Here is a 70,633-nt window from a genome sequence, read left to right on the forward strand (position 1 = left end):
AGAAATCTGCCCTCAAAAACTTAATCGGCAGAAAATGTTTTTTTGAAAAAATCCCTAAGCCCCGGGGTCACAATTTCAGCAAAAATCTGACTTTTGGCAATTCACTCAAAAATGGTGCCAAGAGCTTTAAAATGCTCTCTTGAAAGGTTTGGGACTCGAAACAGAAGCCTTTTTATCACAGGACAAGAAATCAGCCCTCAAAAACTTAACCGGCAGAAAATATTTTTTTGAAAAAATCCCTAAGCCCCGGGGTCACAATTTCCGCAAAAATCTGACTTTTGGCAATTCACTCAAAAATGGTGCCAAAAGCTTGAAAATGCTCTTCTGAAAGGTTTGGCACTCGAAACAGAAGGCTTTTTATCACAGGACAAGAAATCAGCCCTCAAAAACTTAACCGGCAGAAAATATTTTTTTGAAAAAATCCCTAAGCCCCGGGGTCACAATTTCAGCAAAAATCTGACTTTTGGCAATTCACTCAAAAATGGTGCCAAAAGCTTGAAAATCCTCTCATGAAAGGTTTGGCACTCGAAACAAAAGGCTTTTTATCCCAGGACAACTAATCAGCCCTCGAAAACTTAACCGGCAGAAAATATTTTTTTGAAAAAATCCCTAAGCCCCGGGGTCACAATTTCCGCAAAAATCTGACTTTTGGCAATTCACTCAAAAATGGTGCCAAAAGCTTGAAAATGCTCTCCTGAAAGGTTTGGCACTCGAAACAGAAGGCTTTTTATCCCAGGACAAGAAATCAGCCCTCAAAAACTTAACCGGCAGAAAATATTTTTTTGAAAAAATCCCTAAGCCCCGGTGTCAGGGAACTGACATCAGAGGGAAAGGAGGTGATAGGGCTCCCAGAGACTGGGAGAGACTCAACAGCCAAAGCAGGGACCAGCAGGGGGAGCGCGGGGTCTCTGGAGCAGGATCTCAGGGATACTGAGAGAGATGCAGCAGCGCAGGCAGGAAGCAGGGGGGAGAAAGGGGTGAGAGACACGTCCAGTGAAAATAGTGGGGAGGTGTCAGAAGCAATTGCAGGGAGACCCATGCTTCGTCGGAAGCTGTCACGTCGTGAGTCCAGGAGACGTGTTTCCGTTAAGGAACTTCTTTGTTGGAGGCGTTTCCGCAAACAGCCACTGTCGGACTCTAACAGTGACTAGAGCAGACATGTCTGAGGAGCTCTGTCACACACAGAGGTTTGTGGGGCCGCACAAACTCTGAAGGGGCACCATTTTAAGCACAAGCAGCTAATCATCCCCTAATAGCAGTCCGACAGTGGCTGTTTGCGGAAACGCCTCCAACAAAGAAGTTCCTTAACGGAGACGTGTTTCCGTTAAGGAACTTCTTTGTTGGAGGCGTTTCCGCAAACAGCCACTGTCGGACTCTAACAGTGACTAGAGCAGACATGTCTGAGGAGCTCTGTCACACACAGAGGTTTGTGGGGCCGCACAAACTCTGAAGGGGCACCATTTTAAGCACAAGCAGCTAATCATCCCCTAATAGCAGTCCGACAGTCTCTGTACGCTGCCTGTGCAGGAGAAAGCATCATGAGCGACCCAGCCGGAGCCGGAGGAGCTGATCCAAGCTTGGAAGAAAGATGCCGAGCATTGGAGGTCCAACTGGCGCTGCAGACGGCGAGGCTCGAGGAGAGGAGGGCTCAAGATGCAGACAAGAAGGGGAGAACCACTCAGTTCCCCAGAAAGGTACCAGGATTGGTGCAGAAGTTTGGGGGGGACCCCAAGGATTACCATGCCTTTAGGACTGAAATGCAATATGCCCTGAATGTCCAGTTTGATGAGTTCCCTGATGAGGAATCTCGAGTTGCTTTTGTAATTGGGCATCTTGAGAAGGGCGCGCGAGACTGGGTTCGACCCCTGATGGCAACGCACAACGATATCCTAAAGGACACTATGAAATTTTTTCGTGCAATGGATATCATGTTTTCCAGCGACGTTGAGGAAGGGGCGGTGCGCAGACAGTTAATGGCTTGCAAGCAGGGAAGCAGATCTGTCCGTGAGTACTGGACTGAATTTACCATGCTGATTCACAGATTGGGGTGGGATTTATCGGCAGCACCCATTCAGATGCTATTTGAAGAAGGTCTTTCTTCAGCTGTGAAAGACGAGCTGGCCAGGAGCCCCAGGGCGGTGTCTATGGATCAGCTGACCAAATCTGCGCTGACCATTGGAGCGCGCCAGGAGGCAAGAGCCTTGGAGAGGCGGGAAGGGAGAGGGGAACGTTGGAAGGAGTTACGCATTCCAGACATTCCTGAGCCAGCTTTCCCGCCGGCAGAGCCGATGGAAATCGGAACAGCCCGCGCGCGCGCAGTTTCAAAGCCCAGTGAGGGGGCGAAGAAGGAGGGAAAGGGAGCCCGGAAATGCTATCTCTGCCAACAGCCAGGCCACTTTGCCAGAGTCTGCCCCCAGAGGAAGGAATGGCAAGGAATGGTGGGGGCTGTTGAGGGGGAAGAGCAGGGAGAAACGGAGCAGGTAAAAGCCAACGCCTGGTTGCCATCAGGGCACTGCAGCCAGGCCAAAGAGCAGTGAAAGTGCCCCTTCCCCAAGTGCCAGTGCCAGAAGCTCCTCGACCGGCTCTAGTGATTGAAGTGTCGCTAGAGCTGCAAAATGGACACCCCCTAAAAATAAAGGCACTGTTGGACTCAGGCAGCTCCTGCAATTTTATGAGCAAGGAGTTTGCTGCTGAACACCAGATACAGACTATCCCTTTAAGCAACCCCCTGCAGGTGACCACGATCGATGGCAGGGAACTGTTGGGAGGAGGAGTCAGCTTGCAGACCATCCCAATGATAATGAGGGTGGCAAGGCACACAGAACTGATAGCGTTTAATGTGGCCACCTTGGGAGGTGCTCCCATTATTTTGGGAATGAGCTGGCTAGCCCTACATGATCCGCTGGTGGGCTGGCATCAAAGAGTGGTTTCCTTCGGTTCCGCACATTGCTTAGAACACTGCAGGGGGGAAAAGGGGTCAGCAGGGGCCCAAGCCACCCTGGCAGGGACTGAAGTAGTGGAGAAGGGGAAGGTGCCACCACAGTATGCTGATCTCAGCGACGTGTTCAGCGAGAAGGAAGCTGACCAACTACCTCCGCATAGACCCTTTGATTGCCAGATCAATTTACTCCCTGGAGCACAGCTTCCTGTAGGCAAGTTGTATGCCATGTCAGACAGGGAAATGCAGGAGTTGCGAGCGTTCATTGACAAGAACCTGAAGAGGGGCTTCATCAGAGAGTCCAAGGCAGCGGGGGGTAGCCCAGTGTTTTTTGTGGACAAAAAAAACACGGACAAGCCGAGGCTGGTATGTGACTTTCGGGCCTTAAATGCAGTGACAGAGCCGGCGGCTTTTCCTATGCCCAGGATTGATGATATTTTGACCAGGGTGCGGAAGGGAAAGATTTTTACAAAGCTGGACCTAAGGGGGGCGTACAACCTGATACGTATAAGGAAAGGGGATGAATGGAAGACCACCATGTTCACCCCTTTGGGGGCATTTGAATACTTAGTTATGCCTTTTGGATTACAAACCGGCTCCGCGTGTTTTCAAGCTTTCATGAACCACGTACTGGGGCCTTTGCTCTACAAGAATTGCGTGGCCTTCTTAGATGACGTGTTGGTGTATTCGGAGAATGAGGAGCAACATGTGAGAGACGTCAGAGAAGTGTTGAGCAGGCTGCAAGCCAACCGACTGTGGGTGAAACTGGAGAAGTGTCAGTTTCATACCAAGGAGGTGGAATTCCTGGGGTACCGCTTGTCAGACAAAGGGTTGGCTATGGACCCCGGCAAGGTTCAAGCGGTGCTGGAATGGAAAACACCCAAGACCAAGAAGGATGTGCAGAGGTTCCTAGGGTTTGGAAACTTTTATCGTAAGTTCATCCGCAACTTCGCCCACCTGACGGCGCCCATCACGGACTGTCTCAGCAGCAAAAAGAAGTTTGTTTGGACGGGGGAGGCGGAGCGAGCGTTTGAGGAACTGAAAAGGGCCTTCGCCTCTGGCGAACAACTTCTACATGTGGATTTACAAAAAAAGCTGAGGGTCGAAACAGACGCGTCGGACCGAGCCATAGGGGCGGTGCTTCTTCTGCAGCCGGGGAAGGAGGGGTCGGAGTGGCGACCGTGTGCCTTCTTTTCGCGGAAGCTGAACAAGTCTGAGAGGAACTACACGGTGTACGACCGGGAACTTCTTGCAATTTATGAGGCCTTCCGGAGATGGAGGCACCTACTAATTGGTGCACAACAGAAAGTGCAAGTGTGCACGGACCATAAGAATCTAGAGTATTGGAGAACTGCGCGAGTGCTCAACCAACGGCAGTTGAGATGGGCCCAGGAGTTCTCCAAATTTAACTTTGAGATTTGTTACGTACCAGGCCCGGAGAACGTTAGGGCGGACGCTCTCTCACGCAAACCTGAATATTTGGAGGGAGAGGGTGTACCCGAAGAGACCCATGTCATTCCCGAGGACCGCTGGGTGTGTGGGGCGGCATTGGTGGGGCAAAGGGAACTGGTAGAGGGAACGGGGCAGGATGTATACGCCCAGGACAAACTCCGGAGTCTTAGGAGGGAGGGAGACAAACCCGGGGGTTTTGAGGAGAGAAATGGGGCGTTGTACTACAAGGGAGCGTTATACATACCTGAAGGGGAATTGAGGGAAAAGGTACTCAAGCAACTGCACGATAACCCCACAGCAGGGCATTTTGGGCAACACAAAACCATGTGGCTGGTTACCAGGGAATTCTGGTGGCCCAAGGTCAGGGAAGATGTGCGTGAATATGTGAGAGGGTGTGACCGTTGCCAACGAGCCAAGGGGGAGAGGCGGGCACCGGCAGGTTTATTAGAACCACTACCCACGCCGGAAAGACCGTGGGAGGCAGTGGCAATAGATTTTATGACTGATCTGCCCAGGTCCAAAGGGAAAACAGCCATTATGGTGGTGGTAGATCTGTTAACCAAGATGGCACACTTTATAGCCTGCTCACATGCGGTCACAGCAGAAGAAACCGCCAAATTGTTTGTGGAAAATGTGTTTAGGTTGCATGGCGCCCCCTTGAGGGTGGTTTCGGACCGAGGGAAACAATTTACTTCCAGGTTCTGGAGGAAGCTCATGAGCTTACTGCATGTAGAGGTTAATTTCTCTACTGCCCGTCATCCAGAAACCAACGGGCAGGCGGAAAGAGCTAATGGTGTCCTCCAGCAATATTTGAGGTGTTATGTTAATGACAGAGAGAATGATTGGGTGGAGAAGCTGGCGTTGGCAGAATTTGCTTACAACAATGCAGAGAACGTGTCCACGGGAATGAGCCCTTTTTTGGCCAATCACGGGTGTCATCCCCGAGCCTTCCCAGGGGGGGAGGGGGAGAACTGGAGCGTTCCAGCAGCAGAACAGTTCGTTGAAGAAATGGAAGCGATCCATCGCCAACTCCAACTTAATTTAAACCGAGCGAAGGAGGAATATAAGAGGCAGGCAGACAAAACCAGAAGGGAAGGGGAAAGCCTTAGGGTGGGAGACCAGGTGTGGCTGTCCACCCAAGGGTTACCATTTAAAGGAGGTTGTAAGAAGTTAAGACCCAAAAGACTGGGCCCATTTGAAGTCACGCAACAGGTCAACCCAGTGGCTTTCAGACTCCGGTTACCGAACCACATGAAGTTGCACCCAGTGTTCCACAGATCGTTGCTGTCACCGTATATAGGGGACAGAGAGGGGAGGGTCAATAGGGGACCAGCGATGGAGGAAAAAGAACACAGCTACCATGCAGCGGAGATCCTAGATTCCAGGTGGAAAGGAGAGCAAGTAGAGTATTTGGTAATGTGGGAAGGGGAACCGGAGTCGGAAAACACCTGGGTCAGGGCAGAGGATGTAGATGACGAGGTTCTAATTGAAACTTTTCATCAGAGATTCCCTCGAAAACCCCAGCCAGTGGCGAGGTTCCGGAGGGAACACTTCGCCACCACAGACGAAGAAGAGGAGTTGGAGGGGTTCTCCGATTCCGAGGTGGAGGAGGATTCAGCGAGTCGGAACAAAGACCGATGGAGGGAGATGTTCGAGACGTCGGAAGATGAAGAGGATTCGTTTCGGGGTTTCAGCTCCTCACCGCCCAGAGGAGAGGGAGGGGGCGGGGGGGAAGGGGGCCCTGGAGGGGAGGTGGATGTCAGGGAACTGACATCAGAGGGAAAGGAGGTGATAGGGCTCCCAGAGACTGGGAGAGACTCAACAGCCAAAGCAGGGACCAGCAGGGGGAGCGCGGGGTCTCTGGAGCAGGATCTCAGGGATACTGAGAGAGATGCAGCAGCGCAGGCAGGAAGCAGGGGGGAGAAAGGGGTGAGAGACACGTCCAGTGAAAATAGTGGGGAGGTGTCAGAAGCAATTGCAGGGAGACCCATGCTTCGTCGGAAGCTGTCACGTCGTGAGTCCAGGAGACGTGTTTCCGTTAAGGAACTTCTTTGTTGGAGGCGTTTCCGCAAACAGCCACTGTCGGACTCTAACAGTGACTAGAGCAGACATGTCTGAGGAGCTCTGTCACACACAGAGGTTTGTGGGGCCGCACAAACTCTGAAGGGGCACCATTTTAAGCACAAGCAGCTAATCATCCCCTAATACCCGGGGTCACAATTTCCGCAAAAATCTGACTTTTGGGAATTCATTCAAAAATGGTGCCAAAAGCTTGAAAACGCTCTCCTGAAAGGTTGGGGACTCGAAACAGAAGGCATTTTATCACAGGACAAGAAATAAGCCCTCAAAAACTTAACCGGCAGAAAATATTTTTTTGAAAAAATCCCTAAGCCCCGGGGTCACAATTTCCGCAAAAATCTGACTTTTGGCAATTCAGTCAAAAATGGTGCCAAAAGCGTGAAAATGCTCTTCTGAAAGGTTTGGCACTCGAAACAAAAGGCTTTTTATCCCAGGACAACTAATCAGCCCTCGAAAACTTAACCGGCAAAAAATATTTTTTTGAAAAAATCCCTAAGCCCCGGGGTCACAATTTCAGCAAAAATCTGACTTTTGGCAATTCACTCAAAAATGGTGCCAAGAGCTTTAAAATGCTCTCCTGAAAGGTTTGGGACTCGAAACAGAAGGCTTTTTATCACAGGACAAGAAATCTGCCCTCAAAAACTTAATCGGCAGAAAATGTTTTTTTGAAAAAATCCCTAAGCCCCGGGGTCACAATTTCAGCAAAAATCTGACTTTTGGCAATTCACTCAAAAATGGTGCCAAGAGCTTTAAAATGCTCTCTTGAAAGGTTTGGGACTCGAAACAGAAGCCTTTTTATCACAGGACAAGAAATCAGCCCTCAAAAACTTAACCGGCAGAAAATATTTTTCTGAAAAAATCCCTAAGCCCCGGGGTCACAATTTCCGCAAAAATCTGACTTTTGGCAATTCACTCAAAAATGGTGCCAAAAGCTTGAAAATGCTCTCCTGAAAGGTTTGGCACTCGAAACAGAAGGCTTTTTATCCCAGGACAAGAAATCAGCCCTCAAAAACTTAACCGGCAGAATATATTTTTTTGAAAAAATCCCTAAGCCCCGGGGTCACAATTTCAGCAAAAATCTGACTTTTGGCAATTCACTCAACAATGATGCCAAAAGCTTAAAAATGCTCTCCTGAAAGCTTTGGCGATGGAAACAGAAGGCTTTTTATCCCAGGACAAGAAATCAGCCCTCAAAAACTTAACCGGCAGAAAATATTTGTTTGAAAAAATCCCTAAGCCCCGGGGTCACAATTTCCGCAAAAATCTGACTTTTGGCAATTCACTCAAAAATGGTGCCAAAAGCTTGAAAATGCTCTTCTGAAAGGTTTGGCACTCGAAACAAAAGGCTTTTTATCCCAGGACAACTAATCAGCCCTCGAAAACTTCACCGGCAAAAAATATTTTTTTGAAAAAATCCCTAAGCCCCGGGGTCACAATTTCAGCAAAAATCTGACTTTTGGATATTCACTCAAAAATGGTGCCAAAAGCTTGAAAATGCTCTTCTGAAAGGTTTGGCACTGGAAACAGAAGGCTTTTTATCCCAGGACAAGAAATCAGCCCTCAAAAACGTCACCGGCAAAAAATATTTTTTTGAAAAAATCCCTAAGCCCCGGGGTCACAATTTCAGCAAAAATCTGACTTTTGGCAATTCACTCAAAAATGGTGCCAAGAGCTTAAAAATGCTCTCTTGAAAGGTTTGGCACTCGAAACAGAAGCCTTTTTATCACAGGACAAGAAATCAGCCCTCAAAAACTTAACCGGCAGAAAATATTTTTCTGAAAAAATCCCTAAGCCCCGGGGTCACAATTTCAGCAAAAATCTGACTTTTGACAATTCAAAATGACTTTTGACACTCAAAAATGGTGCCAACCGGTTGCAAATGCTCCGCAGAAAGTTTTGGCAATGGAAACAGAAGTCTTTTTATAACAGGACAAGAAATCAGCCCTCAAAAACTTAACCGGCAGAAAATATTTTTTTGAAAAAATTCCTAAGCCCCGGGGTCACAATTTCAGCAAAAATCTGACTTTTGGCAATTCACTCAAAAATGGTGCCAACCGGTTGCAAATGCTCCCCTGAAACTTTGGCGGTGGAAACAGAAGGCTTTTTATCACAGGACAAGAAATCAGCCCTCAACAACTTAAGCGGCGGAAAATCTTTTTTGAAAAAATCCCTAAGCCCCGGCCGGGGTCACAATTTCAGCAAAAATCTAACTTTTGGCAATTCACTCAAAAATGCTGCCAAAAGCTTGAAAATGCTCTCCTGAAAGGTTTGGCACTCGAAACAGAAGGCTTTTTATCACAGGACAAGAAATCAGCCCTCAACAACTTAAGTGGGGAAAATCTTTTTTTGAAAAAATCCCTAAGCGCCGGGGTCACAATTTCAGCAAAAATCTGACTTTTGGCAATTCACTCAAAAATGGTGCCAAAAGCTTGAAAATGCTCTCCTGAAAGGTTTGGCACTAGAAACAGAAGGCTTTTTATCCCAGGACAAGAAATCAGCCCTCAACAACTTAAGCGGGGAAAATCTTTTTTTGAAGAAATCCCTAAGCGCCGGGGTCACAATTTCAGCAAAAATCTGACTTTTGGCAATTCACTCAAAAATGGTGCCAAGAGCTTTAAAATGCTCTTCTGAAAGGTTTGGGACTCGAAACAGAAGGCTTTTTATCACAGGACAGGAAATCTGCCCTCAAAAACTTAACCGGCAGAAAATGTTTTTTTGAAAAAATCCCTAAGCCCCGTGGTCACAATTTCCGCAAAAATCTGACTTTTGGCAATTCACTCAAAAATGGTGCCAAAAGCTTGAAAATGCTCTTCTGAAAGGTTTGGCACTCGAAACAGAAGGCTTTTTATCACAGGACAAGAAATCAGCCCTCAAAAACTTCACAGGCAAAAAATATTTTTTTGAAAAAATCCCTAAGCCCCGGGGTCACAATTTCCGCAAAAATCTGACTTTTGGCAATTCACTCAAAAATGGTGCCAAAAGCTTGAAAATGCTCTTCTGAAAGGTTTGGCACTCGAAACAGAAGTCTTTTTATCACAGGACAAGAAATCTGCCCTCAAAAACTTAACCGGCAGAAAATATTTTTTGAAAAAATCCCTAAGCCCCGGGGTCACAATTTCAGCAAAAATCTGACTTTTGGCAATCACTCAAAAATGTTGCCAAAAGCTTGAAAATGCTCTCCTGAAAGGTTTGGCACTCGAAACAGAAGGCTTTTTATCCCAGGACAAGAAATCAGCCCTCAAAAACTTTACCGGCGGAAAATATTTGTTTGAAAAAATCCCTAAGCCCCGGGGTCACAATTTCAGCAAAAATATGACTTTTGACAATTCAAAATGACTTTTGACACTCAAAAATGGTGCCAACCGGTTGCAAATGCTCCGCAGAAAGTTTTGGCAATGGAAACAGAAGTCTTTTTATAACAGGACAAGAAATCAGCCCTCAAAAACTTAACCGGCAGAAAATATTTTTTTGAAAAAATTCCTAAACCCCGGGGTCACAATTTCCGCAAAAATCTGACTTTTGGCAATTCACTCAAAAATGGTGCCAAAAGCTTGAAAATGCTCCCCTGAAACTTTGGCGGTGGAAACAGAAGGCTTTTTATCACAGGACAAGAAATCAGCCCTCAACAACTTAAGCGGCGGAAAATCTTTTTTGAAAAAATCCCTAAGCCCCGGCCGGGGTCACAATTTCAGCAAAAATCTAACTTTTGGCAATTCACTCAAAAATGCTGCCAAAAGCTTGAAAATGCTCCGCAGAAAGTTTTGGCAATGGAAACAGAAGGCTTTTTATCACAGGACAAGAAATCAGCCCTCAAAAACTTAACCGGCAGAAAATATTTTTTTGAAAAAATCCCTAAGCGCCGGGGTCACAATTTCCGCAAAAATCTGACTTTTGGCAATTCACTCAAAAATGGTGCCAAAAGCTTGAAAATGCTCTTCTGAAAGGTTTGGCACTCGAAACAGAAGGCTTTTTATCACAGAACAAGAAATCAGCCCTCAAAAACTTAAGCGGGGAAAATCTTTTTTTGAAAAATCCCTAAGCCCCGGCCGGGGTCACAATTTCAGCAAAAATCTGACTTTTGGCAATTCACTCAAAAATGCTGCCAAAAGCTTGAAAATGCTCTCCTGAAAGGTTTGGCACTCGAAACAGAAGGCTTTTTATCACAGGACAAGAAATCAGCCCTCAACAACTTAAGCGGGGAAAATCTTTTTTTGAAAAAATCCCTAAGCGCCGGGGTCACAATTTCAGCAAAAATCTGACTTTTGGCAATTCACTCAAAAATGGTGCCAAAAGCTTGAAAATGCTCTCCTGAAAGGTTTGGCACTCGAAACAGAAGGCTTTTTATCACAGGACAAGAAATCAGCCCTCAAAAACCTAAGCGGGGAAAATCTTTTTTTGAAAAAATCCCTAAGCCCCGGGGTCACAATTTCAGCAAAAATCTGACTTTTGGCAATTCACTCAAAAATGGTGCCAAGAGCTTTAAAATGCTCTCCTGAAAGGTTTGGGACTCGAAACAGAAGGCTTTTTATCACAGGACAGGAAATCTGCCCTCAAAAACTTAACCGGCAGAAAATGTTTTTTTGAAAAAATCCCTAAGCCCCGGGGTCACAATTTCCGCAAAAATCTGACTTTTGGCAATTCACTCAAAAATGGTGCCAAAAGCTTGAAAATGCTCTTCTGAAGGTTTGGCACTCGAAACAGAAGGCTTTTTATCACAGGACAAGAAATCAGCCCTCAAAAACTTAAGCGGGGAAAATCTTTTTTTGAAAAATCCCTAAGCCCCGGGGTCACAATTTCCGCAAAAATCTGACTTTTGGCAATTCACTCAAAAATGGTGCCAAAAGCTTGAAAATGCTCCCCTGAAACTTTGGCGGTGGAAACAAAAGGCTTTTTATCACAGGACAAGAAATCAGCCCTCAACAACTTAAGCGGCGGAAAATCTTTTTTGAAAAAATCCCTAAGCCCCGGCCGGGGTCACAATTTCAGCAAAAATCTAACTTTTGGCAATTCACTCAAAAATGCTGCCAAAAGCTTGAAAATGCTCTCCTGAAAGGTTTGGCACTCGAAACAGAAGGCTTTTTATCACAGGACAAGAAATCAGCCTTCAACAACTTAAGCGGGGAAAATGTTTTTTTGAAAAAATCCCTAAGCCCCGGGGTCACAATTTCCGCAAAAATCTGACTTTTGGCAATTCACTCAAAAATGGTGCCAAAAGCTTGAAAATGCTCTTCTGAAGGTTTGGCACTCGAAACAGAAGGCTTTTTATCACAGGACAAGAAATCAGCCCTCAAAAACTTAAGCGGGGAAAATCTTTTTTTGAAAAATCCCTAAGCCCCGGGGTCACAATTTCCGCAAAAATCTGACTTTTGGCAATTCACTCAAAAATGGTGCCAAAAGCTTGAAAACGCTCTCCTGAAAGGTTGGGGACTCGAAACAGAAGGCAGTTTATCACAGGACAAGAAATCAGCCCTCAAAAACTTAACCGGCAGAAAATATTTTTTTGAAAAAATCCCTAAGCCCCGGGGTCACAATTTCCGCAAAAATCTGACTTTTGGCAATTCACTCAAAATGGTGCCAAAAGCTTGAAAATTCTCTCTTGAAAGGTTTGGCACTCGAAACAGAAGGCTTTTTATCACAGAACAAGAAATCAGCCCTCAAAAACTTAACCGGCAGAAAATATTTTTTTGAAAAAATCCCTAAGCCCCGGGGTCACAATTTCCGCAAAAATCTGACTTTTGGCAATTCACTCAAAAATGGTGCCAAAAGCTTGAAAATGCTCTTCTGAAAGGTTGGGGACTCGAAACAGAAGGCATTTTATCACAGGACAAGAAATCAGCCCTCAAAAACTTAACCGGCAGAAAATATTTTTTTGAAAAAATCCCTAAGCGCCGGGGTCACAATTTCCGCAAAAATCTGACTTTTGGCAATTCACTCAAAAATGGTGCCAAAAGCTTGAAAATGCTCTTCTGAAAGTTTTGGCACTCGAAACAGAAGGCTTTTTATCACAGAACAAGAAATCAGCCCTCAAAAACTTAAGCGGGGAAAATCTTTTTTTGAAAAATCCCTAAGCCCCGGCCGGGGTCACAATTTCAGCAAAAATCTGACTTTTGGCAATTCACTCAAAAATGCTGCCAAAAGCTTGAAAATGCTCTCCTGAAAGGTTTGGCACTCGAAACAGAAGGCTTTTTATCACAGGACAAGAAATCAGCCCTCAACAACTTAAGCGGGGAAAATCTTTTTTTGAAAAAATCCCTAAGCGCCGGGGTCACAATTTCAGCAAAAATCTGACTTTTGGCAATTCACTCAAAAATGGTGCCAAAAGCTTGAAAATGCTCTCCTGAAAGGTTTGGCACTCGAAACAGAAGGCTTTTTATCACAGGACAAGAAATCAGCCCTCAAAAACTTAAGCGGGGAAAATCTTTTTTTGAAAAAATCCCTAAGCCCCGGGGTCACAATTTCAGCAAAAATCTGACTTTTGGCAATTCACTCAAAAATGGTGCCAAGAGCTTTAAAATGCTCTCCTGAAAGGTTTGGGACGCGAAACAGAAGGCTTTTTATCACAGGACAGGAAATCTGCCCTCAAAAACTTAACCGGCAGAAAATGTTTTTTTGAAAAAATCCCTAAGCCCCGGGGTCACAATTTCCGCAAAAATCTGACTTTTGGCAATTCACTCAAAAATGGTGCCAAAAGCTTGAAAATGCTCTTCTGAAGGTTTGGCACTCGAAACAGAAGGCTTTTTATCACAGGACAAGAAATCAGCCCTCAAAAACTTAAGCGGGGAAAATCTTTTTTTGAAAAATCCCTAAGCCCCGGGGTCACAATTTCCGCAAAAATCTGACTTTTGGCAATTCACTCAAAAATGGTGCCAAAAGCTTGAAAATGCTCCCCTGAAACTTTGGCGGTGGAAACAAAAGGCTTTTTATCACAGGACAAGAAATCAGCCCTCAACAACTTAAGCGGCGGAAAATCTTTTTTGAAAAAATCCCTAAGCCCCGGCCGGGGTCACAATTTCAGCAAAAATCTAACTTTTGGCAATTCACTCAAAAATGCTGCCAAAAGCTTGAAAATGCTCTCCTGAAAGGTTTGGCACTCGAAACAGAAGGCTTTTTATCACAGGACAAGAAATCAGCCCTCAACAACTTAAGCGGGGAAAATGTTTTTTTGAAAAAATCCCTAAGCCCCGGGGTCACAATTTCCGCAAAAATCTGACTTTTGGCAATTCACTCAAAAATGGTGCCAAAAGCTTGAAAATGCTCTTCTGAAGGTTTGGCACTCGAAACAGAAGGCTTTTTATCACAGGACAAGAAATCAGCCCTCAAAAACTTAAGCGGGGAAAATCTTTTTTTGAAAAATCCCTAAGCCCCGGGGTCACAATTTCCGCAAAAATCTGACTTTTGGCAATTCACTCAAAAATGGTGCCAAAAGCTTGAAAATGCTCTTCTGAAAGGTTTGGCACTCGAAACAAAAGGCTTTTTATCCCAGGACAAGAAATCAGCCCTCAAAAACTTAACGGGCAGAAAATATTTTTTTGAAAAAATCCCTAAGCCCCGGGGTCACAATTTCCGCAAAAATCTGACTTTTGGGAATTCATTCAAAAATGGTGCCAAAAGCTTGAAAACGCTCTCCTGAAAGGTTGGGGACTCGAAACAGAAGGCAGTTTATCACAGGACAAGAAATCAGCCCTCAAAAACTTAACCGGCAGAAAATATTTTTTTGAAAAAATCCCTAAGCCCCGGGGTCACAATTTCCGCAAAAATCTGACTTTTGGCAATTCACTCAAAAAAGGTGCCAAGAGCTTGAAAATGCTCTTCTGAAAGGTTTGGCACTCGAAACAAAAGGCTTTTTATCCCAGGACAAGAAATCAGCCCTCAAAAACTTAACCGGCAGAAAATATTTTTTTGAAAAAATTCCTAAGCCCCGGGCTCACAATTTCCGCAAAAATCTGACTTTTGGCAATTCACTCAAAATGGTGCCAAAAGCTTGAAAATTCTCTCTTGAAAGGTTTGGCACTCGAAACAGAAGGCTTTTTATCCCAGGACAAGAAATCAGCCCTCAAAAACTTAACCGGCAGAAAATATTTTTTTGACAAAATCCCTAAGCCCCGGGGTCACAATTTCAGCAAAAATCTGACTTTTGGCAATTCACTCAAAAATGGTGCCAAGAGCTTTAAAATGCTCTCCTGAAAGGTTTGGGACTCGAAACAGAAGGCTTTTTATCACAGGACAGGAAATCTGCCCTCAAAAACTTAACCGGCAGAAAATGTTTTTTTGAAAAAATCCCTAAGCCCCGGGGTCACAATTTCCGCAAAAATCTGACTTTTGGCAATTCACTCAAAAATGGTGCCAAAAGCTTGAAAATGCTCTTCTGAAGGTTTGGCACTCGAAACAGAAGGCTTTTTATCACAGGACAAGAAATCAGCCCTCAAAAACTTAAGCGGGGAAAATCTTTTTTTGAAAAATCCCTAAGCCCCGGGGTCACAATTTCCGCAAAAATCTGACTTTTGGCAATTCACTCAAAAATGGTGCCAAAAGCTTGAAAATGCTCTTCTGAAAGGTTTGGCACTCGAAACAAAAGGCTTTTTATCCCAGGACAAGAAATCAGCCCTCAAAAACTTAACGGGCAGAAAATATTTTTTTGAAAAAATCCCTAAGCCCCGGGGTCACAATTTCCGCAAAAATCTGACTTTTGGGAATTCATTCAAAAATGGTGCCAAAAGCTTGAAAACGCTCTCCTGAAAGGTTGGGGACTCGAAACAGAAGGCAGTTTATCACAGGACAAGAAATCAGCCCTCAAAAACTTAACCGGCAGAAAATATTTTTTTGAAAAAATCCCTAAGCCCCGGGGTCACAATTTCCGCAAAAATCTGACTTTTGGCAATTCACTCAAAAAAGGTGCCAAGAGCTTGAAAATGCTCTTCTGAAAGGTTTGGCACTCGAAACAAAAGGCTTTTTATCCCAGGACAAGAAATCAGCCCTCAAAAACTTAACCGGCAGAAAATATTTTTTTGAAAAAATTCCTAAGCCCCGGGCTCACAATTTCCGCAAAAATCTGACTTTTGGCAATTCACTCAAAATGGTGCCAAAAGCTTGAAAATTCTCTCTTGAAAGGTTTGGCACTCGAAACAGAAGGCTTTTTATCCCAGGACAAGAAATCAGCCCTCAAAAACTTAACCGGCAGAAAATATTTTTTTGACAAAATCCCTAAGCCCCGGGGTCACAATTTCAGCAAAAATCTGACTTTTGGCAATTCACTCAAAAATGGTGCCAAGAGCTTTAAAATGCTCTCCTGAAAGGTTTGGGACTCGAAACAGAAGGCTTTTTATCACAGGACAGGAAATCTGCCCTCAAAAACTTAACCGGCAGAAAATGTTTTTTTGAAAAAATCCCTAAGCCCCGGGGTCACAATTTCAGCAAAAATCTGACTTTTGGCAATTCACTCAAAAATGGTGCCAAAAGCTTGAAAATGCTCTTCTGAAAGGTTTGGCACTCGAAACAAAAGGCTTTTTATCCCAGGACAACTAATCAGCCCTCGAAAACTTAACCGGCAGAAAATATTTTTTTGAAAAAATCCCTAAGCCCCGGGTTCACAATTTCAGCAAAAATCTGACTTTTGGCAATTCACTCAAAAATGGTGCCAAGAGCTTTAAAATGCTCTCCTGAAAGGTTTGGGCCTCGAAACAGAAGGCTTTTTATCACAGGACAAGAAATCTGCCCTCAAAAACTTAACCGGCAGAAAATATTTTTTTGAAAAAATCCCTAAGCCCCGGGGTCACAATTTCCGCAAAAATCTGACTTTTGGGAATTCATTCAAAAATGGTGCCAAAAGCTTGAAAACGCTCTCCTGAAAGGTTGGGGACTCGAAACAGAAGGCATTTTATCACAGGACAAGAAATCAGCCCTCAAAAACTTAACCGGCAGAAAATATTTGTTTGAAAAAATCCCTAAGCCCCGGGGTCACAATTTCCGCAAAAATCTGACTTTTGGCAATTCACTCAAAAATGGTGCCAAAAGCTTGAAAATGCTCTTCTGAAAGGTTTAGCACTCGAAACAGAAGGCTTTTTATCCCAGGACAAGAAATCAGCCCTCAAAAACTTCACCGGCAAAAAATATTTTTTGAAAAAATCCCTAAGCCCCGGGGTCACAATTTCAGCAAAAATCTGACTTTTGGCAATTCACTCAAAAATGGTGCCAAAAGCTTGAAAATGCTCTCTTGAAAGGTTTGGGACTCGAAACAGAAGGCTTTTTATCACAGGATAAGAAATCAGCCCTCAAAAACTTAACCGGCAGAAAATATTTTTCTGAAAAAATCCCTAAGCCCCGGGGTCACAATTTCAGCAAAAATCTGACTTTTGACAATTCAAAATGACTTTTGACACTCAAAAATGGTGCCAACCGGTTGCAAATGCTCCGCAGAAAGTTTTGGCAATGGAAACAGAAGTCTTTTTATAACAGGACAAGAAATCAGCCCTCAAAAACTTAACCGGCAGAAAATATTTTTTTGAAAAAATTCCTAAGCCCCGGGGTCACAATTCCAGCAAAAATCTGACTTTTGGCAATTCACTCAAAAATGGTGCCAACCGGTTGCAAATGCTCCCCTGAAACTTTGGCGGTGGAAACAGAAGGCTTTTTATCACAGGACAAGAAATCAGCCCTCAACAACTTAAGTGGCGGAAAATCTTTTTTGAAAAAATCCCTAAGCCCCGGCCGGGGTCACAATTTCAGCAAAAATCTAACTTTTGGCAATTCACTCAAAAATGGTGCCAAAAGCTTGAAAACGCTCTCCTGAAAGGTTTGGCACTCGAAAGAGAAGGCTTTTTATCCCAGGACAAGAAATCAGCCCTCAACAACTTAAGCGGCGGAAAATCTTTTTTTGAAAAAATCCCTAAGCCCCGGGGTCACAATTTCCGCAAAAATCTGACTTTTGGCAATTCACTCAAAAATGGTGCCAAGAGCTTTAAAATGCTCTCCTGAAAGGTTTGGGACTCGAAACAAAAGGCTTTTTATCCCAGGACAAGAAATCAGCCCTCAAAAACTTAACCGGCAGAAAATATTTGTTTGAAAAAATCCCTAAGCCCCGGGGTCACAATTTCCGCAAAAATCTGACTTTTGGCAATTCACTCAAAAATGGTGCCAAAAGCTTGAAAATGCTCTTCTGAAAGGTTTGGCACTCGAAACAAAAGGCTTTTTATCCCAGGACAACTAATCAGCCCTCGAAAACTTCACCGGCAAAAAATATTTTTTTGAAAAAATCCCTAAGCCCCGGGGTCACAATTTCAGCAAAAATCTGACTTTTGGCAATTCACTCAAAAATGGTGCCAAAAGCTTGAAAATGCTCTCCTGAAAGGTTTGTCACTCGAAACAGAAGGCTTTTTATCACAGGACAGGAAATCAGCCCTCAAAAACTTAACCGGCAGAAAATATTTTTTTGAAAAAATCCCTAAGCCCCGGGGTCACAATTTCCGCAAAAATCTGACTTTTGGGAATTCATTCAAAAATGGTGCCAAAAGCTTGAAAACGCTCTCCTGAAAGGTTTGGCACTCGAAACAGAAGGCTTTTTATCCCAGGACAAGAAATCAGCCCTCAAAAACTTAACCGGCAGAAAATATTTTTTTGAAAAAATCCCTAAGCCCCGGGGTCACAATTTCCGCAAAAATCTGACTTTTGGGAATTCATTCAAAAATGGTGCCAAAAGCTTGAAAACGCTCTCCTGAAAGGTTGGGGACTCGAAACAGAAGGCATTTTATCACAGGACAAGAAATCAGCCCTCAAAAACTTAACCGGCAGAAAATATTTGTTTGAAAAAATCCCTAAGCCCCGGGGTCACAATTTCAGCAAAAATCTGACTTTTGACAATTCAAAATGACTTTTGACACTCAAAAATGGTGCCAACCGGTTGCAAATGCTCCGCAATAAGTTTTGGCAATGGAAACAGAAGTCTTTTTATAACAGGACAAGAAATCAGCCCTCAAAAACTTAACCGGCAGAAGACTTCCGGAGGCGGCGCGAAACGAGTAATGGCGGTCCTCTTTGCGCAGCGAAGAGGGGCTCCGCAGAAAAGGGTCGTTCGCTACGGCAAAGCGACGACCCATTAAGTTAAACCACGAGCAGAGCGAGCTCGTGGCCGTGGGATCCGGCGGGCACCCAGAGCGACCCCCAAAACGAAGAAGGGACCCCGTAAGGGGCTTCGGAAGCGCGGAGGGGAAGCGGTGCTGTGGATTCATCGCTCTTTCTGCGGGAGTGAAGCCGCGCGGCTGTTACGGATGAGCGCCGACCTTTCTTCCTTTACATTGGATTACAAATTAACTACTCGTGAGTAAGACTTATTTGAGATTGGATTATAAATTCGTGAATTCGGCTGAAAGCGGGAGACGAGAAAAAGGAAGTCCGTCTCCCGGTGGTGCTTAGTGATCAAAGGCAAAGGAACTGACAAGCTGGAAGCAGTACAAAAGGGTTTTTAAATGAGAGACAGCATACGTCTGGAGAAGTTGGAAACTGAAGGTGAAAGGCAAGTTATCTTTTTTTTCCTGCTACTGTGTTTATTCTGTTTGGGGTTTTTCTCCTCTGCTAGACTTTTAAAAACTTTAAAGACTTGAAAACCCCTAGTCCCGGACTTGCAGTGGGCAAAAGGCTGTTTTGCGGATACACTTACAAAGCTGAAACTGATACTTAGAGGCATTACTGGTGGATACAATTAAGCAACTGTATTTTGCACCTTTTAAGAAACTATTGTGGCAAAATTGAGAGGGCTCTGCCAGAGGGAAAAGGTCCTCTCTAAAGACTATGGCTTACTTATTTAACTGTAGGAACTTTAATGGCGACTGAAACTTTGTTTCTTCTTTCATGAACTGAACAATACTCCCTCTAGAGGAGTTTGGGATTTACAATTTCCTGAGAACCAACTTTGTTTTGTCTCTCTGTGGTCTGGTTATTCACTCTGAGGCCTGTCTTTCCCATGGAACTTTTGACAGCTTGACCTTGAATCCAAAGACAGGTGTGGAATGAGCAACCGAGTAAAAACAAGAGCTGCGTCGAAAGCAGGCAAAGGCAAATTGGTACAATCAACTCTGGTTTCCCAGGCTCGCAGATCTTCAGTCCCTGCGGTTCTACAGGCTGTACCATCACCAACAACCCCAGCTGAAGAACCTGAACAGTTAACAAGTGAAGATATGGCAGCTGGGGGATCTAACATTCTCCTAGAGGAAATGTTACAACAATTTGCAATTTTGAACAAAAAAGTGGATGATCAAACTGCAAAAATTGACTTAGCCACATCTTCAATTACCAAACTCTCTGAACAGGTGGCTAAGCATTCACAAGATATTGGAAATCTAAAGGACGTTGTATCTGAAAATCGAAAATTGGCCGAGGCTGCGAATGAAAAAGCAGAAGCAGCAACTAAAGAAGTGGAAGAATTGAAAGGAGAGGTAAGGCCGCTCCATAAACATATTACTGACCAACAGGCCTATCTGTCTTTGGTGGAACTGCGAAACAGGGAAAATAATTTGAGATTACGCTCTATCCCAGAGATTGAGAAAGAGGACTTGATTGGCTTTTTAACAACAGAATTTTCTAAATTCTGGGGTATAAACGAAGATACAGACTTTAAAATAACAACTGCATTCAGATTGGGAAGAGCTGTTGGGAAGGACAGACCTAGAGACTGTTTGATTATCTTAAGGACTAAGCAGGAGAGAGACAAGCTACTCGACCTACATTTTAACAAAGCACTTGAGATCCAGGACAGAAGAGCACAAATCTACAAGGATATTCCTAAACAATTACTGGATCTCAGATCTAACTACACTGACCTAGCTGGACTTTTGAGAGGTAACGGAATACCATACAGGTGGGAGTTCCCACAAGGCCTCTCATTCAAATACAAAGGAAAGAAGACAAAAATCAAAACGAAAGAGGACAGCCAGAAGTTCCTACACGACCACGGAGAAGACTTGCAGAAAGGAGTGGCAGCTATTTGGCCACCACCAGAGTCTGGAAAAGAGTTACCACCCTCGGATTTGGACAAAAAAGAAGACGCCCAACAAGAGTAACAACAGATTGTTACAGGATGTCTCTGCAGCTGTATAGTTGGAACATTAATGGCGCGAATTCCCCAGAAAAACGCAAAAGGATCTTCCATATTCTAAAGAAAGAGAATTTGGACATAATTTGTTTGCAAGAAACCCACGTGACCAGGTTACACAGGAAGGTGTTAATAAATAAAAGATTAGGCCAAGAATTTATTTCATCAGATAGAGTTAAGAAGAGAGGCGTGGTGATCTACGCCAAGGAGAATTTATCACCAAAATTTTTGTTTAAAGATGAACAAGGAAGAATCCTGGCTATTGAAATTTCGACTCAAGGAGAGAAAGTTTTGATATTAGGAATATATGCACCAAATGAGGGGAAATCAGAATTTTATAAGAAGCTGCATGAGACACTACTGGACTATCTGGACTATTCCAACATCATTATGATGGGAGATATGAATGGGGTCGTCTCTACTTTTATGGATAAGTCACAGAATCAGAATCTGACTAAAGATGGAAGACTACCAAAAACTTTCTTTGAACTAACTGACAATATGGACCTAATTGATTTATGGAGGACGAGAAACCCCCTAGGTAAAGAAGGAACTTTCTTTTCTGAGGCCCACCTGTCATGGACAAGAATCGACCAAATCTGGGCAACTAGAGGGCTGGCACCTAAGACTACAAAAATAGAAATCTGCCCAAAGACTTGCTCCGACCATAACGCTTTGAAAATGGAAATGAGATTTACTACTGCCGACTCCTTCAGATGGAAAATGAATGACAACCTGCTAAGAGATCAAGAGATTGTAAAGAAGGCCCAAAAAGCTTTAAAGGACTATTTTGAAATTAACTTGAATACCTCGGTGGAAAAAAGAATAATCTGGGACGCAAGCAAAGCTGTTATGAGAGGGTTTCTGATACAACAGAATACGATCAAGAAAAAACTTTGGAATGGTAAAAAAGACAAGATATTGGAGAAGATAAGAGATGGAGAGAAAAAATTAAGAGTGAATCCAAAATCAAAAGAGACTTTAAGAGAAATCAAATTTCACCAGTCACAATATGCGAAATTGATTAACCAAGAAGTGGAATGGAAAATCAAACAAATGAAACAAAGATCTTTTGAATCTGCGAACAAATGTGGGAAACTGCTAGCTTGGCAGTTGAAAAAGAGACAAAAATTAAATTATGTCACCAACTTAGAAGTTGAAGGGAAAAACATTCAGAAACCGGGAGAAATTAGAAAGTGTTTCCAGAAATATTTTAAAAAATTGTACACACAAGAATCCGAGGAAGCAACTGAGATAGAACAATTTTTGAAAGACAACGGCCTACCAAAATTATCTCAAGAGAAGAGATCAATCTTGAATTGTAAAATAACACAACAGGAAATCGAGGATGTCATTCAGAATATGCAACTAGGCAAATCTCCAGGCCCTGATGGACTCACCTCCAAGTACTACAGGATGTTAAAAGACTATTTGATACAACCATTAATGGAGGTTTGTAACCAGATTATGGGGGGAGGGAGGGCACCAGATACGTGGAAAGAAGCATTCATCACACTGATACCTAAAGTGGAAACTGAAAAGACTCAACTTAAGAACTACCGCCCCATCTCACTCCTAAACGTGGATTACAAAATATTTGCGGATGTGTTGGCTAACAGATTTAAAAAAGTATTAAATGAAGTAATTCATAAGGACCAAGCAGGCTTTCTCCCAGGTAGACACTTGTTTGATAACACCAGGAATATTATCGATATTCTGGAACTTTTACAAACAAATATTAACACCAAAGCAGTGTTAATTTTTATTGATGCGGAGAAGGCCTTTGACAACATTTCTTGGAAATTTATGAAGAAAAACTTGGAGGGGATGGGAGTGGGAAGGGGGTTTGAGAATGGAATAGAGGCAATCTATTCAGAACAAAAAGCTAAGTTGATAGTGAACAATGTGGTGACAGAAGAACTTCATATTGAAAAAGGAACACGCCAGGGGTGCCCCCTATCCCCTCTGTTGTTTATTTCAGTCCTGGAGGTTTTGCTGAATATGATAAGGGAGGATCGGCAGGTACAAGGAATACGGGTCGGAGCGAAACAATATAAACTGAAAGCATTTGCAGATGACTTGGTTTTAACATTACAGGAGCCAGAACCTAGTACAAAAAGAGTTTTGGAATTGATTCAGAAATTTGGTCGGGTGGCGGGTTTTAAGCTGAACAAACAAAAAACTAAGGTGCTAGGGAAAAACTTGACGGTTACTGAAACAGAGGGGTTTCAGAAGGAAACAGAACTAAACATTGTTAAAAAAGTGAAATACCTGGGGGTCAACCTGTCTTCTAAGAATTTGAATCTGTTTAAAGATAACTATGAAAAATGTTGGTCAGAAGTCAAAAAAGATCTAGAAATTTGGTCAAGATTGAAATTATCCTTGTTAGGCCGAATTGCAGCTATAAAAATGAACGTTTTGCCAAAGATGTTGTTTTTGTTTCAAGCCTTGCAGGTCGTGGACAGAGTGGAATGTTTTGGAAAGTGGCAGAGGGATATTTCTAGGTTTGTCTGGCAGGGCAAAAAGCCCCGAATAAAGTTTAAAATACTAACTGATGCAAAGGAGAGAGGGGGGTTTGCCCTGCCGGACTTAAGGTTATATTATGAAGCTGCGGCCTTCTGCTGGATGAAAGATTGGATCTTATTGGAAAACACTGATGTCCTTGATCTGGAAGGCTTCAATAATTCGTTAGGTTGGCATGCGTATTTGTGGTATGACAAGGGGAAAACACATGGAATGTTCAAAAACCATATTGTCAGAAAAGCAATATATATGGTCTGGAAAAAATACAAAGACTTATTGGAAAGTAAAACTCCGAGGTGGATTTCACCAATAGAGGCCAAAGCTCGGAAAACATCCAATATGGAGGCATATTGGCCGAAATATTGGGAAATAATAGAAAACATTGGAGGCAATTGGAGGTTGCAGAGCTTTGAAAAATTAAAGGATAAGGTGCAAAATTGGCTACACTATGCCCAAATTAATGAGGTTTTTAAGCTAGATAAAAAAATAGGATTCCAGGTGGAAAAATCGAAACTTGAGACAGAGTTGTTAGAACCAAAGACCAAGGTATTATCGAGAATGTACAACTTGCTGCTTAAATGGAATACTCAGGATGAGACAGTTAAATCAGCCATGATAAAATGGGCTCAAGACATTGGTTACAATATTATGTCTGAGGACTGGGAAAGGTTATGGACCACCGGTATGAAATTTACGGCATGTAATGCCTTGAAAGAAAACATTATGAAAATGGTATACAGGTGGTACATGACCCCAGTCAAGCTCGCTAAGATATACCATTTGTCTGACAATAAATGTTGGAAATGCAAGGAGGCTGAAGGGAAATTCTTTCACCTCTGGTGGACTTGTCCAAGATTGAAGGCCTTTTGGGAAATGATCTATAACGAGTTAAAAAAGGTGTTCAAGTACACCTTCCCCAAGAAACCAGAGGCCTTCCTTCTGGGCATTGTCGGCCAGAAGGTGTTAAAAAAGGATAGAACTTTTTTTATGTATGCTACAACAGCAGCAAGAATCCTTATCGCTAAGCATTGGAAGACCCAAGATTTGCCCACACTGGAGGACTGGCAGACGCAATTGATGAACTACATGGAACTGGCCGAGATGACTGCAAGGATCCGAGACTTGGGAGAAGAGGCAATGGAGGAGGACTGGAAAAAATTTAAAGACTATTTGCAAAAGTATTATAAGTTGTATGAAACATAAGATGCCGTATGATTTGGAACGTTAGCCCCAGCAATGAAATTTAATTACCTATGAAATTGATAACATTTATGAAAGAATCAAAGTTTAAATGGGTAAAAATGACACTATGTTATATCTTTAGAGTAAAAGGAGAATAAGAGATTTAAACTTAAATTGCAATTGAAAATATAAAGAAACACACGAAATAAGGGTATAATTTGCTGATAACTTTATTATCAAGAATGCATCATGGGGGAGATGTGGGGAAGTCCAATGGAAATTTGAAATAAGTTGCTGAAATGGTTTGTGATTTTCTGTTCTTTTTTCTTTTTTTCTTCTATTCTGCCTATCCTTTTGTTCTTTCTGTAATTTGGAAAAAATGCAATAAAAATTATTATATATATAAAAAAAAACTTAACCGGCAGAAAATATTTGTTTGAAAAAATCCCTAAGCCCCGGGGTCACAATTTCCGCAAAAATCTGACTTTTGGCAATTCACTCAAAAATGGTGCCAAAAGCTTGAAAATGCTCTTCTGAAAGGTTTGGCACTCGAAACAAAAGGCTTTTTATCCCAGGACAACTAATCAGCCCTCGAAAACTTCACCGGCAAAAAATATTTTTTTGGAAAAATCCCTAAGCCCCGGGGTCACAATTTCAGCAAAAATCTGACTTTTGGCAATTCACTCAAAAATGGTGCCAAGAGCTTAAAAATGCTCTCTTGAAAGGTTTCGGACTCGAAACAGAAGGCTTTTTATCACAGGATAAGAAATCAGCCCTCAAAAACTTAACCGGCAGAAAATATTTTTCTGAAAAAATCCCTAAGCCCCGGGGTCACAATTTCAGCAAAAATCTGACTTTTGACAATTCAAAATGACTTTTGACACTCAAAAATGGTGCCAACCGGTTGCAAATGCTCCGCAGAAAGTTTTGGCAATGGAAACAGAAGTCTTTTTATAACAGGACAAGAAATCAGCCCTCAAAAACTTAACCGGCAGAAAATATTTTTTTGAAAAAATTCCTAAGCCCCGGGGTCACAATTTCAGCAAAAATCTGACTTTCGGCAATTCACTCAAAAATGGTGCCAACCGGTTGCAAATGCTCCCCTGAAACTTTGGCGGTGGAAACAGAAGGCTTTTTATCACAGGACAAGAAATCAGCCCTCAACAACTTAAGCGGCGGAAAATCTTTTTTGAAAAAATCCCTAAGCCCCGGCCGGGGTCACAATTTCAGCAAAAATCTAACTTTTGGCAATTCACTCAAAAATGGTGCCAAAAGCTTGAAAATGCTCTCCTGAAAGGTTTGGCACTCGAAACAGAAGGCTTTTTATCACAGGACAAGAAATCAGCCCTCAAAAACTTAAGCGGGGAAAATCTTTTTTTGAAAAAATCCCTAAGCCCCGGGGTCACAATTTCAGCAAAAATCTGACTTTTGGCAATTCACTCAAAAATGGTGCCAAGAGCTTTAAAATGCTCTCCTGAAAGGTTTGGGACTCGAAACAGAAGGCTTTTTATCACAGGACAGGAAATCTGCCCTCAAAAACTTAACCGGCAGAAAATGTTTTTTTGAAAAAAATCCCTAAGCCCCGGGGTCACAATTTCAGCAAAAATCTGACTTTTGGCAATTCACTCAAAAATGGTGCCAAGAGCTTTAAAATGCTCTCCTGAAAGGTTTGGGACTCGAAACAGAAGGCTTTTTATCACAGCACAGGAAATCTGCCCTCAAAAACTTAACCGGCAGAAAATGTTTTTTTGAAAAAATCCCTAAGCCCCGTGGTCACAATTTCCGCAAAAATCTGACTTTTGGCAATTCACTCAAAAATGGTGCCAAAAGCTTTAAAATGCTCTCCTGAAAGGTTTGGGACTCAAAACAAAAGGCTTTTTATCCCAGGACAAGAAATCAGCCCTCAAAAACTTAACCGGCAGAAAATATTTTTTTGAAAAAATCCCTAAGCCCCGGGGTCACAATTTCCGCAAAAATCTGACTTTTGGCAATTCACTCAAAAATGGTGCCAAAAGCTTGAAAATGCTCTTCTGAAAGGTTTGGCACTCGAAACAAAAGGCTTTTTATCCCAGGACAACTAATCAGCCCTCGAAAACTTCACCGGCAAAAAATATTTTTTTGAAAAAATCCCTAAGCCCTAAGGTCACAATTTCAGCAAAAATCTGACTTTTGGCAATTCACTCAAAAATGGTGACAACCGGTTGCAAATGCTCTCCTGAAAGGTTTGTCACTCGAAACAGAAGGCTTTTTATCACAGGACAGGAAATCAGCCCTCAAAAACTTAACCGGCAGAAAATATTTTTTTGAAAAAATCCCTAAGCCCCGGGGTCACAATTTCAGCAAAAATCTGACTTTTGGCAATTCACTCAAAAATGGTGCCAAGAGCTTTAAAATGCTCTCCTGAAAGGTTTGGGACTCGAAACAGAAGGCTTTTTATCACAGGACAGGAAATCTGCCCTCAAAAACTTAACCGGCAGAAAATGTTTTTTTGAAAAAATCCCTAAGCCCCGGGGTCACAATTTCCGCAAAAATCTGACGTTTGGCAATTCACTCAAAAATGGTGCCAAAAGCTTGAAAATGCTCTTCTGAAAGGTTTGGCACTCGAAACAAAAGGCTTTTTATCCCAGGACAACTAATCAGCCCTCAAAAACTTAACCAGCAGAAAATATTTTTTTGAAAAAATCCCTAAGCCCCGGGGTCACAATTTCCGCAAAAATCTGACTTTTGGCAATTCACTCAAAAATGGTGCCAAAAGCTTGAAAACGCTCTCCTGAAAGGTTTGGCACTGGAAACAGAAGGCTTTTTATCCCAGGACAAGAAATCAGCCCTCAAAAACTTCACCGGCAAAAAATATTTTTTTGAAAAAATCCCTAAGCCCCGGGGTCACAATTTCCGCAAAAATCTGACTTTTGGCAATTCACTCAAAAATGGTGCCAAGAGCTTAAAAATGCTCTCTTGAAAGGTTTGGGACTCGAAACAGAAGGCTTTTTATCACAGGATAAGAAATCAGCCCTCAAAAACTTAACCGGCAGAAAATATTTTTCTGAAAAAATCCCTAAGCCCCGGGGTCACAATTTCAGCAAAAATCTGACTTTTGACAATTCAAAATGACTTTTGACACTCAAAAATGGTGCCAACCGGTTGCAAATGCTCCGCAGAAAGTTTTGGCAATGGAAACAGAAGTCTTTTTATAACTTTTGGCAATTCACTCAAAAATGGTGCCAAAAGCTTGCAACCGGTTCCAACCGGTTGCAAATGCTCTCCTGAAAGGTTTGGCACTCAAAACAGAAGGCTTTTTATCCCAGGACAAGAAATCAGCCCTCAAAAACTTAACCGGCAGAAAATATTTTTTTGAAAAAATTCCTAAGCCCCGGGGTCACAATTTCCGCAAAAATCTGACTTTTGGCAATTCACTCAAAAATGGTGCCAAAAGCTTGAAAATGCTCTCCTGAAAGGTTTGGCACTCGAAACAGAAGGCTTTTTATCCCAGGACAAGAAATCAGCCCTCAACAACTTAAGCGGCGGAAAATCTTTTTTGAAAAAATCCCTAAGCCCCGGCCGGGGTCACAATTTCAGCAAAAATCTAACTTTTGGCAATTCACTCAAAAATGGTGCCAAAAGCTTGAAAATGCTCTCCTGAAAGGTTTGGCACTCGAAACAGAAGGCTTTTTATCACAGGACAAGAAATCAGCCCTCAACAACTTAAGCGGGAAAAATGTTTTTTTGAAAAAATCCCTAAGCCCCGGGGTCACAATTTCCGCAAAAATCTGACTTTTGGCAATTCACTCAAAAATGGTGCCAAAAGCTTGAAAATGCTCTCCTGAAAGGTTTGGCACTCGAAACAGAAGGCTTTTTATCCCAGGACAAGAAATCAGCCCTCAAAAACTTAACCGGCAGAAAATATTTTTTTGAAAAAATTCCTAAGCCCCGGGGTCACAATTTCCGCAAAAATCTGACTTTTGGCAATTCACTCAAAAATGGTGCCAAAAGCTTGAAAATGCTCTCCTGAAAGGTTTGGCACTCGAAACAGAAGGCTTTTTATCCCAGGACAAGAAATCAGCCCTCAAAAACTTAACCGGCAGAAAATATTTTTTTGACAAAATCCCTAAGCCCCGGGGTCACAATTTCAGCAAAAATCTGACTTTTGGCAATTCACTCAAAAATGGTGCCAACCGATTGCAAATGCTCCCCTGAAACTTTGGCAGTGGAAACAGAAGGCTTCTTATCACAGGACAAGAAATCAGCCCTCAACAACTTAAGCGGCGGAAAATCTTTTTTGAAAAAATCCCTAAGCCCCGGGATCACAATTTCAGCAAAAATCTGACTTTTGGCAGTTCACTCAAAAGTGGTGCCAACCGGTTGCAAATGTTCCCATGAAAGCTTTGGCGATGGAAACAGAATTCTTTTTATCACAGGACAAGAAATCAGCCCTTGAATACTTAACCGGCGGAAAAATATTCTTTTGAAAAAAGCCCTAAGTTCCGGTGTCATAATTTTCAGCAAAAAGCTTTTTATGAAAGCTTTCGCGATGGAAACAGAAGGCTTTTTATCACAGGACAAGAAATCAGCCCTCAAAAACTTAAGCAGCAGAAAATATTTTTTTTAAAAAAATCCCTAAGCCCCGGGGTCACAATTTCAGCAAAAATCTGACTTTTGGCAAAGGATCTTTATGTGATGTAAGGCAGATGTTTAACCAGCATAGGAGAAATCTTGCCCAGGCAACAGTCTCTTCCTTGTGTTGACCTCCCTTCAGACACAAGGCTTCATAGGGGACACAGCGGGGGACAGTAAAAATCTTGAAGAGGAAAGCAGCCTTATTTTCACGATGGCGTCGTTAGAGGAAGCATCGATTTGAGCGCCCCATCAGTTGTGCGGTTTTTATTAGTTTTTATTAGCTTTTATCAGTTCTAGTATTTTATTGCTCGGTATCTTTTTCTTAATTACTATAAGTTTAAGCTAAAAGTTTTAGAGAACGCCCTGGAAAGTCTCGGAGACAGCCTTAATTAGCTCCAGCTCGACTCAATCTACCAACTACTTATTAGCAGGAGAGGAGATAAAACGCCCTAATCTTGTGTTGTAAACAAAATCTGCCCTTTTCCCCTTATGGTGTATCCAAGAGCCCATATAGAGTCCTTACGTGGGTTCCCTATTGGTAGGAGAAAATAACAGAGGCCAACCAGAGAATATTGAGAAGCAAAGCAGCTTGTAAGCTTGATCTTTATTGAACTGTTGCAACAGGGTACTCCCATCACATGCAGGAGAAGGAGGAGGACCCAGAACCAAGGTGTGCCTGCCCTTATATAGACACTTTAAATTCCCTGCCCTGGAGCTCAAGACCACCCCTCCATACATCATACATACATCCCAGAAGGAGTGTAAGCCAAGACCACCCCCCACAAACATTATACCTACATCACAGAAAAGGTGGTCTACAACAGAAATTTGAATGTTGTTGCTTTTCCTGTCTGTCAGGTTATCTGATAATGCCTTACCTGATTGCCTTTCCTGGTAATTTGTCACCCTTTGAGATGGTGATTTCCCAATTCCTGAGGTAATGGGAAGGTTCCCTGACCCCCCTCCCTCCTCCCAAAGAAAACATTTGGTCAGTTGGGGAGTCAAAATGGTTTCAGGTCGGGCTTCCTGCGCTGATCTATGTACGTGCTTGGTTGGTACATTTATGAACATTTATTATTATATATAAGACCTTACAATTGGAAGGACGCTGGGTTTCCTGATTTACAGCAGAAAATAGTAGCAGCTTTTGGCCAACTCCCAAGAGACTGCGGTCTACGCACAGAGTTAAAAACTGGCAGTGATCTACCCCCTTTTGGGGTCAAAGTTGAGTGCTTTTTTAGGAATGAAAGCCCTATTTTGGGGGAGGATGGGATGGCCCGTTTTTAGGGGTTCAGGTCAAAGGTTTTTTTAGGGAGGAGGAAAGCCCCATTTTGGGGGGATGCAAGGCAATAATGTTGAGCTTTTTTTAGGGGAGACGAAGTTGTTGAGCTTCTTTGGGTGGAGCCAGTGATCTACCAGTGATCTACCACAGACATCCAGTGATCTACCAGTAGATCACAATCTACCTGTTGGGCATGCCTGTTGTACACCATCAAGGACGATTTAGAGAAAGAAAAAGAGAACTTAATTGAAGGGTGGCCCCAGGATGACTAAGGTGGAGGTGGGGAGCTCTGGATTTTAATGCAGCCTTCCAGGACTCTATTTGCAGACCCAACAAGGGTCCCTATTTTCCAGGGACATTCCCAGATTTATAGAAGCCATCCCAGTTTCTGATTTGATTTGGTTACAGTTGCGTTGTACTGGAGCTCTATATAAGCAGGCTGGCTGAACCCTTCAGTTCAGTTCTGTTCTGGCCTGTGAATAAACAAGAGCTGTTTGAAGAATCGCTGTGCCTTCTGATATGTTCACCCACAACTTAACAGTTTTGATACGTTGTTATGTTGAAATTGTTAATTAAAAAAAACACACCAGTGCCTCCTCAGCTGATTTCAACAGGCAGGGAGATCTGCCCAGGAGGATGTGGTCTTCTAAGTAACTGGTGGCCAAATTTATCGAGACTTCTTTATCTAGACATCTTGAATTGGGCTCAGAGGTTGATTGGCAACCAGTAAATGTCATCACAAGTGGAGTAATATGTGATATGAAGCGCACCGGGTGCAATTTATGCGCCGTCATCAGGAGCAACGGCATATACGATGTATGGCAACAACAACTGATTCCAGAGGTTATAATGGCAAGCAGGTACAGTGGAGCCCCGCAAGATGAAATTAATTTGTTCCGCAAGTTTTGTCGTCTAGCGAATTTTTCGTCTTGCGAATCACGAAATCTTATAGGAATGCATTGAAAATCAATTAATGCGTTCCTATGGTCAAAAAAAGTCCAAACAAAGCCAAATTTGGTACAACAACAGTTTATTAACTGCTCTTTAAAGTCACACATACTGTAAAGAGCAGTTCAAAAATTGAAGGGAAAATAAATTAACTTTATAAACAAAACATGTCTTTGTTTTTAGACAAAGGAAACAAAGTCGCGAGACGTTTTCGTCTTGCGAAGCAAGCCCATAGGGAAATTCGTCTTGCGAGGCAAATTGAAAACAGAAAAACCTTTCGTCTAGCGAGTTTTTTGTCTTGCGAGGCATTCGTCTTGCGAGGTACCACTGTATGTTTTTGCTTTTGGACAGAAGAAGAAAAAGCAAAGAGAGCAAAGTTTACGGTGCAATATAAATACTTTAATCGCTTACAGAATCTGATAACAAAACACCTTGAGAAACACAATCTCTATTCAGAACTTAAAACACACACGCGCACATACAAAAACCACCAGCAGCAATTTAATCATTTTCTGCCATGTCTGGAAAATCCCCTGAAATTTGATGTGCATGGGAAAGGAATGCTCGTTTTAGGGGCCGCAGCTTGAAGGCAGAAAGGAGGAAAAGTCCGTCCCCCCAAAGTATCCTATTAGCCCTATTGCACACTTCTCGTCCAAGAAATGACACTTTATCATAAATACAAGCATTTCTAAGGCATTCATCCATACAACCACCCTGTGTAGCAGTGGCGTAGCGTGGGGGGTGCAGGGGGGGCCGGCCGCACCGGGCGCAACATCTGGGGGTTAGGGTTAGGGGGCGCAAATCCACAGGTTAGGGGGCGCAAATTACTTGCCTTGCCCCGGGTGCTGACAACCCACGCTACGCCACTGCTGTGTAGCATTCTATTTAAAAAACATTTATAACAAAATAATAGCGAGGTAAAAGCTGTGGTGGTGTGGACGCAGGTGGCGCTGTGGGTTAAACCACAGAGCCTAGGACTTGCTGATCAGAAGGTCGGCAGTTCGAATCCCCACGACGGGGTGAGCTCCCATTGCTCTGTCCCTGCTCCTGCCAACCTAGCAGTTCGAAAGCATGTCAAAGTGCAAGTAGATAAATAGGTACCGCTCTGGCAGGAAGGTAAACGGCATTTCTGTGTGCTGCTCTGGTTCGCCAGAAGCGGCTTAGTCATGCTGGCCACATGACCCGGAAGCCGTATGCCGGCTCCCTTGGCCAATAAAGCAAGATGAGCACTGCAACCCCAGAGTCGGCCACGACTGGATCTAATGGTCCGGGGTCCCTTTACGTTTACCTAAAAGCTGTTACTTGGCAGACCAAAACTATGGCTAAAGTGCTATAATGCTTGGCACACACAAGGATAGAACACCCTCAATCTGTCACATTCCTTGTCTTTTTTCCTCTCCTTTTATTTGCCAAAGAAAAATCTGATTTTGGTGGCGGCTATTTAATCCTTCCAAAGTGCCCCACATGGTTTTTTGATCCATGTGGGTTTCTGAAAAGCCGCCTTTTCTTGAATGTCACACACACAAGATTTGCCATGCTTTTAAATTCTTTTCTTTTGTAAAATGCATGTGCTGGTTAATTGCAAATAGAATCTCTCGTTTTACGAAAAAATAAACCAAATATTAAAGGTAACAATAAAAGGCAGAGTTAAAAACAGGAAACCAAAACCCCCCAAAAAGGATTAATATTATAAATTAAAATCAGTTCCAGAGTAAGGTATTGATGGTGATATATTAGATTTGAATCTATGGGTTGTCTGTGCAAACTTAGAAGTCCTGGACAACCGTGTGTATTGGAAGAAGTCGTTGATAGTGTTTGCACCGCCATTCAACGAAGCCTGGGAAAATCAACACGTAGGGTGAGTCGTGTTTGGGCAGAGATGGATTACTGGTTCGATGTGTGTCATGTGACAAAGGGTGTACACAAAGAACATCTGTGACTGTTTCTAAAAAAACTTTCAACATTCCCCTACAATTCTGTTACAGGTGACGTAAGATATATTTTTCTTTTTTTATAGCACGTTGAAACTGTATCATTATGAATCACCCTGTATTTTTTAAAAAATGGCAAATTAGGAGGGGTGTATTGGGGACACACACAAAAATGCGTTGACCACACCTGGATGTAATTTAAAGATGAGGACTCCAACATATATTGCTTAGGGATATCGAATGAACCACTCCATGATGTTTCCTTCCCTCCATGGATTGTAGCACAGTTTATGGATTCTTTTTTGTGCAAACAGTCATGTGTACCCTTTGTTGGTTCCTCTACGGATCTGTTTTCAACAGAGTGGTCTTCTTCATAATAGGCTGAGAGTCTCATCCAGGAAACAGTCTCAGAAGAATGTTTTAAAGCTGGCACGCTGAACTCCACTGCCACCCATCAGACCCGCCTTTCTGTTAGTGGGCTTCCAGTTGCGATCCGTTGGGTGTTAGGTTTCTTCATTCACCTCAACTCCTGAAGGGAACTATCCGAAACGAGTCCCAGGGTGGGAATCAACACTGGGTTGTTACCTCTGGCTTCTGGAACTGCAGCTGCAAAGAGAAGAAGTATAAAGTGTTATGTACTGAAGTTCTCACCCTGGGCCAGCAGGGGGATACTGTAGATAGTTATGCAAATAAGGGATTGAAAGTGACGTTCAGTGATTGGATAGTTTTAGAAAGTTCTTACAGTAACGTTGTACTGGAGCTCTATATAAGCAGGCTGACTGAACCCTTCAGTTCAGTTCTGTCCCGGCCTGTGAATAAACAAGAGCTGTTTGAAGAATCGCTGTGTCGTCTGATATGTTCACCCACAACTTAACATAAAGTGTGTTGTGAGGTCCATGAAAAAGCAGAAACGCGAAACTCTGCTTCTTCCTGACTTTGAAAGTAGCTGCATATTTAACAGAGTGAATATTGCCTGTGATCGTTGCAAAATATCAGAGGCAGAATAAAATTGCCACAACTGCTGAATGAGAATCAAAGTTGTATGAGCTTGCCACGACGGCAAGCTTATTGCTTATGTAAGGGGTACAGGATATGCATGACAAAGCTATACACATTTAGGATACTTTTATCAATTTTTGGCATGCATACAGTTTATGAAATTTTATAAATTATGATTTTGGATCTGTGGAATCAACAGAGCTTGTTAACAAAGGAGATGTGAAAAAAACAAATTGGTGTTTGGAATTGTCGTTTTAAATTTATTTATTTTTATAGAAAAAACGAAACCTAATCACTTGCGTATTTGCATCACACAGCTAAGTCTGAACTGAAATATCCTCCCCTTTTACTGCCACATTTGCTAATTAATATGGAGAAGGGGCTCAGCAATTTTAAGGGAGGGGTGACAAGACCGTTGTCTTGCTTCAGTAATGGACTGGATGAGAGCCAACAAACTGAAGCTCAATCCAGATAGGACTGAGGCACTGTCAGTGGGCGGTTCCCTTGACCAGATGGACGGGAGGTTGCCTTCTCCCTCTGAAGGAGCAGATAAGATAGCTTGGGTGGTCCTCCTGGAACCTTTGCTGTTGCTTGAGGTTCAGGTGGCCTCAATAGCCTTCCATCAGCTTCAGCTGGTGGTCCAGTTGTGCCCTATTAGGACTGGGATAGCTTAACGTCTGTTGTCTATGCTCTGGTAACCCTTAGGCTGGATTACTGCAAAGTGTTATATGTAGGGCTGTCTCTGAAGACGGTTCGGAAGCTTCAGTGGCCTTGTTGCTCACTGGGGCAAGATGGTTTGAGCATATAACCGACTGCCAATCATATAACCAGCTGCCAATCAGTTTCTCAGCCCAATTCAAAGTGCTGGTTTTGACCTATAAAAACTCAAATGGCTCAGGCCTTTCGAACTGTGTGGTGTGTGTGTTGTTTGTTACTATATTATGTATTTTTGTGTTTCTACATTTTAACACACACACACACCCCCGGTGATCCTCGGATGAAGGGCGGAATAGAAATTTAATAAATAGTAACTGGTGCTGGCAATGATTCATATGTTGACCGATGGCTATTACTACATCTCTCATGTTTCATAATGGCGCAGATCTCCATGCTTGCTTTCGCTGTCTACACAATCATCATCTGTCGATTGATCTCAGGAGATGATAACCGGAAAAAATCTGCCCAAGATGAAACTATAGCTGTATGTACCTGCATTTCAGTATCTACTGCATCAAGAGTTGGTCTGAACACCTGTTTTCTGTCTTCAAGTCCTAAGAAACAAAGAGTATTATTATTATTACTATTATTATCATTATTTGTATACCACCCTTCTTCCAAGGATCACAGGGCTGTTTACAATACAGAAACACAAAAATGCATGTCATAGTAACAAACATAAACAACAACGCTCCTTCCACATAGTATTAGTACAGTGGTACCTCGCAAGACGAATGCCTCGCAAGACGAAAAACTCGCTAGACGAAAGGGTTTCGCGTTTTTTGAATCGCTTCGCAAGACAAGTTTCCCTATGGGCATGATTTGCAAGACGAAAACGTCTTGCGAGTTCTTGCGAGTTTGTTTCCTTTTTCTTAAAGCCTCTAAGCCGTTAATAGCCGCTAAGCCGCTAAGCTGCTAATAGCCGTGCTCCGCAAGACGAAGAGACTCGCGGAACGGATTAATTTCGTCTTGCGAGGCACCACTGTATTTCTTAATTTAAGAGCAGCAAGAGTATTGGAATGGTTTCTTGGCCGTAACCCAGAAAGCCCCTTTCCGCCTCTTACACAGCCTTTCCTGGGTGCACACAGTGAGGCTTCTCACTTCTTCCTCCCTAAGGGAATAGCTCAGTCGGTAGAGATGGAGACTCTTAATCACAGGGTTCGAGCCCCACATTGGGGGAAAGATTCCAGCATTGCAGGGGGTTGGACTACATCATCCTCGTGGTCCCTTTGAACCCTACGATTCTAAATTTTGGGGCTGCATTGCACCAGAGTTTTGAGCCAAAGCTTTGAGAAGACAGTCCTGGCCAGTGGTGTTGCATCCTTTGCTGGCACCCGGGGTGTGCGTGCCAGCTGGGAATGCAGGCGAGGCGTGGAGGGTGAACAAAACCTGCCAGGCCAAGCCAGCCATCACCGCCAATGCCGCTGGGCAGGCACAGGGCATGGAGAGTTCATGGGGTCATGTTGCGCTTCCTGCCCACCTGCCCAGGAGAGAGTCCAGCTGGCCGACGAGGCCTTTGGTGTTCGCATCCCCCTCCTTCCTGCCCTCATGCTATGCCTCTGGTCCTGGCCTGCGGCCAGCAAGCTATCACGCTGCAAATACCGCCTTGCTGAGGGCATAATTGTTATAAGAATTTTAAGGTCTCAAATACAGAATCAATATTCGTAAATGCACACATATCTAAATATATGAACCACGTGTCTGAAATAGTATGGGAGAGCAATCCTGAAGCCATTTGGACTCTCCCAATGACCTCAAAAATAACTCTGAGGTAAGGGAGGCAAATGAGGAAAGCCTTCCCATTGTCTTTTTGCTTACGTCTTAAGGGCGTATTTGTGTATGGCTAGGGTGAGCCTAGGGCTTGCCGATCAGAAGGTCAGCGGTTCGAATCCCCGCGACGGGGTGAGCTCCCGTTGCTCAGTCCCTGCTCCTGCCAACTTAGCAGTTCGAAAGCACGTCAAAATGCAAGTAGATAAATAGGTACCACTCTGGCGGGAAGGTAAACGGCGTTTCCGTGCGCTGCTCTGGTTCTCCAGAAGCAGCTGAGTCATGCTGGCCACATGACCCGGAAGCTGTACGCCGGCTCCCTCGGCCAATAAAGCGAGATGAGCGCCGCAACTCCAGAGTCAGTCACAACTGGACCTAATAGTCGGGGGTCCCTTTATCTTTACCTTAGGGTGAGCCTGTGACCTGGATTCAAGAACTAAAGTATTAACCATCACCAAAGAATGCCCAGGCTGCCCAGGTAATGCAATCAGTAACCATTATCAGGTATCCTGGCAAACAGGATTTCTGCGTGTGTGTGTGTGTGTGTGTGTGTGTGTGTGTGTGTATGGGGTGGTCTTGAGCTACAGGTTGGGCAGTTTCAAGAGACTATATAAGGGCTTGCGCAGCATTGTTCCAGGTTCTCCTCTCTCCTGCGTGTGGCGAGTGGGGACCCTGTTGCAACAGTTCCTTGAATAAAGATCAGGCTTACTAGCTGCTTTGCTTCTCAATATACAGTGGTACCTCTGGTTGCAAACGGGATCCGTTCCGGAGGCCTGTTTGCAACCTGAAAAGAACGCAACCTGTGACTGCGCGCCTGTGCATGCGCGGGTCACAATTCGCCACGTCTGCACATGCGCGTGACGCCATTTTGTGCGTCTGCGCATGCGCGAGCAGCGAAACCCAGAAGTAACCCTTTGCGGTACTTCCGGGACGCAACCTGAAAACGCGCAACCTGAAGCAAACATAACATGAGGTATGACTGTACTCTGGTTGGCCTCTGTTACAGTACTTCTCCTACCAATAAGGAACCCACTTAAGGACTCTATGGGGGCTCTGGAATACCCTATAAGGGAAAAGGAGCAGTTTTTATTATAACATAACGAATCCTTACCACCCTCGCAGGCTGCTTTATTCACGATGCTCAGGCCTGTGGAAGGCTTCCACTCTTCCTCTTCATCCTCCACATACCAGAGCTCCTCTCCGTCAAGGAAGCTGCAAGGACAATATGCACAGGTCACTCCTAGGATGACGCCTCCTGGAAAAGGTTGCACATTCTCTCTCTCTCTCTCCCTCCCACAGGGGTGCCAGCTCAAGGGCTTCTGCTGCCTGAGGCAGCAGCCTCACGCTACCTAACGGGTGGTCTGTCCTTGTCCCTCTGTCTTCCTCATCACCACACCCTCCATGTTCTGCCTTGTTAACGGAGAAATCTGAGGGCTCCCTCGGACAAAAAACAAGGACACCAGCCAGGAATACCAGAGCAAAACAGCAGCCAGTAGGCTTGGTCTTTATTGAAGACTGTCGCGACAGGACTCCTACCTGCCACAAGTTGGAACAAGATGGAAGCCCCCAAACTTTTATTAGCTGCTAATCCCCATGTTACACCCCCCTCAAACTACATCACTCATACATCATGAAAGGGGAGGTGTGGTGGCAGTAATCTGAGCATCCTGGACCCTGCCCTATGGTTCTCCTTGTCTTCCACCAAACACCCATCAAGTGAAGCAAAAGAGACATTTATATTTCCCTGTTTCCCAGCCAGGTTAATCACACCCTTTTGTCTTCATCTGGGTTTGTTATTTCTGGAATGGCTACCTGTCTGGCACTCAGGTATCAGGATGCCAGCGATTATCACTCAGGCAGAGGGGCTGCTGAGTAGCTGAGCTCACATGTCTATATGAAGTGAGCCAGTACATAGATGCATTTATCAGTGAATTCTTACATTTGGTATGGTGCAGCAGAGGCCCTTTGAATAGATAGGAAGAAACTGTGATGAAGTGTTTTGTGGGGACAAATCACAAAAGTCACAAATGTGATTGTGCTGGTTTTGGTAGTGGGCTGCATGTGCATGATATCTGCTGGAGGGCCAACCTAGACATAAATTCCTGCAACAGCCTCAGAAGTCCAATTTTTCAATTCTTTCTACCTGCACCTCCATTTACACAACCCAGAAATATAGCCCTGTTAATGTTCCTGCCTGTCCCTCTCAGAGATCCGAGGACAACCTGGGCCTTTTCTAACTCAAGAGAAAACTTCGTTCAGTTCACACATGAAATATACTCAGAGTCGCAAAGTGATTTCATGCTCTTTATTCAGCTCATAGTGGTGAGGAGGAATGAATAAAAGTCCCCTCAAAGTATCTGCTTTATATACATTATTTACACAATGGGCTGCACGTGATTGGTTAATTCTGGAATTCTACTGTAAGCCAATCAGGTTGTGGATTCACTTATATCTGGAGCATGATTGGGTGGTTCCTGCCAACCAATCATACTGCTGCATTGTTCTTGGACCAATCAGACTGCTGCATTCTGAATCCTATTGTTCTAGGACCAATCAGACTGCTGCAATTTGGAGCCTATTGTTCTAGGACCAATCAGACTGCTGCAGTTTGGCTCCTATTCAACTCAGTACATAACAACATACAATGGTATCTCGGTTTTCTAGCGTCTTAGAAGCCGAAAAGCTGGAAGTAATTGCTTCCGTTTTCGAATGCGCCTCAGAAGTCGAACGGCTTAGCCTGTGTGGGTGTGTCCCCCCCAATTTTCTCAATGGAAATTGCAGATGGTCCTTTGCACCTCGGTTTTCAAACGTTTCGAAAGCCGAAAGGTCTTCTGGAATGGATTACGTTCGAAAACCAAGGTACCACTTTATTAATGTGAAGTCGCCTAACAATTCACATTTATGCAGGGCAATGTGTGAACTAAAACACAGCAGCCCTTCAGAAAACCCCCCACTGTTTTCTGAATTTTCCATGCAGTTCTTGAACTGAAACAAGCACGTAAAAAAGTGTGTTGTGAAAAATTGTGCACGAAAATGCTTATGTTCGTGAAAATACTGTATCCTCCCCCCCCCCCGGTGAAAATACTGTATATTAAAAACCATTATATACGGGGAATTTGCTTGCAAAAATGGACATGGGGATATATATATATATATATATATATATATATATATGCAGGTTTTGGTGTCTTCGGGTGTCTTCCCGTGTAAGAGTCGGGGTGTCTGTGCGACGTTTCGACGAGGTCTCACTCGTCATCTTCAGGCTGGTGCTTTCGGCTTCTTGTTACTGGAACAGAGCAGAGTCTGGTGTTTGAGTTCCTATAAATACTGTTGAGGGGTGTGGTGTATAGCCTCCAACGTTCTGGGTAGAGAGGAAGTTCCTAGATTAGTGTGCCTTTTCTTCTTTTGTTCCTTAATTACTTGAGGGATATCTTGGGTGATTTCATGAGTGATATTCTGAATATCACTGGGTGGGTCATTAATTACTTGAGGGATATCTTGGGTGATTTCATGAGTGATATTCTGAATATCACTGGGTGGATCATTAAGTGTAGATTAGTTGCTAAAGCTCTCGTGTCTTGACCTCTTGAGCTTGTGAAGAGTTTTTCTGAGAAGATGGCTGTGCTGCATTTAGTTGTGCTCTGGCTTGGCTTCGTGTATAGGGGCGAGCTATGGTTTTGTGCCTTGTGCCAGCCAGATCTGTGTAGGGATTGCAGGGGGGTGCAGCATCCGGAGGTGCCACTATAGTTTGGTTGCTGGATGGAGTCTGTAATATGTCTGTGGAGAGGGTCTGGGTTTGGGTCTGGTGTGGTTGATTGGTGACGGCGTTCTGTGTGCCTCTGGTTCTGGTGTCGGTTTTTGTGGGGAGGGCTAATTTCCAGATGTCTGGCAGGCGGGACGTGTCGTCACGCTTGTTCATGTTGTGAGGGTGTTTCTCTATCTCGATGGCTTCCATGATTATTCTCTTGTGGTGATGTTCCATGTTAAAGAGCAATTTGGAATCTGCAAAATTAATTTCGTGTCCTGTTTCTTTCATGTGTTGGAAAAGAGAGGAAATTGCTCTTTAACATGGAACATCACCACAAGAGAATAATCATGGAAGCCATCGAGATAGAGAAACACCCTCACAACATGAACAAGCGTGACGACACGTCCCGCCTGCCAGACATCTGGAAATTAGCCCTCCCCACAAAAACCGACACCAGAACCAGAGGCACACAGAACGCCGTCACCAATCAACCACACCAGACCCAAACCCAGACCCTCTCCACAGACATATTACAGACTCCATCCAGCAACCAAACTATAGTGGCACCTCCGGATGCTGCACCCCCCTGCAATCCCTACACAGATCTGGCTGGCACAAGGCACAAAACCATAGCTCGCCCCTATACACGAAGCCAAGCCAGAGCACAACTAAATGCAGCACAGCCATCTTCTCAGAAAAACTCTTCACAAGCTCAAGAGGTCAAGACACGAGAGCTTTAGCAACTAATCTACACTTAATGATCCACCCAGTGATATTCAGAATATCACTCATGAAATCACCCAAGATATCCCTCAAGTAATTAATGACCCACCCAGTGATATTCAGAATATCACTCATGAAATCACCCAAGATATCCCTCAAGTAATTAAGGAACAAAAGAAGAAAAGGCACACTAATCTAGGAACTTCCTCTCTACCCAGAACGTTGGAGGCTATACACCACACCCCTCAACAGTATTTATAGGAACTCAAACACCAGACTCTGCTCTGTTCCAGTAACAAGAAGCCGAAAGCACCAGCCTGAAGATGACGAGTGAGACCTCGTCGAAACGTCGCACAGACACCCCGACTCTTACACGGGAAGACACCCGAAGACACCAAAACCTGCATTCCTATACCCGTGAAAATCTACGAAAGCATATATATATATATATATATAATGCAAACTAATGAGGCAAGAACTGAAAAAGTTGGCAGGGTGGGGGATAAACTGAGAGAAACCGAGAATGATAGATTCATCCATCATTCTTTCTCTCTCTCAGTGAACCAAGTTCTCCATTGGAACTCTTGTGTTTCTTACCTCTCTTTAGATTTCTTCCTCATGGCTCTGAAGAGGAAGAAAGCCAGGACAGCACTGGTCACAAACAAGATGGCGAGCCCAATACCAAGGCCCACCTCACTCTTCTGGAAGCGTGTCTCGCAAAAATCTCCTGTGTACCAAAACTTGTCCATATCACTGCACCTGTGAGGGAAAAGATAGAGAGGTTGCTATACCCCAAACCTTAGCATGCAACCTGCTTGAGGACACTGACATCCTCATCTGCAAGCGTTTGGTGTCCCTTCACGCTTCGCCTAGAAATGTCCCAATACACATGCATTCTCTTACCCACATTATATCAGGATGAAAATAACTGAGGAAGATGGAAGTCACAGCAGGACTGATGCTCACGAGAACGAGAAAGAGAACTGAAGGCAGAATACAGGGGTGGACTTTGGCAATATGGTGTCCTGAGCAAGGACAAAAGGCGTGGCTAGCGTCCTGGGGGCGCTGTCTGCAGCCAGCGATAATCATCCCGCGAGGGCGTTGCCCGCGGCAAGTGTCCCGGGGGCGGCGTGGCGATGTCACCCCTCCTTAGGGATGACACCCAGGGCGGACCACGCCCCATGCCCCGCCCCCACCCCCCGCTTTCTCTGCCAGTTGGTGCGTGCAAATTTTGCTATGTTTACATTTTGTTAGATAAAGGTAAAGGGACCCCGACCATTAGGTCCAGTCATGACCGACTCTTGGGTTGTGGCGCTCATCTCGCTTTATTGGCCAAGGGAGCAGGTGTACAGCTTCCAGGTCATGTGGCCAGCATGACTAAGCCGCTTCTGGCGAAGCAGAGCAGCGCACGGAAACGCCGTTTACCTTCCCACCAGAGCGGTACCTATTTATCTACTTGCACTTTGACATGCTTCCAAACTGCTAGGTTGGCAGGAGCAGGGACCGAGCAACGGGAGCTCATCCAGTCACAGAGATTCGAACCACCGACCTTCTGATCAGCAAGTCCTAGGCTCTGTGGTTTAACCCACAGCGCCACCTGTGTCCCTACATTTAGTTAACAACGTGCTAACGAGAACTTTTGCAGGACATGTGGGGGGCAAATGGTGTGTGTGTGTGTGTGTGTGTGTGTGTGTGTGTGTGCGCCGCGCGCGCGCAGACAGGTATAGGGGCCATTATTTCAAGCTTTAAGTAGTGGGTGGTATGAGGAGCCTGGAGCTGGGGGGGGGGGTTCTGCTACGCCCCCGCCACCTGTCCACTTACAAGCACTCGGGGCCTGTTTCCCGAATGCGACACTCTCCATAGTGGCAGTTCCAGGAAATCTTTGTGTCCTTGATGCAGTTGGTAATACAGCGCAATGTTCCCGTGGACATATCGGCATAATAGTAGGCTGCATATTGAGGCTTGACGATATTTTTGCAATAATCTGGGAAAGAAAAAAAGGAAGAAATCTGGTCGTTTGGCGCAAGTCAAAGCAAAGGGGCATAACAAGTCAGTTTGCTGAAACTTAGAAAGTCTACTTTCAGTGCCTAAATGAGAGATTTCCTGGTGGACTAACCCAGACCAATCACTGGGAGCACTCATGGAAATCTTAAAAAGCAGAGAGATACATGGAGCATGGGTTTGTCAATGACATCCAGTCTCAGGGGTGGGATACCGTATTGGCCCGAATATAAGCCGCACCCAAATATAAGCCGCACCTTTAAAATTGGAGGGGGGGAGGGGGGGAAAATAAAATTAGCAAAGATCTGCCACACAAATGATAATTTATGCTGGAAGTGTAAAGAAAAAGAAGGTAGTTTTTATGATATGTGGTGGAGGTGTCCTAAGGTGAAAGACTTCTGGGGAAAGATTTATAATGAGCTGAAAAAAATGTTGAAAAATACATTTATTAAAAAACCAGAAGCCTTCCTACTTGGAATAATAGGATTGGAACTGCCGCAAAAAAGATGTTAGTTTTCGTATGCCACTACAGCGGCAAGACTGCTACTAGCTAAAACCTGGAAATCTCAAGAACTACCAGCAGTAGAAGAATGGCAGATGAAGATGTTGGAGTTTTAGGAGCTGGCCGGCCTGACTGGAAGAATCCACGATCAGAAAGAGGAGGAATATCAAGAAGATTGCAAGAAATTTAAAGACTATTTAGCTACCGTATTTTTTGCTCTATAAGACTCACTTTTTCCCTCCTAAAAAGTAAGGGGAAATGTGTGTGCGTCTTATGGAGCGAATGCAGGCTGCACAGCTATCCCAGAAGCCAGAACAGCAAGAGGGATCCCTGCTTTCGCTGCAAAGCGATCCCTCTTGCTGTTCTGGCTTCTGAGATTCAGAATATTTTTCTTCTTGTTTTCCTCCTCCAAAAACTAGGTGCGTCTTGTGGTCTGGTGCATCTTATAAAGTGAAAAATACGGTAAATATTGTAACATAAGATAATTAGAAGTTACTTGAAAGTATCAAATAGGCTTAGGATTAGAGTAAGAATGAATTGTAAATGTGGAGAGTTATTTTTTAAAAAAAACTGGGCAATGGCGCGCTACCTGCCCGTGACTCTGGAACCTTCCCTGATCTCCTTCCCCCTTCCCCCTTTGTTTTGGCAGATCAGGGGAGGCTCAGGAGCCATGGGTGGGCAGCCGTTGCCTAGGAGGTGGCAGCCTGGTGGTGCAGTTGGCTCTGGCTGGCTTCAGGGAGCTGCTCGCTGCCGTGGCGCAAGAAAAATGGCGGGCACCACGGCAGCAAGCAGCTCCTGAAGCCAGCCGGAGCCAACTGCGCCAACAGGCTGGCTCCGGGCTGCTGAGGCTGCAGCTGCCACGTTTCCCAGGGACAGATTTGCAAATCCAGGGACATTCCGGGGACGGAGTTTGTGCATGGCCTGTCCAGCAAAGCTCTCTGTCCAGCAAAGCAAATGGTATTATCACATCCTAGCCAGACGAAAGCACTGAAGGAACACTTGAATCTGGGTTTATGAGGGCTATTTCTTGAGGGGAGTGGCTGTGGCTTGGGCGAGAGTCCAGAAAGAGAAGCCTGAGGCATTTGACCCTCCAGCCCAAGGTTCCCCACTCCCTCAGCTATGGGGACAATACTGCGAATGCAACATAAGGGGACTTGAAGAGACTCTCCCTTCACCCTCCCATTCCCATATCTAGGACTCACCTTCCGCCGAAAAATTTCTAACCAGAGCGGGGGACTCTAAAACACGGAAACAGTAGTCTGGAACAAGAAGGAGAAGATTGTATTGTTCAGTTCCAGATTATTATTATTACTATTATTATTATTATTATTATTATTATTATTATTATTATTATCATTATCATTATTATTATTACCCTGTACACCCTAAACTATCTAATGTGTGTCACAAAGACAGGACTCATCCACACCTCTGCTTGTCGTTTGCCTAGAAAACAGTTTTCCATTTAATCAGCACTTTCTACATCAAATACACGGGTCTTAGCAGTTTTCCTATTGCTCCGGTCCTTTCCCAGGGAAAAGCCCGCCTGCTTTCTAGTGCTAAATCGGAGCAAACCTCAAACCAGCTCAACAAAACACACACATGGGTAAATCTCCCTAGCTTGGAGATTTACACAGCCTGCGTGTCTTTGCTAACACAAAGACTGCATTATATTTTTTGTAATGAGGCCAGGTTCTTTGCTTTTTTAAATCGTTTGGAACCTTTCTTATTCATTACTTTTACTGCCGATGGATGAGACTTGTTTACTGGAACTACTGGGACTCTGTAAGTAAAAACTTCACTGATCGGCTAGGTGTCTGTGATTTATTCTAGCCTAAGTACTTTCAATGGAAACATTTGTTTAAAGGTAGATGAGGGCAGATGTAAAATCCAACCAAGTTTTCACATAGCAATCAACCATAGTGCTAACTCTGCTAAGAAAGGTCAAGAATCTCTTCCCAAACCTTCTCTCTCCAACAGTGAATAGTCCTTTCTTGATGTAACCAAGAGATACGTGACTGTGTATCAGTTCCCAGAGGCCAAAAATATATACATATCTGAATATTTGTTCATAAAGGGACCACAAGTCTCTGGTGTTATTTGATGCTAAGGAAACCAAACTTTATAGCTAAGTCCCTGGAACTTTGCTCAGAGGAGGGAAGCAATATTAAAACTGGAACTCTGTTCTTCAGAACTTACCTTTCTCCTGCTGGCTACAGTTCCTGGCGTTGGCGTGTTCCAACTGCTTCACGAGCTCCTTTGTCCGGTTGACGATCTCTCTATCGATAGCACTGACGTTGTTCGGCATATTGATTTCCATGATGATCGTGAAGTTCACATCGATGCTGCCATTGCTAAAACAACAGTGGAGGGAGCACATCTCAGATGGTGAGCCACCATTTTGTGGTTTGATAATAAGAATGGGGGGGCTGCTTCTTTTTGTTCAAACAGACTGTGTATCCATTGTAAATAAAATAGTACAGTGGTACCTCGGGTTACATACGCTTCAGGTTACATATGCTTCAGGTTACAGACTCCGCTAACCCAGAAATAGTGCTTCAGGTTAAGAACTTTGCTTCAGGATGAGAACAGAAATCGTGTTCTGGCAGCGCGGAGGCAGCAGGAGGCCCCATTAGCTAAAGTGGTGATTCAGGTTAAGAACAGTTTCGGGTTAAGAACAGACCTTCGGAACGAATTAAGTTCTTAACCCAAGGTACCACTGTACAATAATAGCTCAGTTGGCAGAGTAAAGGTAAAGGGACCCCTGACCATTAGGTCCAGTTGTGACCGACTCTGGGGTTGAGGCGCTCATCTCGCTTTATTGGCCGAGGGAGCCGGCGTACAGCTTCCGGGTCATGTGGCCAGCAAGACTAAGCCGCTTCTGGCGAACCAGAGCAGCAAACGGAGACGCCGTTTACCTTCCTGCAGGAGTGGTACCTATTTATCTACTTGCACTTTTGATGTGCTTTTGAACTGCTAGGTTGGCAGGAGCAACGGGAGCTCACCCCGTCAGGGGGATTCGAACCGCCAACCTTCTGATCGGTAAGTCCTAGGCTCTGTGGTTTAAGAGTATGAGACTCTTAATCTGAGGGTTGTGGTGAAGATTCCTGCATCGCAGGGGGTTGGGACCAGATGACTCGCGAGGTCCCTTCCAACTCTACAACTCTATGATTCTAGGATTATCAATACTATATAGATAAAATCGATAGATTTTTTAAAAGTATGCATAACTGAATTATATGTCCAGATTGGCTCTTAACCTGAAACTGTTCTTAACCTGAAGCACCACTTTAGCTAATGGGGCCTCCCCCTGCCACCACGCCGCTGCTGCACGATTTCTGTTCTCACTCTGAAGCAAAGTTCTTAACACGAGGTACTATTTCTGGGTTAGCGGAGTCTGTAACCTGAAGCGTATGTAACCTGAAGCGTATGTAACCTGAGGTACCACTGTATATCTCTCTCGCAAGCTGGTCTCTGCCTCAAGTACTCACTTCACGCTCAGTATCATCACATCACGGTATCCGTCCACATTCTTGTAGATTTGTCCCATCTATAATGTCGGGGGTGGGGTGGGGGAAACACAGAATATCTTCATAAACAAAGGCATGAAACAGAAATATCATCATAAAGAAAGAGAAAGACCTTTTCTGGTGGGAGTGGCAAGAGAAGATGTTTGAGGGTGTGCTAACGACTCATGGTTACCTCCTTCTTAAAATCTGCCTCCAGTATTTTAAACTTTTCTGAGTTTGTGTCGTCGTATTCCTTTTCGTACTCCCTGTTGGTGATCTTCACCTTGGCAGCAAATTCCACAGGCACGTTTACTAAAGCGGAGAGAAAGAGAGAGACCCATATTAGCAGCAGGGACAAGGAGCTTTCCAGCAAAGTATCTGTCAAACCTCGGAAGGCAGTCCCTGTGCCGGTAGCAAGAGCAGCAGGTTCTTCACACCAGCCAACAGCTTTGATTTTTTTAAAAAAATACTATTTCTACTTAAACTGCTGAAGACAAGGTCTGTGTAGTCAAGTACAGTGGTGCCCCGCAAGACGAATGTGCAGCTGGGTTATCTTCCATACAGTGGTACTTCTGGTTACGTAATTAATTCGTTCCGGAGGTCCGTTCTTAACCTTAAACTGTCCTTAACCTGAAGCACCACTTTAGCTAACTGCTGCTGCTGCGCCACCGGAGCACGATTTCTGTTCTCATCCTGAAGCAAAGTTCTTAACCCAAGGTAATATTTCTGGGTTAGTGGAGTCTGTAACCTGAAGTGTATGTAACCCGAGGTTACCACTGTATGGGGTCGACCTGTTTGTACATATTTGTAACTTTAAGCATAAAACCCACCTTCAGGGATCACACTGTGCTCTGCCTGATCATGAGTAAAACTACTTTTTGTTACTTATGAATAAGACTGTTGTGTCTTTATTCTTTTAGGAGAGATCAAAAGAGTCTTACCAGGAATAACAGAACATATTTCAATCTGGGCAAGCCAGATTGAATTGCTTATTATCTTAAGCAGTGGTGTCCAAACTTTTTTCAAAGAGGGACAGATTTGATGAAGTGAAGGGCTGTGAGGGCTGCCACAGAGGCTGGATTAAACTGACCGGCGGGCCAGATTAGGCCCCCAAAACCGACTTTGGACATGCCTGATCTTGAGAGACTCACAGGAGTCTGCAACCAGCTTCTTGCTGTGCAAAGGGGAAACACACTCTGCTGTATAAAGAAACTTGCTAGTGTGAGTTAGGAAGGATAATATGAATCAATATATCCTCTCCTGTTACCCACAACATTCCCACATAACCTGCAAGCTCGCTTCCAGTTTATTGGTCAAAGCTGGGCATGTCTTCACTCGTTCGATCCAGCAGCTTCTGGGCAGCTTCCAAAGCCTGACCTTTAACATTGTGCAAATTGGTCCTCCTAAAGTGAAGAAGCTTTTGCCAGCATCTTAGAGTCCCATCTTGGGTTGCTTGTGCGTAAACTGCAAACTGCTCCAAGCTGGTTGTATAGCTAAACCTTTCTCTGGTTTGACAGCCCTTACAACGCGACTGTCTTAGTCACTGGCAGAATCCGTCAGTGGGCGTCTCCTAAACTTCCTCCAACATAGAAATTCTTTGACGCCAAGTCTCCTCCTAGATTCTCTGCGTGGAAGCCTTCTGCGCAGCATGGGCGTGCCAAGCGGAGGTCCTGTGCTCTCTCCGCTGATTTCACTGGAAGAGTCTCGGAGCCTCCCGTCCGCCATACTCTCAGCCTCCTCTTTCTCCATGGTGTCCCCTGGATTTCCTTCCCCAGCGGAAGCTCTCTCTCTCTCCTTGCTAGTTCCCTCCCCTGCATCATTGGAGCGTCTTACCTCTCCTCTTGTCTCTGATGGCAGTTCCCTGACACTAGCCATGTGATTAAAAACATGTCTACTCTAGAATTGGTCAGCTCGGGTCCATGGGAAAGGAGGAGCACCTGATCCATACCTTCCAAATGTCCCCATTTTCCAGGAATGGTCCCGGAGTTACGAAAACCGTATCAGCTTCTGATTTGATCCCAGAATGTCCCTATTTCCCCTGCCAGGGCAGCTGCTGCTGAGCTTGGGGAGGAAGATGAGCTGTTGCTTGTCCCAGGTGGCAGCGGCAAGGGGGCATCTCCTTGCTGCTCCATCCAAGTTCCAGCCCCATGTGATGCACCAGCTCTGAGGCATAGGCATTAGGGATTAAGGGTTTTTTTCAGGATGGAGGAGGGCATATGTGCTGTTTCCCATTGCTGTCGTGGTCTAAACCACTGAGCCTCTTGCGCTTGCTGATCAGAAGGTCAGCGCTTCAAATCCCCACGACGGGGTGAGCTCCCATTGCTCTGTCCCAGCTCCTGCCAACCTAGCAGTTCGAAAGCACGCCAGTGCAAGTAGATAAATAGGTACCGCTCTGGCGGGAAGGTAAACGGCATTTCTGTGCGCTCCGGTTTCCGTCACGGTGTCCCGTTGTGCCAGATGTGGTTCAGTCATGCTGGCCACATGAGCCAGAAAGCTGTCTGTGGACAAACGCCGGCTCCCTCGACCTGAAAGCAAGATGAGCGCCACAACCCCACAGCTGCCTTTGACTCAACTTAACCATCCAGGGGTCCTTTACCTTTAGCTATGTGGTTGTGGCACTCGCCCTTCTTCTGATAGAATATGCTCTGGGGAGGGGGCAAAAAAAAATGGGGGGCCGAGGAGGGTTAGTTGGCAGGGAGTGAGAAATGTCCCTGTTTTCATCTGAGGGGTGTTGGAGGGTGTGCTGATGCCCTGGTTTTTCTCAATACAAAAGCCACTGCAGAGGGCAGGAGTTTCTACTAGACTGGAAGAATAGGGTCAGGCAGCTCTCGCTTCTACTTACATGTAGCCGAATCGATCTCAGGAGCAGCAAATTCACACCGCGGCCCATAGAATAAATTGTCAAGGCACAGACACTTAACACCATCGTATGTTCCTCCATTTTCACATTCATTTGCTGGAAGAGAGAAGCAGCAATCTCTGTAAAGAAGAAATGTTGGGAAGTAAACCCCACCCACCGCAACAGAATCCCTTAAAATGACAGGGGGAACTGCCCCTCACAGCTTAAATCAGTATACCCCAACCTGGCGTCCTCCATATGTGGTGGACTCCAACTCCCATCAACCCTAGCCAGCTTTACCAAGTCCAATGGGCAGGGATGATAGGAGCTGCAGTGCAAAACATCGGGAGGGGCACCGTGTCACGGAAAGCAAGCTTAAAGGACGGGCGAGTAGAATGTGTGGGGGATTGCAGTCAAACTACGCAGGAGGGCTAGTTAGTGCCTGAAGGGGTTAAGACCAGAGAGGTCTGCTCCTAGACTCATCTAGGTCACACCCCTTTACCTCCGTGAGGGAGGAAGCGAAGTTGCTTCTCTTCCTTTCTCTCACTGTGTTCCAGCCATGTAACCAATCAGAACAGGGGTGTCTGAATTTGCTCAGACCACATGTTTGAAACAAGAGTGTGTGTTTTGCACCCATGCAGGCATGAATCAAGCCATTTTGATTTTGTAGGTAAAGCATTTTAAACGTACTTAACAGTGTGTGGTCTGTTCATTGCCAGAAGGGGAGATGGGGGCGGGGGGGGCGCAAACACTGTAAGCAAACTAAACAGGATATCAAAAAGGATCTAACAACCTACAACCCCACACCATACTGCTATTGAAATAAATAATTATATTTTTATATATATTTTTAATGTCCAGTAGCACCTTAGAGACAAACTAAGTTTGTTCTGGGTATAAGGTTTAATGTGCATGCACACATCTTCAGATACACTGAAACAGAAGTCACCAGACCCTTATATATAGTGAGAGGGTGTGGTGGGGCATTACTCAGAAGGGTAGTAGGAGATGGGTGATTGCCTCAATGGGTATGGTAAACCTGTTGACGACTGTTAACGACTGCAATTAGTTCTACAGGAAGAAGCAAGGGATAGTATGCAGATGACCAAAAATCGCTTCAGCATATGTAATGAGACAAGAATCCAATATCTCTATTCAGACCAGGTCTCTCCATAGTTTTCAGTTTTGTAATAAGTTGTACTTCAGCAACTTCTCTTTCAAGTTTGTTTCCATACTGCTGTTTAACTTTGCCTCTTTTAAACCCTGAGCATGACACAAGTCCCACATTGGCTTTGGGGTAGAGCTAGGGGCAAAGCTCATGGGCACATAAACTTTGATCTCCAAAGCCAGCAGATGGATGGAAGAGCCCCACCTATGGCATCTCCACTCAAGCCCCTGGGATAACAGAATCGGAGACTGAGGCCAGACTTGGCTCCACTGAGACAGGAAATCGTATTGAAGATTGGCGACGGGGGATACAAGGAAGAAGAAGAAAATCACCGTATTTTTCGCCCTATAGGACGCACCTAGATTTGGGGGGGGAATAAAGGGGGGAAATTATTTCTCCCCCCAGGCGCAGGGCTGGGGTGGGGGAAGCCCGAGCTTCCTCCTCCCCCAGCCCTCAGAACGAGACCCAGAGCGATGCCGAAGCTGCGTGCAGCTTTGGCATCGCTCTGGGAGCTTGCGGGGCTGTAGGAGGGGAAAGCCCTCCGCCAGACTTCTAACTAAGTCGGGGGACAGCGGGAAAGGCGCGCTGCGCCTCTCCCGCTGTCCCCCGGGTTTGCAGGGCTGGCGACGGGGAGGAGCAGGCTTCTCCCCCCCGCCAGCCTTCTAATCAAGTCGGGGGACAGCGGGAAAGGCGCGCTGCGCCTCCCCGCTGTCCCCTGAGCTTGTGGGGCTGGCAGTGGGGCTCTCCTGAAGCCTGGAGAGCGAAAGGGGTCGGTGCGCACCGAAGCCTGCATTCGCCCCATAGGACGCACACACATTTCCCCTTCATTTTTGGAGGGGGGAAGTGCGTCCTATAGGGCGAAAAATACGGTATTCTGTGGAGGAAGGTGGGGGAAAGGCATGTCTACATGAGGCTGCCCCATTATGAAAGAAATCCCAATTGGATCTGCACAGAGGGAGATGCAGAGGAGGTGCAAGTGTCCCTGAAGAAAGGAAGAAAATTCAGGACACACTCATTCTTTGGGTAGAAACCGTATTAAAGGAAGATGCCTGAATGCCTCTAGGGGCCTGATAAGTGGAATCCAAAGAGGGACCCTCATGACTGGGTCCATGCAACCCAATTCAGAAGCTATCTTGATGTTCCAGTTTTGGAGACAGAGCAAAAACAACCCTCTTAAAAATACAGTATTCACAAAGAAGAAGTGATTCTTACCTTGAAGAGTAGTTGTGTGGCTGCTCTGGGTATCTGGGATCGTGGGTGTTGCAGGAGGAGATGTGATAGAGATAATAGTACTAACTTCTGATGTTGTCTTGTCAGTAACTACTGTTGAATTACTGGTGACAATTGTTGTTGTAGTGGTAATATATGTTGAGGACTCTGAGGTGACGTTCCCAGTTGCGTTGCTGGTGACTGGTGAGGAAAAAGTTGTATCCTCTGGTGCCATGCTTGTGAAAGCAGAGATGGTGCTGGCATCCGTGGGCTCTGGGGTAACATTCTCAGTTGCGCTGCTGGTGACTGGTGAGGAGAAAGTTGTGTCCTCTGGTGCCACGCTTGTGAAAGCTGAGATGGTGCTGGCATCCGTGGACTCTGGGGTGATGAATTCAGTTGTGCTTTGTGTGTCAGGTGAGGAGAAAGTTGTGTCCTCTAGTGCCACACTTGTGAAAGCTGAGATGGTGCTGGCATCCGTGGACTCTGGGGTGACATTCTCAGTTGCGCTGCTGGTGACTGGTGAGAAGAAAGTTGTGTCCTCTGGTGCCACGCTTGTGAAAGCTGAGATGGTGCTGGCATCCGTGGACTCTGGGGTGACGTTCTCAGTTGTGCTGCTGGTGACTGGTGAGGAAAAAGTTGTGTCCTCTGGTGCCACGCTTGTGAAAGCTGAGATGGTGCTGGCATCCGTGGACTCTGGGGTAACATTCTCAGTTGCGCTGCTGGTGACTGGTGAGGAGAAAGTTGTGTCCTCTGGTGCCACGCTTGTGACAGCTGAGATGGTGCTGGCATCCGTGGACTCTGGGGTGACGGTCTCAGTTGCGCTGCTGGTGACTAGTGAGGAAAAAGTTGTGTCCTCTGGTGCCACACTTGTGAAAGCTGAGATGGTGCTGGCATCCGTGGACTCTGGGGTGATGTTCTCAGTTGCGCTGCTGGTGACTGGTGAAGAGAAAGTTGTGTCCTCTGGTGCCACGCTTGTGAAAGCTGAGATGGTGCTGGCATCCGTGGACTCTGGGGTGATGAATTCAGTTGTGCTTTGTGTTTCAGGTGAGGAGAAAGTTGTGTCCTCTAGTGCCACGCTTGTGAAAGCTGAGATGGTGCTGGCATCCGTGGACTCTGGGGTAACATTCTCAGTTGCGCTGCTGGTGACTGGTGAGGAAAAAGTTGTGTCCTCTGGTGCCACGCTTGTGAAAGCTGAGATGGTGTTGGCATCCGTGGACTCTGGGGTGATGAATTCAGTTGTGCTTTGTGTGTCAGGTGAGGAGAAAGTTGTGTCCTCTGGTGCCACGCTTGTGAAAGCTGAGATGGTGCTGGCATCCGTGGACTCTGGGGTGATGAATTCAGTTGTGCTTTGTGTGTCAGGTGAGGAGAAAGTTGTGTCCTCTGGTGCCACGCTTGTGAAAGCTGAGATGGTGCTGGCATCAGTGGACTCTGGGGTGACATTCTCAGTTGCGCTGCTGGTGACTGGTGAGGGGAAAGTTGTGTCCTCTGGTGCCACGCTTGTGAAAGCTGAGATGGTGCTGGCATCCGTGGACTCTGGGGTGATGGTCTCAGTTGCGCTGCTGGTGACAGGTGAAGAAAAAGTTGTGTCCTCTGGTGCCACGCTTGTGAAAGCTGAGATGGTGCTGGCATCCGTGGACTCTGGGGTAACATTCTCAGTTGCGCTGCTGGTGACTGGTGAGGAAAAAGTTGTGTCCTCTGGTGCCACACTTGTGAAAGCTGAGATGGTGCTGGCATCCGTGGACTCTGGGGTGATGAATTCAGTTGTGCTTTGTGTGTCAGGTGAGGAGAAAGTTGTGTCCTCTGGTGCCACGCTTGTGAAAGCTGAGATGGTGCTGGCATCTGTGGACTCTGGGGTGATGAATTCAGTTGTGCTTTGTGTGTCAGGTGAGGAGAAAGTTGTGTCCTCTAGTGCCACGCTTGTGAAAGCTGAGATGGTGCTGGCATCCGTGGACTCTGGGGTGACATTCTCAGTTGCGCTGCTGGTGACTGGTGAGGAGAAAGTTGTATCCTCTGGTGCCACGCTTGTGACAGCTGAGATGGTGCTGGCATCCGTGGACTCTGGGGTGACAGTCTCAGTTGCGCTGCTGGTGACTGGTGAGGAAAAAGTTGTGTCCTCTGGTGCCACGCTTGTGAAAGCTGAGATGGTGCTGGCATCCGTGGACTCTGGGGTGATGAATTCAGTTGTGCTTTGTGTGTCAGGTGAGGAGAAAGTTGTGTCCTCTGGTGCCACGCTTGTGAAAGCTGAGATGGTGCTGGCATCCGTGGACTCTGGGGTGATGAATTCAGTTGTGCTTTGTGTGTCAGGTGAGGAGAAAGTTGTGTCCTCTAGTGCCACGCTTGTGAAAGCTGAGATGGTGCTGGCATCCGTGGACTCTGGGGTGACATTCTCAGTTGCGCTGCTGGTGACTGGTGAAGGGAAAGTTGTGTCCTCTGGTGCCACGCTTGTGAAAGCTGAGATGGTGCTGGCATCCGTGGACTCTGGGGTGATGGTCTCAGTTGCGCTGCTGGTGACAGGTGAAGAAAAAGTTGTGTCCTCTGGTGCCACGCTTGTGAAAGCTGAGATGGTGCTGGCATCCGTGGACTCTGGGGTAACATTCTCAGTTGCGCTGCTGGTGACTGGTGAGGAAAAAGTTGTGTCCTCTGGTGCCACACTTGTGAAAGCTGAGATGGTGCTGGCATCCGTGGACTCTGGGGTGATGAATTCAGTTGTGCTTTGTGTGTCAGGTGAGGAGAAAGTTGTGTCCTCTGGTGCCACGCTTGTGAAAGCTGAGATGGTGCTGGCATCTGTGGACTCTGGGGTGATGAATTCAGTTGTGCTTTGTGTGTCAGGTGAGGAGAAAGTTGTGTCCTCTAGTGCCACGCTTGTGAAAGCTGAGATGGTGCTGGCATCCGTGGACTCTGGGGTGACATTCTCAGTTGCGCTGCTGGTGACTGGTGAGGAGAAAGTTGTATCCTCTGGTGCCACGCTTGTGACAGCTGAGATGGTGCTGGCATCCGTGGACTCTGGGGTGACGGTCTCAGTTGCGCTGCTGGTGACTGGTGAGGAAAAAGTTGTGTCCTCTGGTGCCACGCTTGTGAAAGCTGAGATGGTGCTGGCATTCGTGGACTCTGGGGTGATGAATTCAGTTGTGCTTTGTGTGTCAGGTGAGGAGAAAGTTGTGTCCTCTGGTGCCACGCTTGTGAAAGCTGAGATGGTGCTGGCATCCGTGGACTCTGGGGTGATGAATTCAGTTGTGCTTTGTGTGTCAGGTGAGGAGAAAGTTGTGTCCTCTAGTGCCACGCTTGTGAAAGCTGAGATGGTGCTGGCATCCGTGGACTCTGGGGTGACATTCTCAGTTGCGCTGCTGGTGACTGGTGAAGGGAAAGTTGTGTCCTCTGGTGCCACGCTTGTGAAAGCTGAGATGGTGCTGGCATCCGTGGACTCTGGGGTGACGTTCTCAGTTGTGCTGCTGGTGACTGGTGAGGAAAAAGTTGTATCCTCTGGTGCCATGCTTGTGAAAGTTGATATGGTGCTGGCATCCGTGGACTCTGGGGTGATGAATTCAGTTGTGCTTTGTGTGTCAGGTGAGGAGAAAGTTGTGTCCTCTAGTGCCACACTTGTGAAAGTTGAGATGGTGCTGGCATCCGTGGACTCTGGGGTGACGTTCTCAGTTGCACTACTGGTGACTGGTGAGGAAAAAGTTGTGTCCTCTGGTGCCACGCTTGTTAAAGTTGATACGGTGTTGACATCAGTAGACTCTGAGGTGATGTCTTCGGTTGTGCTGCTGGTGACAGCTGAGGAGAAAGTTGTTTCTTCTGGTGGTGTGCTTGTAAACCCTGGGACATTGCTGGCATCAGTGGACTCTGAGATGGTGTACTCAGTTGCATTGCTGATGTCGGGTGAGGGGGAAATAGTTTTTTCTGGTATGGAAGTTGAAAAAACAGATTCAGTCCTTTCTTCTGTGCTTGTGTTCATTGTGTCTGTGCTGGGATTCTGTCTTTGTGTGTCACTGGTGGCAGGAGACACGTCCATCTTGAGATCTCTTGTATGCCTGGAATCAAGTGCTGCTTTCTGGCCTTTTCTATCTTCCTCTTTTCCCATCAACCTCGTTTCCCATTTTTCAAGATCCTGAGTCTTAATTTTGTCTCTGACCTCATCTCTGAATCCACCTGTCAAAACAGCAAAGTCAATAATAGCAATGACACTTTTGCTCCTTACCTTTTATGAGCTAGTCTGGATTTCTTAAATTCAGTGGTTCTTTTTGAGGCCTGAAATCTGTTTCTATTTCTGAAGTATTTGAGGGAGCAGGTTTATATGTTGTAAATGGAATAACAGGTCCCTTTAATCCCAATACATTTTGAACTATAGAGTATTCAACAGTGAAACCAGAGAGTTCTTTAAGAATGACAGAAGACCATCAAGAAGGACACTGACAAACTGGAACGTGTCCAGAGGAGGGCAACCAAAATGGTCAAAGGCCTGGAAACGATGCCTTATGAGGAACGGCTAAGGGAGCTGGGCATGTTTAGCCTGGAGAAGAGGAGGTTAAGGGGTGATATGATAGCCATGTTCAAATATATAAAAGGATGTCACATAGAGGAGGGAGGAAGGTTGTTTTCTGCTGCTCCAGAGAAGCGGACACGGAGCAATGGATCCAAACTACAAGAAAGAAGATTCCACCTAAACATTAGGAAGAACTTCCTGACAGTAAGAGCTGTTCGACAGTGGAATTTGCTGCCAAGGAGTGTGGTGGAGTCTCCTCCTTTGGAGGTCTTTAAGCAGAGGCTTGACAACCATATGTCAGGAGTGCTCTGATGGTGTTTCCTGCTTGGCAGGGGGTTGGACTCGATGGCCCCTGTGGTCTCTTCCAACTCTATGATTCTATGATTCTATGATTCTATGATTCTATGATTCTAGGGACCCAACAGATTGTATCGAAAATCTGTGAGATTCCCTGAAGAGTGTGAACGTTGTTCGTTTTCTAGAGGATGTGAAGTCCAGTGAGACCATCCTATGAGACTGACCATCAGAGAATCCCCTCTGACCTCTCCAATCCATACTGAACCAAAATACTCAGATTGGAGGTCCACAACCTTTGTTGTGGATTTGGAGATTTTAAAAAGTGTCCTGGGTACCACAAAATATCCACTGCATAGAAGCAAAACTGGTGGTAGTCTGTTGTTAGCCGCCCTGAGTCCAGCTTCGGCTGGGGTGAGTAGGATATAAATAACATTTTATTATTATTATTAGTCACAAACTGCCCCCTCTTCACCATGTTGCAAAACACCTTTGCCCGCAAAGCAATTTAAACATGGACAAAAAAACAGGGAAAACTCTCCTCTCTCCTCTGCCAACCAACTAGTCTTCTCCCCCTCACAAAAAAGAGGGGTAGACCTTAATTTGTAAAATAAATTGAGAGGGGCAGGAGACCTAGAGAAATTTTATGTTATGAACCACCCTGGGATCTATGGGTATAGGGTGGTATACAAATTTATTTATTTAAAAAATGTCAGCTCCTCAAGATTCACCTTCTGTATCACCCAAAGAGGAAGGAAGGGTCCCAAAGGGCTCCCTCCTTCTGAGAACCATTTTCAAAACAGTGTTGACTTTAGTCAACGATCATCCAACTCTATTTTCTTTAGTCTGAAAATCAGTGGGGCTGCTCAGTCTTAAAATCCACCTTTTTGTTTTGTTTTGTTTTGACTATTTAAAATATTTGCACCCTGCCTTCCAATAAAACATTTTAATGGTGGCTTACAACATATATTTTAAAACAGCCAACAGTGCAGCAATAATAACAGTGAACCAGGGAAAAAATGGGAGCATTTGCCAGCAACAGGAAAAACAGCTCTAGAATAACCCAGAAGTGATTTCAGAAACTGCTGGAAGTCCATGGGAGACCAAACTGTTTTTGACTAGGGTCTAAAGACCATCAGGCTTCTGCCAACCTAGCAGTTTGGAAGCATGTCAAAGTGCAAGTAGATAAATAGGTACCACTCTGGTGGGAAGGTAAACGGCATTTCCGTGCGCTGCTCTGCTTCGCCAGAAGCAGCTTAGTCATGCTGGCCACATGACCTGGAAGCTGTACGCCGGCTCCCTCAGCCAATAAAGCGAGATGAGCGCCACAACCCCAGAGTCATCCATGACTGGACCTAACGGTCAGGGGTCCCTTTACCTTTAAAGACCATCAGGCAACAGGCAAGATGATAGGATGAGCGATTTCCATGGATGAGGTATCACTAGCAAAAAAGGCTCCAAAAACCAGCCATCCTGCCTCAGGAATAACATCTCCCCCCCCCCCACTCCCAGATTTTTGGCAGATTGTTGACTCAGTGGTGAAATAAAAACAATCTACACACATGGCCCAAGGCACATATTTCTTTCTGATTGCCTCCAGACCCTCCAAATAGCTCTATTTTCCTGGGACAGTCCCAGATTTACAGAAGCCGTCCTGGTTTCTGATTTGATCCCGGAATGTCCCACTTTTCCATAGGATGTCCCTGTTTTCGTCGGAGAAATGTTGGAGGTTATGGAGTCATGCAACCCCCCAAGCCAAGGAGATAAGTAACTAACCAACCTTTAGAAGACATCTGAAGTCTAATGTTTTATTAAGTTTTTATATATGTTGTAAGCCACCCAGAATGGCTGGGGCAACCCAGTCAGATGGGTGGTGTATGTATAAACAAACAAACAAACAAACAAACAATTAAAGGAATAGGACATCCCTAATAGGAGGCAGGTGGTGCTGTGGTCTGAACCACAGAGCCTAGGGCTTGCCGATCAGAAGGTCAATGGTTCGAATCCCTGCGACGGGGTGAACTCCCATTGCTCGGTCCCAGCTCCTGCCAACCTAGCAGTTCGAAAGCACGTCAAAGTGCAAGTAGATAAATAGGTACCGCTCTGGCGGGAAGGTAAATGGCATTTCCGTGCTGATCTGATTCACCAGAAGCGGCTTAGTCAGGCTGGCCACATGACCCAGAAAAACTGTTTGCGGATAAAAGTCGGCTCCCTCGGCCAGTAAAGCAAGATGCGCGCCGCAACCCCAGAGTCATCCACGACTGGACTTAACGGTAATTTCATCACAGAAATGTTGGAGGGTATGTGCCTCACATATTCTGGGACAGGCTAAAATGGGCAGAGCCCAAACATTCTGACAGGGCTGGAGTTGAAGATGATAGTCTGGCTTTCTGAACAACTATGGGCTCATGCAAACTTCCTTTTGCACTGCACTTTTCGCACTTTAAAGCTCTGTGTTTGAACCATAGCTGTCAACTTTTCCCTTTTCTTGCGAGGAATCCGATTCGGAATAAGGGAATTTCCCTTTAAAAAAGGGCAATGTTGACAGCTATGGTTTGAACATTTGGGGTTTTTTTTGTCCTGGCGCTTTCCCCTAGCAAACTGATGTTTTTTACCACTGAATCAGAGCAGACAACAATCCACAGAAAGCCCAATTGCTGTTTGCTCTGATTCAGCAGTAAATTGTGGGTTTTCCCAGGGAAAGCACCAGGACCTCCCCCCAAAAAAAGAAAAACACACACACACTGCTCAGACATGGAGCTTTAAAGCCCAGACCAGTGCCTAGAAACACGGTACAAAAGGAAGCCTGGACGAGGCCTCAGTGGACATCCATCTTGGAAGCCTCCTGCGCCATCCCAGCAATCACTTTTCTGAAAGAGAGACAGGAGCAGGCATATCTGCCACTCCGGCCCCTGCCATCTGTTTGAAGGCTTCCTGGGGGCCTTAGCATCACTCACCTGCTTCAGAGCTGAAAGTGGAGCGGTGGAAGATGAAGAAGAGGAGAAGGGGCAGAACTTTCCCCATTGGTGAGCTTCAAAAGTCTCTGTGATAATTCAGAAGTCTGGTTCGGATTCAACCACTAGCAAGGGCTGCGGTCTGGATTCTGAAGGGGAGGCAGAGTGGTGTGAGGACCTTGGACTTCCTGGAGGGTGATATTAGCTGGCAATTTAGCTCAGGTGCGAGTCACGTGTGGGTGAGGTGGGAAATGAAAACTTTGCTTGCCAATGCGGAAGAGAAAAAAACAAGTCCAGGTTGGTACCTGGGATACCTTTTGCCACAAGGCCACAAGGTGCCAAAGGAAGGCACTGGACATAGCAAAAGATCCATCGCATCCTGGTCACTGTCTCTTCGAGCTCTTGCCGTCGAGACGGAGATACAGGACGATGAAGACAACAACGAGCCATCTTAAGAACAGCTTCTTCTCCAGAGCGATCTCGGCCCTGAATGGGAAGCCCGGACTTTGAAAGTCATCTAATCTCCCTTGCTGTATTATATTGTATTGTTTAATTAGTGTTTTTATGGAGCAGTCAAGTAATTTCGTTGTCCCCGAAGGGGGCAATGACAATAAAGATATTATTATTATTATTCTCTGTTCTCAGCTGGACTCCTGAGTGAAGGAAACACCCTATGTCTGAAGGAAACACCCTATGTCTGAAGGAAATACCCTATGTCTGTGATCCATGAATCCCAAAAGTCAGCCAACGCATTAGCAAGGGTGAAGAACCCCAGGCCCTCAGGGTTATTTGGATCCACTAGGACTCCCCAGTTGGCCCATGAAACTGTCCCTCTCACCTTCCTACAGCCGACACCATATATGATCAGCTGCACCTACAAAGCTCTGTGTCCAACAGCAACGATCAGCTGACTGTCAGGGCCTTTAAGGAACCGAGTGTGAAGGAATAAGAGCCCTAACTTTTGCACAGAACTCAGTCATTTAGGTGAGTGCATCATCCTGTCAATCCATACAGTCCCACTTCCATATACAAGGTGAAACTTTTTTTCAGGTAAGCCCAGGTATAATAATACAGTGGTACCTTGGGATGCAAACGGGATCCGTTCCAGAGTCCCGTTCGCATCCAGAAGCAAACGTAACTAGCAACGGCACGTCTGCGCACACATGCGTCACTTTTTGCAGCTTCTGTGCATGCGCGTGCCGTCATTTTGAGCGTCTGCGCATGCGCGAACGGCGAAACCAGGAAGTAACGCGCTCCGTTACTTCTGGGTTGCCACGGAGGGCAACTCGAACGCGCTCAACATGAAGCATATTCAACCCGAGGTATGACTGTAATAATAATAATAATAATAATACAGTAACCTCAGGTTACAGACGCTTCAAGTTACAGACGCTTCAGGTTACAGACTCTGCTAACCCAGAAATAGTACCTCAGGTTAAGAACTTTGCTTCAGGATGAGAACATAAATTGTGTTCCGGCGGCGTGGTGGCAGCGGGAGGCCCCATTAGCTAAAGTGGTACAACATCTCCAGTCAGATATCAAAGGGAAGTTTCTTGCCAATGCAGTTGGGACTTTGGCATGATTTCTCATTGAGCAAAGAGCACCTAATTGCCTAATTTGCATTAAAAATAATAATTCCAGTAAGAACTCATAATCTATAAGTAGCGATAAAGAATTATAATGTAGGGAAAGGGCTCAAAAGTTCAACCAGGATGAAGGAAGTCCACCACTGTGGCACTCTGAGAGGTGCTATCCAGTATTAAATCATACCGATTATGCCAGTTCAATAGACCCAACAGTAGAAAATAATCAGTGGGGAAATGATCTATAATGAAATGAAAAAGGAAAAAAAACTATTTAAAAATACAGAGGCAAAAAACAGAGTCGTTCTTTTTAAGCTCCCAGGGGCCAGAATAGTATATTTATGTATACAACTACAGCAGCTTGGATTTTGTTAGCCCAAAAATGGAGGGTGGGAGAGGAACGGCAGCTAAAAATGATGGAGAATGCAGCGTTAGCAAGTCTAACCAGTAGGGTGACAGAACAACAAGTTCGAGTTTATAAAGAGGAATGGAAAATATTTGTGGAGTACCTGGAAAATAATTGTAAGCAAGTGAAAACGCTAGCAGGATTAATGTAAACTCAGCAGTATAACTATGTTTGAGGTGATACGAAAAGGAGGGAAAATTGATTGGTTGGAATAGACCAGGCATGTCCAAAGTCCAGCCTGGGGGCCAATTGAGGCCCCTGGGCTGGTTTCAAACGGCCCCCAGGCAATTTTGAAAAAGCAATCACTTGAGGCCTCCAAGCGCCTGCCCACCAAAGCCATTTCCTTTTCACGGGTTTGTCACGATCTCTCACGGGACGTTGATGCTGCAGCGATGGCGGTGACGGAGGGGCGGCCACCGCCTTGAACCAGTGCCGGATTTATGTACAGTGGTGCCCCGCAAGACGAATGCCTCGCAAGACGAAAAACGCGCAAGACGAAAGAGTTTTCCGTTTTTTGAGTCGTTCCGCAAGACGAATTTCCCTATGGGCTTGCTTCGCAAGACGAAACGTCTTGCGAGTTCTTGCGAGTTTGTTTCCTTTTTCTTAAAGCCGCTAAGCCGTTAATAGCCGCTAAGCCGCTAATAGCCGTGCTTCGCAAGACGAAAAAACCGCAAGACGAAGAGACTCGTGGAACAGATTAATTTCGTCTTGCGAGGCACCACTGTATAGGCGAAGTACGCTGAAGCCTAGGGCCTCTAAATCTAGGGGGCCTCGCCAGCCTGCCCGCTCCCCAGCAGGGAGTCTCCCCTCTCCCAAAATTGCAAACCCAAGACTTCATGCGAGGGCAGGCAACTCAGGCCCAGCAACTATGAGACTCAGGTCCAGCCAGTGGGGCCCAATTTGAAGCCTTGATTTTTTTATATTTTTTTTGTAGGGCCCCAGTTCACAGCCCAAGTCTGCAAAATCTTATAGATATAAATAAAATCCGTCTAGATTGCCCTGGTGTGGGGGGTCCCTTAGGAGTGGCCTGCGGGGCCCAATTTGGCCCAGTTGCTCCAGTTGCCCTCATGAGACTGTGCAGAGGTTGGACTGACAAGCCCTGCACCTTCTAGGTCCCTGGTGTCACCATTCAGAGTACAGACTCAAGGATTTGTTAGGGAAATAAAGGGGGGCACTTATTGGAAATTCGTTTTGACACCTCTCCCCCCCCCCCCGCAAACCCTGAGACAAGCTCCAAAATACAGGCTAAAAGAGAGTAGGTCTGGGAATAGCGAGGCATACAATGGGCACCACCAGTGAAAAGGCCCTGCTCCATGTAGCTCCTGCCCTGTCATTTGGTAGGGTGCCCACTTGCCCTCCTTCTTGACATGGAATGCTCTCTATTGGAGTCTCCAGGTCCAGTACAAAGACCATAAGAAGGGAGAGCAGGGACCTTGAAGTTCCCAACAGCTGTTAATCAAGCAAGCAAGAACATAGGTCACCTTTGTCACAGTCAGGGTGCTTATGTCCTGGCCAGGCCTGCCCCCAATCTTGTTTTTGTACAATCCTGTTTGTCCTCAGTAACCAAAATTATATTACCAACATATACAAGCAGAAAAGTTGTTTTCCTTCATTTACAAAACAAAACAAAGTGCCACTAATAAAGAACAGTTCCAGGGTGGCAACAGAAAGCAAACTAAAAATGCTTTTGCAGTTCATCAAAACTATCCAGCAATATCAAGTTATAGGAAAACTGGTGCTATTAACAGTAATCCTTCTAGTTGGTTAATTGGTTCAGCAACTTCCATGCACAAGACGTGTGATGCTAATTTATTTTCCCCAAGTGTTAAATGATAAGTAAATCAGAGGCAGCTACAGTTGCAAATGGCAATAAAATATCTGTAAAAGGAAGAGGAACAGGTTTGCCCAAGTGTGTTGCAGGTAGAAATACTGTTTGTAATGAAGTGAGAGCAGTACCGTATTTTTCACCCCATAAGACGCACTGGCCCATAAGACGCACCTAGTTTTTTGGGGGGGAAATAAAGGAAAAAATTTTTATTTCCCCCCCAGGTGCGCTGCGCTACACCAGGAGCTTGGGGCGTGCGGAGCTCAGCGCGCCCCAAGCTTCTGCGTGCCGGCAAGGTCTCCGCTAGCGTGGGAGAGCCGGGCGCCTCTCCCAGGGCTAGCGGACCCCTGCGCTAATCCAGAAGCTTGGGGCGAGCTGAGGTCAGCGCGCCCCAAGCTTCTGCATGCCGGCAAGCAGTCCGCTAGCCCTGGGAGAGCCGCGGGGCTCTCCCAGGGCTAGCGGACCCCTGCGCTACACCAGAAGCTTGGGGCGTGCTGAGCTCAGCGCGCCCCAAGCTTCTGCGTGCGCGCAAGCAATCCGCTAGCCTTGGGAGAGCCGCGGGGCTCTCCCAGGGCTAGCGGATCGCTGCGCTACACGAGAAGCTTGGGGCGTGCTGAGCTCAGCGCGCTCCAAGCTTCTAGGTGCGCGCAAGCAGTCCGCTGCCGCCCCAAGCCTCGCGCACCCGGTGGGACCTCCTGCCGGGTGCGCGAGGCTTGCAGACACTCGCCCGAAGCAGGGAGAGCCCTCCCGAGGGCTCCCTGTGTTTCGGGCGACAGGCTGCCGCCCCAAGCCTCGCGCACCCGGTGGGACCTCCTGCTGGGTGCGCGAGGCTTGCAGACACTCGCCCGAAGCAGGGAGAGCCCTCCCGAGGGCTCCCCGTGCTTCGGGCGACAGGCTGCCGCCCCAAGCCTCGCGCACCCGGTGGGACCTCCTGCCAGGCGCGCGAGGCTTGCAGGCATTCGCCCCATAAGACGCACCCCGATTTCCCCTTCATTTTTGGAGGGGAAAAAGTGCGTCTTATGGGGCGAAAAATACGGTAGTTTACTTGCTCAAATTAACAAATAATAAAGTTTTGAGAATTTAAATTCTAGATTAAAATTGGTTACTTGATTGAAAAGGGGATTGTAACAAAAACACTGGGGCCTAATTTGAATAGTAGAGTGCCTGGTATCTGGTGGGCAGACCAAAAGCACTCCTCAGGAGAGCTTTGAGATTCATGTGAGTGTCAGATGCCTTGTCAATCCCAGCAAGTATAAAACAGGAAGATCTGGCCTGCCCAGGCCGTGGGCTGCCCGAAGATCAAACCTATCCATTCTTAAGGAAATCAGCCCTGAATGCTCACTGGAAGGACAGATCCTGAAGCTGAGGCCCCAATACTTTGGCCACCTCATGAGAAGAGAAGACTCCCTGGAAAAGACCCTGATGTTGGGAAAGATGGAGGGCACAAGGAGAAGGGGACGACAGAGGACGAGATGGCTGGACAGTGTTATTGAACCTGCCAGCATGAGTTTGACCAAACTGCGGGAGGCAGTGGAAGACAGGAGTGCCTGGCGTGCTCTGGTCCATGGGGTCACGAAAAGTCGGACACGACTAAACGACTAAACAACAACAACAACCACATATACTAAGTCAGACCGTTAGTCCATTTTGCCCAGCATTGTCTGCAGTGACTTGCAGAAGCTCTCCAGGATTTCAGACAGGGATTTCTTCTAGCTCTACCTGGAGATGCCGGAAACCGAACCCAGGACCTTCTGCTGGCAAGGCGCATACTCTGTCACTGAGCTATGACACGTCCCCTAAGTAGCAGCTGGGGACAAAACAGCAAAGGCTAGCCTATGGGTGAATTTCCCAGGGCATCCTGGATGGACTGTTGATTTGATGCCCCAACATTTGCGATCAAAGCAGAATTGTGGGGTGACATGCCTGGAAGTGGCCATGTGTTTGCGCCCTCAAGGTTGGGCTGGCCTAGGGAGATGGCAGGTTGCTTGGATCATGGCACATAGGATGGGCCTATGGGTAGAGATCCGGGAAGCGGATTCCATGCTTATCTCCTGGTTGCAATGGGCAGTGTCCTTGATATTGCTCATATGCTATTCATAGCCCAGGACTGTGTCTCAAGCTGCGTCATGAATGATACACTGCTTGATGATAATTGCCCAATGAAAGAGGAACAGGGTGAGGCCCATTCCTCAGTGTGTCGAGAGCGGTGTCCTCTGTGTTGTGGCAAAATGCCTGGGCTGCAGCCAATTAATGTCTCCAAGTAATTCAGCTTCCAGTTGAGTAAATAATAGCTGTCATGGAGAGTGAGACTTTGGAACCAAGTTTATTCCCATTCCTTAGCCTTGGGTGTGAATCCCACAGCAGTCCCATCATTTTCCAGTTGTTTTTGTCTCCTGTCCTCCTTTACTGACATTTGAACCCATCCCTTTGCTGAACCACACGCCAGTACTCCTAATGCAGAACTTTCCAAACTGTGTGTCACGTGACACATTAGTGTGGCAGCTGCAGTGTGTAGGTGTGTCACACAAACACTCCTTGTACTCCTCCCGGGGCTGGAAAGGGGTTAGTTTAACCTCCGGTTTGCTAGCAAGGCTGAATTACTGTGTCGCAAAATGATGCATGTCTAAAAAGTGTGTCGCCAACATGAAACTTTTGGAAAGCTCTATTCTAATGCCTGGGAAAGGGTATGCCTTAAATAACCAACAGGAGAGGCTATATTCCCTCTCTCTCTCTCTCTCTCTCTCTCTCTTTCTTATTCATTCATTCATTCATTCATTCATTTCTGTTTTACAATTTACAATACTCATTTTACATCCCTGAAATATTAGTGACTTCCATTCTTCTCTTTCCATGGTTCATTTTACATATCATAAATCCCTGCATATTTTACAAAAACTATACCATTCAGTGTTCCATTATTGCATCCATCAAAACTTGTTTACACTGTTGAATTTGTCTTAATGCTGCCAGCGTTGTCAGCCGCACACAATTATTTCCCATATATTCAATAAACGTTTTCCAATCTTCTCTAAACATATGTTTTTCTTGTACTCTTATTCTATGTGTTAAACTCGCAAGCTGCACATATTCTGTCAACTTGAGTTGCTATTCTTCTTTGGTTCTTTGGACCTCGCCCGTTTTCCATTTTTGGGCCGCATAGTAAACAATCACCCCACCTTCTCTATCACTTTTGTTTTTTAAAAATATATATTTATTAACTTTTCAAAAATTATACAAAAAAGACAAAAAAGAAAAATACACAAATTAACAACACGTATAATTTCATTCACTTATTTTCTTTTAACTTATTTCTCGGACCTCCTCATACCTCCCCTTTTTGTATTCCAATTCAAATTATTCATTCAGCAAATCCTTACCCTTAATTTTCACTTAATTTTACACCTTTCTTTCTCTCCCCCCCCCCCCAATTATCTTAATCGGACAACTCCAGGCACGCCTGGAAGAAGCGGACCATTTGGATCCCTTCCAGTCGGGATCCAGGCCTCATCATGGGACTGAAACTGCCTTGGTCGCACTGGTTGATGATCTCCGGCGGGCTAGGGACAAAGGTGAGAGCTGTTTCCTAGTTCTGCTGGATCTCTCAGCGGCGTTTGATACCATCGACCATAGCATCCTTCTGGACCGTCTTGAGGGGCTGGGAGCTGGGGGCACTGTTATACGAGAAGCAAAGCTACAGGGAACCAGGCAGAGGGCCTTTGCGAGAAGCAAAGCTACAGGGAACCAGGCAGAGGGCCTTCTCGGTAGTGGCGCCCGCCCTGTGGAACGCCCTTCCAGCAGATGTCAAAGCGATAAACAACTACCTGACATTCAGGAGACATCTTAAGGCAGCCCTGTTCAGGGAAGTTTTTAACGTGTGATATTTTATTGTATTTTTGGTTTTTATGGAAGCCGCCCAGAGTGGCTTGGGAGGCCCAGCCAGATGGGCGGGGTATAAATAATAAATTATTATTATTATTATTATTATTATTATTATTATTATTATTAATCATTACAGCTGATAACCACAAATTCTATCCAACATCAATTTAACATTCACTAATTTTATAGTATTTCCCAAGATAGTCCTTAAATTTCTTCCAATCTTCTTCCGCCGTCTCTCTTCCCTGGTTTCGGATTCTGCCGGTCATTTCTGCCAGTCCCATGTAGTCTATCTTCCAAGGTGGGTAGATCTTGTGTCTTCCAATACTTTGCAATACTCTGGTTTCTCTTCAGATCGCATAAATCTTTCGCCTTTTACTTCTCTATCACTTTTGAGCCTGTTAGAAGCAGGACCATCGTATGCATCAGCGCTATGAGAATGACACTGGAGACCCTTACGGAAAGCAGGTAGCTGTGGGTTGCCCTGCTTGAAAGTCTTGACAACAAAACCACAACCTTTGAGAACTCTGAACCAGATTGAGCAGGGGAAAACAACCTATAAATGTATTTTGGGGGCACCAGAGGGTGCTGTTGCTTTCACCAATTCCATCTGTTTTCATGTTGTTGTTGTTGTTTTTAAAGATATTTATTAAAGTTTCACAAATTATATAATCAAACACAACAATACAAACAAACATAAACAAAAAAAAACCAAGTATAATTTCAAATCCTTATTTTCTTAAAACTTACTTCACCGACCTCCTCATGAAGCCTTAGTTTGGGGGGATTCATTTGCCCGTTTGCCCAGGACCGAGGAGAGCACAAAAGCACCAAAGAAGCAACTTCCTCTTCAGAGAAAAGAGTTTATTGAGATCTGCGCAGAGGCTGCCAGTGGAATCACTTCCAAAGACTGGCCACAATACATGGCATTTGACAGGCATTCTTATACTGAAGGTACACCTTTCCTTCACCAATCACCACTCGCCAACCAAGCATTTTACCTTAAGGGGATAATCACATTAAGCAAGTTCCTCACCTATTTCCTTGCCTTATTTGGTAAGCCTTTTCCTTGTGCCTACGTGGCTTCTCATCTACTTGACCAGTGTCACAAGCCAAACCTGTTTAAGCAATCTATATTGGAATCTAAAGCCAAAGCTGCTCAGGCAATCTATATTGCAATCTATCACAAGCCAAATCTGTTTAAGCAATCTATATTGTGACAGGGTTAAACCCTCCCTTCCTTCATTCCCTCCTCTTCTTTTGGACAGCCTTCTGGCTCGTCCAAGGAAATAGGCTGGTATTCACGCATCAAAGCTATCACTCGGGGACCCATCATGCGCGACATTGTTTTGTGCACCATATTTTGCAAGCATTGCACCAAGCAGGGAATACAGAAGCAAAGAAGCAATAAAAATAAAATTGGTCCTAAGAGCATAAGAAACATTCCTCTGAGCCACCCACTTGGCAAAAACTTGTCCAGCCAAGACATATTCCATCCTTCCCACATTTGTACAGGGACGTGTGCCACCTTCTCAATACTTGCAGCTAGATTACGGATGGCTTCACCGTGATCTGAAATATTGAAGCAGCATGTTCCACCAGTCAGGTTGAGGGCAGCACAAAATCCTCCTTGTTTGGCCAGAATAAAGTCCATTCCCAAACGCAGCTGGAGGACAGCAGTGCGGGTCTCATCCAGCTGGGTGGCAACAAGGCGAAGGGCGGTGGCCGTTGCATTGGCCACAATCTCTACTACTGCCTGGAGTCAGATTATGCGGTTTAGATTGTAAATGGGTTCTCTGGCACCTACTACTAACTCATCAGGGTTCCAGGAGGCCGGATCATAGTGGGCAATTATTCGCTCAGGTGGCCATTCGTCCTTTCCCCAGGTCTGCTTGCTCCCTGAGGCTATATTCGTGATATCAACAGATCTGCAGTTGCGGTGGGGAAATGAGGTGGTAGGGAGCAGCCACATGGGGGGTAAAAGGAAGGCTGGATAACAATTGCCCCACCAACCGTTGGGGAGGTGGTGGAAAGCCTTTGTCCCACAAATCCAATATATAGGATCCTTGTTCTGGGTGGCTGTTTGGCCACCCATAGAACTAAAAGCTAAAAGATTCAAATTGGTGCAGGCTCCCCCACACTCAGAGGTATCAGTGGGGTTACACGTACACTTGCATGAGGAGCGCCCAGTAAAAGTTATATTGTGTCCAAGGGTGGCATTTTTGGTCTGGTTGACACAGAACCATCCGGAAATCCGACAAACCCGGAGGGGATAGGAATGATTCCAGTATGGGCCCCACTGGATTTTACCTCCAGTATACTGGATTCGGGTCTGATTAAGAGGCAACGGAAGCAGGGGCATGCCCCCAGCAGCATCCAGAGGTCCCAAGGCACAAACAAGGCAACGGGTCCTATTCTCCGCCTTAGCTACCATTTCTGCCGTTTGCAGCCAGCGGTTGTAAGGGTTGTGGATGCCCCGCGTGGCCATGAGGCGGGTAATGTTTACCTGGGAGATCCAGGACCCTACTTCCCCCTGGGCCAGAGCGCAAGCGGGTTCCCCAACTAGGAATAGAAGGAGAACTGTCAGCGGGATGGGGGAGGGACGCTTTTTCCCGCAAATTCTATGGCGCTCGTGCCAGCAAAAGAACAGGCACATCCATATGAGGAAAGCAGTTGAAATGACACCCAACCACCAACCCCAATTATGCCAGGGCTCTTCCCACCAGAACTCAACCATCATATAGTTGTGTGATTTAGTTTATTCTACCTGAGCCAAAGCCCACTGGACCTCGTAGTCTATGAGTGCCTGCACCTCAGGGGTGATACAGTAAGGATCTGGGCCTACTTCCCCACAGATTTTCCCCACGAGCCACCCTACCACCCCTGGTGGGTGTTGTGAACTTTGATGAGTATGCGAGAGCACAAGCCCAAATGGGGGTTCTCCTTGGCAATAAATGTGGACACACCCGCAGGAATATACGCGAGCCTGGACAGTCCT

General features: G+C 45.4%; 1 protein-coding gene across 1 annotated transcript; it reads right to left on the bottom strand.

Annotated features, from left to right (window-relative positions):
* Positions 1-32,611: 32,611 nt before the first annotated feature.
* LOC309516629 (uncharacterized protein) lies at positions 32,612-53,420 on the bottom strand (the record flags this gene model as incomplete). Its single annotated transcript, XM_082195390.1, has 12 exons — positions 32,612-33,635; positions 35,238-35,299; positions 37,624-37,724; positions 41,581-41,742; positions 42,805-42,967; positions 44,689-44,745; positions 45,686-45,840; positions 46,978-47,036; positions 47,189-47,307; positions 49,838-49,951; positions 52,215-53,242; positions 53,335-53,420. The coding sequence occupies 12 exons, from the start codon at positions 53,418-53,420 to the stop codon at positions 33,597-33,599; spliced, it is 2,145 nt and encodes a 714-aa protein (XP_082051516.1). The 3' UTR covers positions 32,612-33,596.
* Between the last annotated feature and the right edge of the window lie 17,213 nt (positions 53,421-70,633).

The sequence above is a fragment of the Podarcis vaucheri genome, assembly GCF_965113315.1.
Source record: "Podarcis vaucheri genome assembly, chromosome: 13".
Classification (NCBI taxonomy): Eukaryota; Metazoa; Chordata; class Lepidosauria; order Squamata; family Lacertidae; genus Podarcis; species Podarcis vaucheri.